This window comes from Carcharhinus amblyrhynchos, chromosome 19 (genome assembly GCF_965287045.1).
Source record: "Carcharhinus amblyrhynchos chromosome 19, sCarAmb.v2.hapA, whole genome shotgun sequence".
Lineage (NCBI taxonomy): Eukaryota > Metazoa > Chordata > Chondrichthyes > Carcharhiniformes > Carcharhinidae > Carcharhinus > Carcharhinus amblyrhynchos.
Window position 1 is genome coordinate 12,856,413 of NC_137342.1, and position 72,089 is coordinate 12,928,501.

Consider the following 72,089-nt stretch of genomic DNA (forward strand, 5'->3'; position numbering starts at 1 on the left):
GACCGTGTGCTGCGTTGAGCAAAATTGTGAGAGTTTTGCATCACTTAAAGCTCGTATGCAGCTCTTAAAGGGGAATTGCGTCGCGGCTGAAGGAGAAGTGTATTGTGGCCTTAACAGGCGCTGGAAGCTGTGCAGAAAATGATTTTGACCTGTGAAACCCTGAACAAAATGACACAGCAGGGGAGAGTTGAAGTTCTAAGGTTCGCGGCACGGTGGCACAGTTGTTGGCACTGCTGCCCCACAGGGCCAGGGACCCAGGTTTAATTCCTGGCTTGGGTCACTGTGTGTGTGTGGAGTTTGCACGTTCTCCCCACGTTTATGTAGGTTTCCTCCGGGTGACCCGGTTTCCTCCCACATTCTGAAAGACACGCTGGTTAGGCGCATTGGTCACACCAAGTTCCCCCTCAGTGTATCTGAACAGGTGCTGGAGTGTGGCGACTAGGAGTTTTCACTGTAACTTCACTGCAGTGTTAATGTAAGCCCTACTTGTGACACTACGGGGTTTTGGTGGAACACGTAGCAGCCTGCGAGCGCTCGAGTAAAGTAGAATCTTTGGAAGGGAACCAACTGCAGGTAACCATGATGCCAGAAATATGAACGCTGATAAAAACTGATATAAGAGCATAGAAATTGGCCTAAAAACAAGATATCTTGGAACTACCTCTGTCCAAACACACCGAGACAATTCTACCTGAAGTCCTGTTGTTCCTATTTGTAAAAAGGATCGGGAGGATTGGTGTTGCTGTCATGTAGGTGCTGTCGAAGAGGAGTACAAATCCCTTCTTAGCCCGGCAGCATTTAATGTCCCGGTTATTGGTTTGTGTATACCGCCAATTGCTCAGTTCACTTGACTCCCAGATAGGGCCTGGGAGGGGTGATGGGGGACAGTTGTCCTTGGTGCAGGCTCAATGGGCCGAACGACCTCTTTCTGCACTGTAAGGATTCAATGATATCCGGTGCTTGGAATGCCAAACATTGAACAGTAGTTGAGCTACGGTGAACTTAGGTATAGATTAGTGATGGCCTTATTGTCTTTATTAGATGATACCTAAGTAATTTTTAAGAACGTAGCTCCTCTAACTTTTAAAAAGTATAAAATAGCAGCATTTCATTATGTAGACAAAAACATATTAAGATGTCGGGAATCTGAAATAAAAGCAAAGAACATGTTAAGAAATATTCGGCAATGCAGGCAGCACCTGTAAAGAGAAACAAGAGTTAATCCTTAAAGTTTTATTAGTGCAACAAGAAGGCTTACATTAACATTGCAATGCAGTTTCTGTGAAAATCCCCTGGTTGCCATACTCTAGTACCTATTCGGGTACACCGAGAGAGAATTTAGCGTGGCCAATGCGCCTAATCATTGGACTGCGGGAGGAAACTGGTGAACATAGGTGAAACCAATGCAGTCACGGGGAGAACGTGCAGACTCTGCACAGACAGTGACCCGAGCCAGGAATCGAACCCGCGTCCCTGGTATTGCAAGGCACAGTGCTAACCACTGTGCCATGTAATGTATCATGTTGAAGTCAGTTTATCAGAACTGAAGAAAGATAGAGTTGCAAAGTGTACAAAATTCACTTGGCATGCATACAACATGGTTACGATTGCCAAGAAGATAATAATATAGCAAAATGATTGTTTATGTGTAAAGTTACTGTGGAATAAGTTTGAAGTTCACTTCTTTACTGTTTTGATATGTTATCTTTGACAATAAATTGCATCCTGCAAGGTTTTAGTATTGCATGCTGCTGAAATTGAAGGTGACCCACTTTCAATGCCTAGCCCTGCAGCCAATCGAAAATAAATTATTGGGAGTTTGAGGTAAAGTGGTGGTTTCAAGTTTAAAGGCAGCAGCAGAGTTTCTCAGTGCCCTCTCATTGTGGATCTTTAATCAGACTTAAAATGTCTGCTGACGGCGATTGCCTCGTGGCAGAGGTCAACTGATTACGGTACGTGGGAAAGTCACCACTTCAGAGTCGGACTTGGAGGTTCAATAAACAGTTTCATTTGGACAAAGCTTTGGGAGAAGCGCTGGCACTCTGCAGTATAGGCAGTCGTCTTTTGAACTATACAGTGGTAGTTGAGCATCTTTTATACATTCAGATAATAGACAGTACGGACATTAGCCGTCAGCACATCGTTACACGTTGAGTAGACGAGTACGGACGTCGACAGTTAGCACATCGTTGTACAAAGAGTAGATACGTTTATGCAGCTACGTCCCTATCAAAGGCTGATCTAGTTATATACGTTTACGTCCCTCCATCAGTGGCTGATCTCGTTATCAAACTCATTGTTTTGGGTCTGCTTTTATCTCAAGTTTAAGGTGGCTCAAAGTAATTTAAACACTACAGGTTTTAACTCTTTTGTGTACTGTCTGTGCCCAAAGTCAGTGCGTCTTAATGTTTTTTGCCAGAGTCCATTTTGTGCCAGGTAACCATTTTGTGTCCTTTAACTTTGATTTCACTCCAACAACGGAAAGCTAGATGGGACCTCTAGAACCGATTGCATTTCAAACCCAAACATTGGTTAACACAGACGGACGGGTCACAAGAGTTGGTAACCTCTTTGTTGAGTCGGGAAGATCCATAAAATCTAAGCTGCAGTTCTTCAGGAACTTCAGAAAACTTACTTCAAATAGACAAACACTACTGCCATTTTTAAATACCATTTTTAAAAGCTTTTATTATGTCACTATCAAGATTTCTAACACTACGCTTTCCAGTTTAATAAGAATCAAGACAGTCGTTTGGAATAAAAACTCTCCGTTAAAATGTCAGAAGCCATTTGTTGATATCTGTTAGTTTAAGTAGTTTCACACATTGCCAATACTTTAATTAGATATTTTTGCACTCTCTGTTTGTGTGTATGCTCAGATGCTAAATTGTTGTTATTTCATGAATAGGAAAGAGTCAGAAATGACATCCACAAGTGGAACTAAACAGTTACTGGTCACCAAAACTTTTACTTCCAGATGTAAGCAACTATCTGTGTAGTGCGCAGATCTTCTAATTTTTCCATTGAATATCGCTATTTCAGTTTTCATGAACTGCTATGTTTGGTTCCTCTTTCCTTTTCTCTCAAATCCTGGAATTCCCTCTAACAGCACTGCGGACGTACCTACATCTCCAAGACAGCAGCAGTTCAAGAAGGCATCTTAATACCACCTTCTAAAGGTAGCTAGGGATGGGCAGTTAATGCTGACCTAACCAGCGATGTCGACAGCCTGTAAATAAATTAGACACAAAGGATCAACGCAATGCTGGCTGATCTTTGAATTGGTTTATTATTGTCACATGTAGTTTGGGATACAGTGAAAAGTATTGTTCCTGAACAAGAACAAAGAACAACCCAGCACGGGAAACAGGCCCTTCGGCCCAACGAGCCCGCGCCGCCATCTTAACAAAGTATTTTCCTACACCTACCTTGACCCGTGTGTATGCCTATGGTACCCCTATTGTAACCATATTCAGGGGAGGATAGTTTAGGGACAATTTGTTACACCAATCAGCCTAAGAGCACATCTTTTGGGGTGCGGGAGGAAACCGGAGCGCCCGGAGGAAACCCACACAACCGCAGGGAGAATGCGCAAACTCCCACAGACACCGGCCCAAATCCACGTGTCTGCACAGCTAGCAGTGATAGTCACTGAGCTGTGGTGGTGCCCGTCTGCTGGTCCGGTTTTAAGCACACACGCCGACGCGAAGTACTCGGCCATTCTCGAAACATCCAAGAGCAGCCCACGCACGACCCCCGAGCGCGTGCCCCTTGTTAAACGACGAGGTGGACCGACACACCAGCTTGCCAGCTATAAAGTCAAAATATACCATTCGTAGAGTACATAGGGAAGAAGCAAAGGATAGGGCTCAGAATATAGTGTTGCAGTTAATTTTTTTTAGTTTATTTATTAGTGTCAGGCATACATTAACATTGCAATGAAGTTACTGTGAAAATCCCCTAGTTGCCACAATCTGGTGCCTGTTTAGGTACACTGAGGGAGAATTTAGTATGAGGAAACAGGAGGACCCGTGGGAAGCCTACCCTGACACAGGGAGAACGTGCAAACTCCACATAGACAGTGACCCAAATCAGGAATCAAACGCGGGTCCCAGGAGCTGGGAGGCAGCAGTGCTAACCATTGCACCAAGAGGAAGATCTGCTTAATGCACGATAGAACCAATCAAAAGTCTGATGGCAGCAGGGAAGAAGCTGTTCTCGAGTCGATTTGGTGTGTAATCTCAGACTCTTGTATCCTTTTCCCAACAGAAGATGGAAGAGAATACGTCTAGGGCGCGTGAGGTTCTTGATTGTGCTGGCTGCTTTTCTGAGGCAGTGGGAAATGTAGATGGAATCGATGGTCGGGAGGCTGGTTTATGTAATAGACTGAGCTTTGTTCACAATCTTTTTCAGATTCTTGCGATTTTGGTCAGAGCAGGAGCCCTACCAAGCTGTGACACATCCGAAAAGGATGCTTTCCGAGTGCATCTGGAAGGCTCGGTGAGAGTCGTAGCGGACGTGCTAAATTTTCTTAGCCTTCTGAGAAACTAGAAGCATTGATGAGCTTTCTAAACCATAGTATCAGTGTGAGCGTGGAGGGACCAGGGCAGTTTATTGGTGACCTGAACACCTAGAAACATGAAGGTCTCTCAACGCTCTCCACTTCATCCCCATTGATGTAGAGTGGAGCATGTCCTCTGCTATGCTTCCAGGAGTCAATCACTATCTTCCTTGTTTCACTGAGGAAGAGATCGTCGTCACACTATTTTAGCAGATTCTTTATCTCTTAGGATAGAATCCCTACAGTGCAGAATGAGGCCATTTGGCCCATCGAGTCTGCACCAACCACAATCCTACCCAGGCCCTGTTTCTGAATCCCCACATATTTACCCTGTTAATCCCCCTGACATTAGGGTCAATTTAACACGGTCAGTCAACTTCGTCCACGTATCTTTGGACTGTGGGAGGAAACCCACGCAGGGCTTAGGCGAGGCAGGCTTAGGCAAGGTGAGATACTGGTCAAATTTTTCTAACTGTCCATAAGTTTAAGGGTGGTCAAATAAATGGTAGGGTCCATGAAGGGAGGCGTGTCAGCTGTGTAAGGTGCAATACGTGGGAGTTCCTGGAGACACAGCATCTCCGGAGAGTCCACATCTGCACCAAATGTCTGGAATTGCAGCGTTTGAGAGCCCGGGTTAGGCAACCGGAGTTGAGGCTGGAGGATTTAAGTTTAGTTAGGGAAAATGAGGCGCTGATGAATAGGAACCACATTCAAGAGGGGATCCCAGAGCCTAGGAGGGGGGATGGGTGGGTTACAGTTTGGAAGGGGAGAAAGAAGAGGAGTAATGTTCCAAAGGCTACCCCGGGGGTAGTCTCACGATATTAGGGGTAAGGTGCCAACTGAGGTGGAAAGGGCATGAGGGGAAGACCAGAATGCCTCAGAGGGAAGGAAGGGGGCTGGATGTGAGATAGCGGTGGGGGACGGGAGGGTTAAAGGAATTGATGGGCGTTTCTGTGGGCAAAAGCGGGACTCCAGGACGGTAGTCTGCCTCCCCGGAGCAGGGGTACAGGATGTGTCGGAGAGGGTAGAGGGAATCTTGAAGGGCCAAGAGGCAGATGTAATTATACACGTAGGAGAGAAGGACGTCGGAAGGAAGAGCAGTGTGGACATACGCAGGCAGTTCAGGGAGTTGGGAGCCAGGCTGAAGTGCAGGGCCTCCAGGGTGGCGATCTCTGGGCTGCTGCCAGTGCCCAGTAATAGCAGGGACAAAAATAATGAGATCCTGCAGCTGAATGTGTGGCTGAGGGATTGGTGCAGGACAGAGGGTTTTAGTTTTGTAGACCATTGGGAAGTCTTTGCAAAGGAAGGGCACTTGTACAAGAGGGATAGGGAACATTTAAATGGGAAGGGTACACATATTTTAGCTGGGAGGTTGGCTGGAGTGTTTCGGCAGGGTTTAAACTAATATGGGGTGGGGGAGGAGGCAGACAGCTCAGGCACTGGGAGTGGAAGTGAGTTGGAGGTCAGGGTAAGTCTATACGATAGGAAAATCTCCCAGGAGAAGGAGGATCCGAGTGGGCCTGAGGGTCATCGGCGCATCGTTTTAATGCGAGGAGTGTGACGGGTAAGACGGATGAACTTAAGGCCTTGGTGTTTGCGAGGAATTCAGATGTGGTGGCAGTGACAGACACGTGGTTAAAGGAGGGGCAGGACTGGCAGCTAAATATTCCAGGGTATAAGTGGTTTAGGTGTGACAAGGGAGGGTTGAAAAGAGGAGGGGGAGTGGCGCTCTTAGTTAGGGAGCGGATCACAGCGGTGCAGAGGGAGGATAACATGGAGGGGTTGGGAATTGAGTCTCTGTGGGTGGAGTTGAGGAATAGGAAGGGGGGCCATTACTACGCTAGGAGTGTACTATAGGCTGCCCGACAGCCCGTGGGCAGTGGAAGAGGGTATACGTAGGGACGTTTTGGACAAGTGTAGGAAGAACAGGGTTGTTATAGCGGGAGATTTTAATCTCCCTGGGGTGGATTGGAAGGTGCCTAGAGCCGGGGGGTCGGACGGGGAGGAATCCGTAAGACGTGTATTGGAAGGATCCTTGCAACAGTACGTAGATAGCCCGACTAGAGAGGGGGCTATACCGGATTTAGTTCTGGGCAATGAGCCGGGTCAGGCGGTTGAGGTCGCGGTAGGCGAACACGTGGCTAATAGCGACCACAACTCTGTCTACTTTAGGATACGAATGGAAAAAGACGAGAGCCGTTCTAATGGAAGGGTGCTAAATTGGGGGAAGGCTAGATACAGCCGGATTAGGCAGGAGCTCAGGGATACAGACTGGGATAGGCTGTTGGAAGGCAAGACCACGTTAGGCACGTGGGAGTCTTTCAAGGGAAAACCGCAACGGGTGCAGGAAAGGCATGTGCCGGTTAGGAGAAAGGATGGGAAAGGTAGGATTAGAGAGCCGTGGATTACTAGAGACATAGAAGACCTGGTTAGGAAGAAACGAGAGGCGTACGTCAGGTCTAAGCAGCTGGGAACAGAGAGAGAGTTAGAGGAATGCAGAGAGAGTAGGAGGGATCTCAAAAGGGGAGTTAGGAGAGCAAAGAGGGGGCATGAGATGGCTTTGGCAGGTCGGGTTAAGGAGAGTCCAAAGGTGTTTTACTCCTATCTTAAGAGCAAAAGGGTGGCTAGGGGTAAAATCGGTCCTCTCAGGGACAGACGTGGGGAATTGTGCTTAGAGGCAGAGGGAACGGGGGAGATCCTGAATGAATACTTTGCGTCGGTATTCACGAAGGAGAGGGGCTTGATGTCTGGTACGGTCAACGAGGGAGCAGTAGACCAGTCAAAAGATCTATCGATCACGAGGGAAGTAGCGTCAGGGCTTTTAGGTAGCATTAAAACCGATAAATCTCCGGGGCCCGATGGCATTTATCCTAGGCTGCTTAGGGAGGTGAGGGATGAGATTGCTGGGCCTCTGACGCGAATCTTTGTCTCTTCTTTGGACACAGAAGAGGTCCCAGAGGACCGGAGGATAGCGGACGTGGTACCATTGCTTAAAAAGGGTAGGAGGGATAGCCCGGGTAACTATAGGCCAGTGAGTTTGACATCAGTGGTAGGCAAGTTGATGGAGAGGATCCTTACGGTTAGGATGTACGAGCACTTAGAGCGTCGCAATCTGATTTAAGGATACGCAGCATGGCTTTGTCAAGGGGAAGTCTTGCCTTAGGAATCTGGTAGAATTCTTTGAGGTGGTGACAAAAACGGTCGACGAAGGACGAGCCGTTGATGTCGTCTACATGGATTTCAGTAAGGCGTTTGACGCAGTCCCTCATGGTAGGTTGGTACAGAAGATTAAAGCTCACGGGATACGTGGTCAGGTATCTAGATGGGTAGAGAACTGGCTTGCAAAGAGGAATCAGAGAGTGGTAGTGGAGGGGTCCTTTTCTAGCTGGAGGTCTGTCACTAGTGGCGTGCCGCAGGGCTCGGTACTGGGACCTCTTCTCTTTGTAGTGTATATAAATGATTTGGAAGAGGGAGTAGGTGGTGTGATCAGCAAATTTGCTGACGACACCAAGACGGCTGGATTGGCGGGCAGTGAGGAGCAGTGTCTGGCAATACAACGGGATATCGATAGGCTGGTCGATTGGGCAGATACATGGCAAATGGAGTTTCATCCGGGTAAACATGAGGTGATGCATTTTGGCCGGAATAACGTAGGGAGGAGTTATACAGTAAAGGGTAAGCCCGTAAGGAGTACAGAATCGCAGCGAGACCTGGGGGTGCAAGTGTGTGAATCTTTGAAGGTGGCAGTGCAAGAGGAGAGTGTGGTGAAGAAAGCCTACGGTACGTTAGCCTTTATAGGAAGGGGTATAGAATATAAGAGCTGGAGTCTAATGTTGCAGTTGTACAGAACGTTGGTCAGGCCGCATTTAGAGTACTGCGTCCAGTTCTGGTCGCCTTACTACCGGAAGGACGTGGAGACTCTGGAGAGAGCGCAGAGGAGGTTTACCGGGATGTTGCCTGGTATGGAAGGACTGGGGTATGAGGAAAGATTGAAGAAATTGGGGCTCTTTTCCCTTGAAAGATGCTGACTGAGAGGGGGATCTAACAGGTAAGCTATTTTGTAGAACATAGAACATTACAGCACAGAACGGGCCCTTCGGCCCACGATGTTGTGCCGACCAGTTAAAAAGCAATGACCCTCTAACTTAAACCAAACCCTTTCCATCCATAAACCTATCCACGGATCTCTTAAACGCCCTCAAACTAGGTGCATTTACAACAGCAGGCAGGGCATTCCAATCCCTCACCACCCTCTGGGTAAAGAACCTACCCCTGACATCTGTCCTATAACTACCACCCCTTAATTTAAAGCTATGCTCCCTCGTGCTAGCTTTCTCCATCTGCGGAAAAAGGCTATCACTGTCCACCCTATCTAAACCTCTTATATGTTTCAATAAGGTCCCCTTGTAGCCACCTTCTTTCTGATGAAAACAACCTCAAATCCCTCAGTGTCCTCACAGGACCTCCCCTCCATACCAGGCAACATCCTGGTAAACCTCCTCTGCACCCTCTCCAAAGCCTCCATGTCCTTCCTGTAATGTGGGGACCAGAACTGCACACAATACTCCAAGTGTGGCTGCACCAGAGTTTTGTACAGTTGCAACATGATGCTGTGGTTCCTAAATTCAAACCCCCTGCCACTAAATGCCAAGACACTGTATGTCTTCCTAACAACCCTATCTACCTGATTCCCAACTTTCAGGGATTTATGTACACATACAGCTAGATCCCTCTGTTCATCCACACTATTCAGAGTCCTCCTGTTAGCCCTATACTCTACACATCTGTTATTCCTGCCAAAGTGAATTGCCAGGAGCCAGGAGCCAGGAGCCAGACAATATTGCAGGTGTGGCCTCACCCAGACCCTGTACAATTGCCCCAAGTCAGCCTTGCTCCTGTACTGAAGAGGGTTTATAACACTGATTGTGGCTAAGCTTCTCCAATGTTGTACATAAACTCCCTCATTGAAACAATCCTGACATATCACATTTGCCCCCTCTCAAGGGCACTTCTGTCCTTTGTACAAGTATTTGATTTAATAAACCATGCCACACTAATTTAATTTGGATTACTGGTGGTTTTCTTTCCCCCCCACATTTCAAAATGGTGGCTACCCACACTGCAGCTAATATTTTGTGCAATTGCATACAAGTCAAGCTCCACTTCTAGGATTTTTGGACACTTAACTGTTGACTTTATGCAGACATTAGCTGCAACAGCACATTGGTAAGTGGGCAGAATAGGCAGACAAAGTGGTGAGTAGAATATAGGAGTGCAAGTTGATGCATTTTGGTAGTAGGGATAATGTTGGGTCTGTTTATTTCTTAAGAATAAAATTGAGTATGACTGATTTGAAGTAAATACTCCTTTACTTGATCTTTTATAAGCATTTTGCAGAATACAAAATAAGGATTACATGTGTGAGAGAGAGAAGCAAAAAGCCAAGGCTGGTTTGAACAATTCAGTCTGGATCAGTCAGTCAGTCATGTTTGTAACATAACTGAAGACTGCTTGTAGCCAAATCTTTAATGTAAGTATTTAGCTACATCAAAGCACTTGTGGATGTGGCCATGGAAGTTTGTTTACCTTATGCTGTACTTTCAGAAAATGCAGCTAAGAATTCCAAGCTGGTGTGGCCAAATTAGCTTAAAGCATAGCACAATTAGTTATCCCAGGCAGAACTACCTTGAAATCAATTGGGTGAACCACACAGTGGATCCCACAGATAGGGAAAAGTAATATAGATTTAATGGCACAGTTCTGTGTGCAGGGACAGAGACATCTGGAGATGCATACATATGGATTCCTGAAGGTGGCAATTATACTGAGAATGGTTAGCAAAATAAACAAGATTGTGTGCTTCATAAAAGTATCAAGTACAAAAGGTGAGAAGTTATGCTGGACCATTACAAAGCTATGGCTAGAATGTTATATCCAGTTCTGATCATCAAATTTTAGGAAGGTGATGCACTAGAGTGGTTTCAGGTGTGCTGGAATTTATCTACAGGCTAAATTAGGGAAGCTTTGGTTGTTCTGCACTGACCAAAGGAGATATTTGATACATGTGTGCAAGATTATGACTTTAGCAGCCTTTGGTCTTGAAATGGTTGTCACCTCAATATGGCTCAGGAGCCCTGTCTGGCATGGTCATCACTGTCACATTTGCTGCAAGTGGAAACAGTCAACTGAGGTGAAGGATTCATTTTCTCTGGGCTCTTTTGATTCAAGTCCAGTCAGCCCTCCAGAGGTCACAGCCAAACAAAGCACTGTACTGGCATGAAAAAGACTGATTATTATGACCAATTTGGGTTGGACAAACAAGGAAGAATGGTTTCCATTAGCTAATGGTACAAGTGGTAGGGAACACAGATTTAAGATTTTTGGGCAACAGATGCAGGGAGGTAGATGAGGAATAACTTTGACCTACTTTGTGTTGGAACTTGCCACCTGAGAAATGATCAATGACCTAGAAAGAAATTAGATTGGCACTGGAGAGAAATAAATGTGCAGGGATAGAATGGTGGAATGGGACCTATTGGAGTCTTTGGACCATAAGATACAAAAAAAAAAGCAGAATTAGACCATTCTGCCCATCAAGTCTGCTCCACCGTCAATCATGGCTGATTCTCCTGCCTTTTCTCCATAGGTCCTTGATTGGTAAGAGGATCAAGGATTATCTCTGTCTTGAATACATTCAATGATGTGTCCTCTGCAGCCTTCTGTGGTATGAGTTCCATAGATTCACCACCTCTGGCTGAAGAAATTTCTCAGCATGTCAGTTCTGAAAGAGTCATCCCTTGGCTAAGGCTGTGCCCTCAGATCCTAGTCTCCTACTAATGGAGACATCCATTCTAGTAAGGCCTTGCCAGTATTCTGAGAGTTTCAATGCAATCTCTCCTCAAACTCCATTGAGTTCACAACTAGACTTCTCATATATGTCCTCATATTTGGAGGGCTGGCATAGATTTACTGGACCAAATGGCATCTTTTGTGTCTTAATGGCTCCATGGCCAGAAGCTAAAGCAAAAAAAAAGCAACAACCCTGGAACTTTGCTCAACTATCTACAGAGGACTTTTCTTTCACACTTTCATAGATAAGGAAGTGAAGACAAGAATGGAAGAATTATGTTAAATAACAGAAATCATTAGAAACCCTACAGTGCAGAAGGAGGCCATTCAGCCCATCAAGTCTGCATTGACCATAAACCCACCCAGGCCCTACCCCCCCCCCATTCCTACATATTTACCTGCTAATCCCTCTAACCTACACATCTCATGTCTAAGGGGCAAATTTTAGTTTGGCCGATCAACCTAACCTGCATATCTTTGGACTGTGGGAGGAAACCCATGCAGACATGAACAGAATGTGCACACTCCACACAGATGGCGACTGAGCCAGGAATCGAACGCAGGTCCCTGGAGCTGTGAAGCAGCAGTGCTAACCGCTTTGCTACCGTGCCACCCATATCTTTGAATATTGAGAAGCAAAACTGTAATTGAGCAAAGACAGACTCCATCATCTGGAGGTTCAAATTTAAACTTTATTTTCTCAAGAGGCAAATCTGATATCTACAGTTTGTAACTTCTTTAAACAATCAAAATACTTTAAAAAGGATTTATTGATAAGGCCAAGATTCCATAGTAGCATATTCTCATTTGAGCCAACACATTTTGACTAAACATTTAATATTTGTAATATCTATTTAGCTTAACTAGTTCAGCATATTACATTCTGAATCAAAGGGTCTGCACCCTTTCTAGAGCAAACATTTCCAATTAAACAGATAAAACAAATATATATCTTTAAATTTACTGAAACATTAATGAAAACATTAGATTACTGTCTTATTTCTCTCAACTTTTACAAAAAATTAAACAAAATGTGGATACATTAAACTGAAGTGTTTTTTAAAAAAAGTTATTCAGAGATTTTAAACTGAATACAAAAGTGAAAAAAATTAAATGCTAAAGTTGAGCTGTTAACAAGAAGCAAATATTAGGCAAAAATTCATTCCATTGGTGAATGTCACGATTGTTCTTTACCAATCTTCAAATCATCTCTTTGCTGTTCCGGATAGCACAGCATAGCACCATGCTGAAAATCATGCCAAAAATCTGGAGAAAATAATCAAGGTGTTGTTATTTTTGTTGTACAACTTACCAAAGATAAATGTAATAGGGCTAACTATTCCATGACCTAGTACCGAGCCCATTTTACTTACCATTACAATTCCAATGCCAATCCCAATCGCCCCAATGATGTACAGCTTCTCATTGAATATTTCATTGATGGCCGTAATGCATGACTGCATGCGAGATAAAAAATGCAAACAATTATTAAAGTCAAAGAAGCTGTTGTGCATTTATCAAACACAAGTCAGAACACATGAAATAATGGCAATGGAATGCAAATTGGCCATTCAACCCTGCTCTGCCATTCATTAAGATCAAGATCGTGACCGATCTCCTCCCAACTCCATCTTCCTGGGCAATAAACCCATATCCTTCAATTCCCTTAGTATCCAAAAAACTACCAATTTCTGTCACAGATATATTCAACATAAGAATTCACAGTCCTCTGGGGTAGAATAATCTAAAAACCAAAATTCTGAGCACAAAAAGTTCTCATTTTAATTCTGAATGGCCAACTCCATATCCTGTGACTGTGATCCCAATTTCCAGACTTTGGAAGCATCACCCTGACACCTACCTCACTGAGCTATTTAATAATTTTTAAAATGTTTCAAAAAAAGTCACCCCTCATTCTTCAAAACAGCAGGGAATATAAACCCTGTCAAACCAAATGCTAGAATACATCAGGTGTCATTACTGTTACAATAATACCTCTTCACTCAATCCCAATTCCTTTGCAATAAAGACTAATATACCATTTGCCTTCCTAATTGAGGATTGGGGAATTGGGGATTGAGCTATGAGGAGAGGCTGAATAAACTAGGCTTGTACTCGTTAGAGTTTAGAAGAATGAGGGGAGATCTCATTGAGACGTATAAGATGATGAATGGGATGGATAGGATAGAGGTGGAGAGACTCTTCCCGCTCAAAAAAGACAGTAGGACTAGGGGGCACAGCCTCAAGATAAAGGGGAGGCGGTTTAGAACGGAGTTGAGGAGGAACTTCTTCACTCAAAGGGTGGTGAATCTCTGGAATTCTCTGCCCGTTGAAGTGGTGGAGGCTGCCTCGCTAAATATTTTTAAGAAGCGGGTTGATGGGTTTTTGATAAGAGAAGGGATTAAGGGTTATGGGGAGAGGGCGGGAAAGTGGAACTGAGCCACGACAGATCAGCCATGATCTTATTGAATGGCGGGGCAGGCTCGAAGGGCTAGATGGCCTACTCCTGCTCCTATTTCTTATGTTCTTATGTTCTAATTGCTTGCTGCACTTAAAAGTTCAGTGTCACAAGTAGGCTTACATTAACACCGAATAAAGTTACTGTGAAAATCCCCTAGTTGCACACTTCAGTGCCAGTTTGAGTATATCAAGGGAGAATTTAGTATCGCTAGTGCACCTAACCAGCATGTCTTTTGGACTGTCGAAGGAAACCCACACAGACAGTGACCCAAGCCAAGAATCAAACCCAGGCACTGCCAGTGCTAACCTCTGCCACTGCGACTTGTATACAATGACATGCAGATTCCTACAAATACCAACATTTCATAATCTCACTATTTAGAATGATCTTAACATTAGGTCATTCCAAAAACCAAAATAAAACATTAACAGTTAATAAAATAAATTTTACAATCACTTCAAAATTAAATATGCATTTCTTGCTGTAATTTGCTGGATTTTAATTAAAAATTTAATCCATACATCTCAAAGGTAATGTTCTGGTAATATTTTCTGTACACTATGAACTTAAACTGGTCAAATCTGCCCTCCAAACCTATCTGATTTGCACCAGGTATCGTTCCTTTTGGTTCATCTGTGGATCCTTCAATGTACTAAGCTACACTTTAGAGAACTCCAGATTTAAGTCATCTCATGTGCTTTGGGATTAAAAATGGTTCTGGGAAATACTGGTCAACAAGGTCCTAAGCAACATGTACACACAAGATATGAACAGTTGCTGAGGAAGTCAGTGCATCTCACATACTCATTGCTATGACAATTTGCTCTAACATGAACATCTACATTTAAAAAAATGTTGGTGTGCTGGCAGCAATGCTGAAGACCAAGATAAACATGTTGCTGCTTCCAAAATCAGAAGATGTCATATCAAATTGCCAACTGTATTCAGAGTGGCAAATGTAGCTTTATTACCACCTATGACTTTGAAATGCAAATTCCTTAAAATTAAGCTATAGGATACATCAGAATGCACTCAATTCAGTCTCCAACCCATCTTTCAACGCAATGGAACATTTTTCATGTCAAGTGACCGAGCAACTGTTTCCTTCACCTTCCATCCTATAAGATGCACCTAGCTTTAATCATTTGATGCATTTTAGTACTAGAAAGAGTTCTATAAACAAAATGAATCAGAATATGAATCAGGGCATTGAGTACAAGAGTTGGCAAATTATGTTGCAGCTATATAAACATTGGCTAAGCCACACTTGGAGTACTGTGTGCAGTTTTGGTTGCCACACCATCAGAAAGGTTCTGGAAACTTTGGAGAAAGTGCAAAGAAGATTAACCAAGAAGTTGCCTGATCTTGGAGGGTATTGGCTATGAGGAGCAGTTGAATAAAATAGGATTGTTCTCATTGGAAAGACTGAGGCTGTAGAGGTGGAGAGACTCTTCCCACTCAAAAGGACAGTAGGACTAGGGGGCACAGCCTCAAGATAAAGAGGGGAGGTGCAGTTTAGAACAGAGTTGAGGAAGAACTTCTTCACTCAAAGGGTGGTGAATCTCTGGAATTCTCTGCCTGTTGAAGTGGTGGAGGCTACCTCGCTAAATATTTTTAAGACGCGGGTTGATGGGTTTTTGATAACAGAGGGGATTAAGGGTTATGGGGAGAGGGCGGGAATGTGGAACTGAGCCACGACAGATCAGCCATGATCTTATTGAATGGCGGGGCAGGCTCGAAGGGCTAGATGGCCTACTCCTGCTCCTATTTCTTATGTTCTTATTTCTTATGTTCTTATTAGGTGGAACTTTGGTTTAATGCATCTGCCTTGTGTTATTCTTCATTGAATTCAATAGAGAGTAAAGCTGGGCTAAATTTAAAATTGGGATTGCACACTATCCAATTAGTTTCCCCAAAAGATAGGCGCAGATAAAATGGATGCAGAAATATTCCCCATTTCAGAAGAACAAGTCAAATAGCTAGTGACGCACCCAATTTGCAGTTTAATAGTTCTGGCTACCCAGGTGGCTTGAAGTAGAAATTTTCAGACTTGAACAAATACACACTAGTTACTGATTTAAGTCAGGGGATATTCCCTACAGGAAGATTTGGTTATACATCAACATGGACAGTGTAAAATTTTAAACCTACTGTACCACAAACCAAAAATGAGAAAATAAATTGTAATACCCGTCTTGTAAGCTCTCCTACAAGATCTGTTTTCGGGCAGGTCTCTCGAATTAATGGTTCCAGTGCTCCTCCCAATCCGCAGCAATTCAGCTAAAATAAAATCATTTTCTCAGAAACAGTCTTGCAAGATTATAGAAAACAGATTCAGGATAAATAACGAACAGAAGTAGTCAACATATCAAGTTACACATTTTCAACTATAAGTTCTAATTTTTGGAAAACTAACACCATCTTATGTATCATTTAAGGAAACCAAAACTGCATCCAAACAGCATGTTTGTGATGTTCATATAGTGTTGTTACACATAGTGGAACTACTTCCCCAGCAACGCTATCTTGACCCAGTGACCAAGAACAAACAACGGTAGTTCATAGTCAGAATGACGAGAGACTTGGATGATGGTGCTGGAGGGAGTGAATGTGGATGGGGTACCAATCTAGCCATTTGCTTTTTCCTGGATGGTGTTAAGCTTCGAGTGTTGCCAGAGCTGCGCTCATCCAGGAAGTGGAGCCTGCCCCATCACATTCCTGACTTGGCCTTGTGGATGGTGGACTGGCTTTGGGGAGTCAGCAGTGGAGGTACTCACCACAGAATTCCTAGCCTCTGACCTGTTCTTGTAGGCACAGCATTCATAGGACTAATCCAGTTCAGTTTATGGTCAGTGGTAGCTCCCAGGATGTTGCGAGCCATCAATGTTGTGCTTCAACAACTTTATGTTTTATTAGTAGCTTATCATGTATATATTTTCAAATAGGATGGTGGAGATGAATTAAGGAGTTTCCAAAAGGTACTTGGGTTTACAAAGAAAATCTGATTAGCAAACTAAGTGCCACTTTCTAATACTGACATAGAAATTGCGGTGAATGCTAAATCACCAGAATAGGTATCTTTAAAAATTGGGGAACATTTAGACTACATTAGCACTGATGCAAATCCCCCTCCATCTCAACAAAGCTTGAATTCAGGATTTAAATTGAGGTAGGAGTTTCACTGTACTTCATCCCAAAGCTAGTTGGGCCTCAACACCGTTGTAAGCCATACAATTTGGCAGTTAGTGTGAAGGCAACATTATCTTAGATAGAAAATAGTTGGAGAAAGTTATGACATTAAACACATTTCACTACAGAAGAACTTGAAAGGTTTATAAACAAAACCAGATTTATCAAGAGATTAATAACTTACTCCTTCCTGCATTGCTTGCAAAGCTGCTTTCTTGCTCGGATCCTTAGACGACAGATATGCTCCATACGTAGACGTATAGAAATCCTCCACATCTTTAGTAACCTGCAGAATAAATTATGAAGTGCTCTATTCAAAGTAAAACTAGAGAGATTGAGGTCAAAAGGTGCAAGTTGAAAGTTACCTCCTGAATTATACAGTAGCTATAAAAAATATCACTATTACAAACTTAGGGTAATTTAATCAAAGCCCAAAAAAGAGAAATTTAAAGAGTTCAGTATCTATGATATCATTTTTTACAGATGCTGCCTGATCTCAACATTGCTTTATTTTGGTTCAGGTTTCCAGCATTGCAATATTTTGATTTTTAAAATCAAGTTTCATTAAGTGTTTTCCTCGATTGGTATTAGACAAAATATTATTGACAATAAAAGAACAGATCTTTCTCCAGTCCCTCAACTTGTCTCTTGTCTGAGCCAGTGAGTGTGGAGGAAGGTCTCTTAATAATCTAGCACCAACTAGTTCAAACTACTTTCTTGGTTCCTTTTGGGACTTTGAATGAATTAAAAACACTTTGTGCATTACTTCAAGCCAATGAAAATTAGTTCCATTTTCTCCCTTCATTATTTTCTCAGGATATCACATTATTGCCTGTTCCAAATTGCCCTTGAACTCAGTGGCAGGTAAGGGGAGGATCTGGAGTCACATGTAGACAAGAACAGCTAAGGATAGCAGATTTCCTTCTCTAAAAGGCCAAGATGGGTTGTCATAACCATCAATGGTTTCATGATCATTAGACTTGTAATTTCCAGATTTTTAACAATTGAATTCAAATTTCACCATCTGCTGTGGTGGGATTCAAAGCCAGAACCCCTCACCAGTATCCTAGGTCTCAGGATTACCGGTCCAATGACAATACCACTATGTCACTACATCTGATCATTTTAAGCTTGGGACAGTATAGTTAGGGGAATAGGTACTATTATCTACAGCAGTAATTAGGAATCCCAAAGATTTGTGTGGAGGTACATATCTTTATGTTTGATGGCCTTGAATAATATGACTAATTTGTAATTAAATATCTCATTTTAGTTGTCACAAAATTGCTTCATAAGAATTCCAGACCACCATCTGAACTTAAAATTGAAAAGAAAATATATGAAGGATATTAGAATTCCCTAAGTGCATCCCTCACATTTATGTTGCAGACAGTGCAGTGTGCCAGGGAGGAGTACAGTTACCCAGATATTTTGTTTCGAGCCAGTCACACCTTTCAGGTTAAGTGTTACTTCAGGTGGTGCTCATTGTTGGGCAAGGGGGTGTGACTGACAAATCAGGCATTTTTGGGGATGCTGGATGTAGTAATGATGGTGATCCTTGACTTGACTAACATTAACAAGGTACCTCTGAATGAGGGCAAGGACTACCAGAAACAATGGACAAACTGACCATAGTACATTGGTGCAGGACACAGTGGAGGGAAAAGTGGTATTCTGAAGTACAGACGTGCAGTCCACGAAAGGTACAAACCAATGTGGTTGACTCTCAATGTCCTCAAGGATGGGCAACAAATGCTGGGCCAGCCAGTGCAGCCCACATCCAATGAACAAATGAATTAAAAATAATTTTATTGGGAAAGTATTTACACTCAGGCTGCTAGAATAGATTTGACCAGGCTGCTAAAAGATGTTGTTATCAGTAGGTCATGAGAAGTGACCCTGTTCCAACTAGGAACATGAACACACGAGTGTAAAGGAATGTAGCAGTGTCAAGAGAGATATTAAATGGAATAAATTTTCTGCAGCCATGATTGGGATCCCAAAGTTTGTCAAGAATCAATAGCACAGGTAGAAATTAACAGATTTGATCTAATACCCTTTATGGATATCTAGTTGTAATGTGAACTAAATATTCCAGGATACTGAATTTATGGAATAAAAACTGAAAGTAGAATAAAAGGAGATAGCCCTGATTTTAAAAAATGATAAAGACAATAGAAAGGATTTTAGCTCCAAAAAAGGTCAAGAAACAAAATTGTTTGAATACATTGGCAAGTGGTAGAAGGGACCTCGGGGTCCTTGTGCATGAGTCGCAAAAACCCAGCCTGCAAGTGCAGCAGGTGGTCAGGAAGGCGAATGGGATGCTGGCCTTCATAGCGAGGGGGATTGAATATAAAAGTAGGGAGGTCTTGCTGCAGCTGTATAGGGCATTGGTGAGGCCGCAGCTGGAGTACTGTGTGCAGTTTTGGGCGCCGCACCTGCGCAAGGATATTTTGGCCCTGGAGGGAGTGCAGAGGAGGTTTACTAGGCTGATACCGGAGTTGAGGGGGTTGAGCTATGAGGAGAGGCTGAATAAACTGGGCTTGTACTCGTTAGAGTTTAGAAGAATGAGGGGAGATCTCATTGAGACGTATAAGATGATGAATGGGATGGATAGGATAGAGGTGGAAAGACTCTTCCCGCTCAAAAAAGACAGTAGGACTAGGGGGCACAGCCTCAAGATAAAGGGGGGGCGGTTCAGAACGGAGTTGAGGAGGAACTTCTTCACTCAAAGGGTGGTGAATCTCTGGAATTCTCTGCCCGTTGAAGTGGTGGAGGCTGCCTCGCTAAATATTTTTAAGAAGCGGGTTGATGGGTTTTTGATAAGAGAGGGGATTAAGGGTTATGGGGAGAGAGCGGGAAAGTGGAACTGAGCCACGACAGATCAGCCATGATCTTATTGAATGGCGGGGCAGGCTCGAAGGGCCAGATGGCCTACTCCTGCTCCTATTTCTTATGTTCTTATGTTCTTATTTCAGAGTTACTGATGGGTCACCTAACAAGTGGTCATAGCGCAGGACAGAGTATAATTCACGAAATTAGAGGGGCATTTAACCAGGGCAATACAGTAATCATGGGGGACTTTAATCTACATAGGCTGGGTTAGCCAAATTTGTAGTAAGCGTAAAAGAACAAAAGATAGTTCTCTAGATCAGAATGTTGAGCAGCCAAGAGGGAACAGACTACATTAAATCTATTATTGTACAATGAGGAACAAAGGGGCCTCCAGGGAAATGTGGCCGTAACAGTCTAGATTTTTTACACTGAGTTTGAAAGTGATTTGATGAATCTGAAACTAACGTCCTATATTCAAACAAAACAAACTACTCTTATTTGAGGGGCAAATTGTTCAAGGTAGATTAATACATGACAGCAGACAACCTATACAGTTAATAATATCAAAAAAATTCCTTTAAAACAAAGAACATCCACAGAATTATCCAACGATGGCTAACAAGATTAAATTAAGTCAAAGGTATAATGTGGCCAAAAATAATAGGAAGTCTGAGGACTTGATATTAGAATTCAGCAAGAAATTGACATGGAGAGAAAATCCATAAAATTACAGCAAGCTTTCCAGGTTGCCAATTTTTATTATTTAATGGATCTGGAGAGCTATACATTACAAAATATTGGAAAGAAGAAAATGATTAAGGGGGAACTTTGAGCTGAGTTGTACATCGGGCTCCCATTTCTGGTTCCAAATTCAATGCAGATTAAAGTTTCTTCTGTGTCAAAAATGAAATCCAAAATAGTGAAGTTAGATAATCTCTTTCCAGTCCCTAATTATGGATCAGCCACCCAATCTCATTCAGAGGGTTTGATGATTGGTGTGGGAATAGAAACATAGCACGTAGCCGATGAGTATGGCAAATATCACTGGGATAGTGTTTTACTACATCTCACCTGGGAGTGACTGGGGACCACGGATGGCTGAAGTATTTTGTGTTTGTTGAATTTTTACTCCAGTTTTAAAGTTACAAAGTCAATGCAGAGAGGATTGAGCAAGCCCAAATCCATCTCCTTGTTGTTCCAAAAACCAAATTCAAATCGAAACCAATTCACGAGATCCCCAAAAGAGAGACAAGATCCAAGCTGACATAAGGCATTGCAACTCTGGGCTCGACACGCTCAATGCTTGATCTTAACCAAAAGGCTGCAAAGCGCACAACTGCTGGGTGATCGTTTTCACCACTATGGGTAAATTCCACAGAACTAATATCCAATTGATCAACAAAGTAAGCCATCAGACTGTTTTAAAGCAGAAGCTCCTACATACCTTGTCCTTATTCAGAAAGCCCCATATTCCAGCTGCGATTTCAACTGCAAATATGAGCAGGAGAAACAGGAAGAACTGAAAAAAGAAATAATTACATAAAGTCAATACTTGCAGGAGGACACAAACTATAGTTCTATTTCCAATTATGTATTTTTAATATAATTAGCATCTCAAGGCACACAACTGCACCAAAGTAAACGGCACTGCAATTCAGAAATCAGATCCTGACCAGGCAAAGGAGTGATGCTCTCTGAAGGAGATTCTTTTTAAGACCACAAGACATAAGAGCAGAATTAGGCCACTCGGCCCATCGAGCCTGCTCTGCCATTCAATCACAGCTGATATGATTCGCATCCCCATTCTCCTGCCTTTTCCCCATAACCCCTGATCCCCTTATCAAGAACCTGTCTTAAAGACACTCAATGACCTAGCCTCCAGTCTTCTGCAGCAAAGAATTCCACAAATTCACCATGCCTAGGTGAATTTGATACTTTAGTTGAAAGCTGGCCATAGACTGTCCAATGGAGGTTTCTCTCCATTTACTCTCCCTAGTCTGTCGCCTCTCAGAGCACAAGTAGGATGTTGTTTTTGCAGACGATGGTAACTCACCAAGTGGACAGTTTCATCATTTGCAGCCACACAAACTACTCAACTGAGATGACATCACATGAGTGCCGAGTCAGACCTTCAGGACAGTCTTTTGGGAGTTTAATAAGAGTGAAAGCTATTCTGATCCTTCCTGATGCAAGATGTGTTAAACAATCCTCTGGCAAGACACACAGCAAGGTCAAGTCATGAAATGGACCGTGGAAAAAAGTAGTGATTCAGGAAAATGAGATCCAATCAGTTGAATATTGGGTTTCCGGGAGTTTGGAAATAATGGTGCATAATACCACTTTGATAACGTTCCCCATTAAGCAGTTGAAGATTATGCTTGGTATTAGATTACAGTAGTTGGCAATTGATAAGCTGTATAATGTAGGCTCTTGTGCCACATTTTTTCATGTAGCTGATGACAAAACAGACTAGGGACATGTAGCACTTGAAGGTATTTACTGAAGCCCAGGTATTAGCACACAAGTCTTTATCCTCAGGCCCTGGTATCTAGTATAAATAGACTGCAGAGAGGTGCCAAAGGACTGCATTTCCAGTCAATGGTTATAGCATTAACCGCCCATGCTGGAATCAAGGGTGGTTACGTATTCACGTCTTATGAACTGACGTGCTGCTTGTAAAATGCTTTCAGTATGTGTCCTCTGAAAGAATTTGAAATCCATACTCAGTCGGATAATCATCTATTGATTATCTACCTTGGCGGCAGTGAGTCTTTGGGGATGAAGTAGCTCTATGATGCACTAAAGAGGATATCTATGATAACTCTCTCCAAAACTGGTTGATTCAATACTTGAACCAGCATGTCCACTGTACCCCAGGGAAATGTTGGATAAATGATTAGCCAAGTTACCTCCCTAATGAACCCAGAAGGGTAGACTTAAGGAACAGGATTCGTTTCCAACAGACTGCAGATTGTGCAACAGGTCAATTCCTTAACAGGTAGGTGTGGCTTTGAATAAGTGATGGAAAGCCTATTAAATGATATGCCAATAGAGAACATATAAACTTCAGTTGGACATGATGCATTGCTGGGAGCTTTAAAGTTTGATCCTGTCTAACTATACATATTCCCTGTAGATAGTTAAATGTATATCATGAAAATTGTATGTTCAGCAGTAACAAAAAGAAATAACATAAGTTACTAGCTTAGTTTCAAGACATGCACATTTTCAAAAAATTAAATGGTAAAGGTATGTTAACTTCTGTCATTTAATGTGAACTTTTATAAAGAATGCTTTAAAAACCTACATCAAGATCATTTATGCCATGTATTTCAACTTACACATCCAAGCATGCATGTAGATTCCTGGATTGCACCACAGCATCCGAGGAAGCCAACAATCATCATCAATGCACCAGCGCCAATCAGGATGTAGACACCTGTAAGGAAATGCATAAACCATGTGTGTGCAAGTGCATGGAAACATTTCCAAATTCCCCACCCTGTCATATTATCCCAACTTGGAGATTTATCACGAAGAACATAAGAAATAGGAGCAGGAGTAGGCCATCTAGCCCTTCGAGCCTGCCCCGCCATTCAATAAGATCATGGCTGATGTGAAGTGGATCAGTTCCACTTTCCCACTTTCTCCCCATAACCCTTAATTCCTTTGTCCGTCAAAAACTTATCTACCCGTGACTTAAATATATTTAGCGAGGTAGCCTCCACCACTTCAATGGGCAGAGAATTCCAGAGATTCACCACCCTTCGAGTGAAGAAGTTCCTCCTCAACTCTGATTAAACTGCACCCCCCCCCCCCCCCCCCCCCCTTATCTTGAGGCTGTGCCCTCTAGTCCTGCTGTCCTTTGAGCAGGAAGAATCTCTACCTCTACCCTATCCATCCCTTTCATTATCTTATACAAGATCCCCCCTTATCCTTCTAAACTCCAACGAGTACAGACCCAGTCTATTTAGTCTCTCTTCATAGTCCAACCCCCTCGTCTCCGGTATCAGCCTAATGAACCTCCTCTGCGCTCCCTCCAAGGCCAAAATATCCTTGTGCAAGTGCGGTGACCAAAACCGCACACAGTACTCCAGCTGTGGCCTCACCAGTGCCCTGTACAGTTGCAGCAAGACCTCCCTGCTTTTATATTCTATCCCCCTCGCTATAAAGGCTAGCATTCCATTTGCCTTCTTGATCATCTGCTGCACCTGCAGACTGGGTTTTTGCGACTCGTGCACAAGGACCCCCAGGTCCCTCTGCACCGTAGCATGCTGCAGCTTTTCACCTTTTAAATAATAATCCCTCCTATTATTTCTGCCAAAGTGGATAACCTCACACTTGCTAACATTATACTCCATCTGCCAGGTCCTCGCCCACTCGCTCAGCCTATCCAGATCCCTCTGCAGACTTTCCACATCCTCCGCACAATTTGCTTTTCCACTCATCTTTGTCTCATCAGCAAATTTCGTTACCCTACACTCAGCCCCCTCCTCCAAATCATCTATATAAATGGTAACTATTCATGATCATTTGATAACATTCATGAATTATCTAACACAGCACCATTGATTATCTCCACTGCATAGACTACAGTAGTTTGAGGCTCATTAACTTCAAGGATAACTAGGAACTGGGTATTAAGCGTTGGCCATGTTGGTGAAATCCAAATCCTGGGATTTGCTCCTTTAGAAATTTTCACTAAAGTATTGAGATACCCCACTGCACGTTTACATCATGCTGACTACAACTCTGGTCAGCTTACAAAGCAACATTTTGAAATGTCCAGACAATCCATCAGAAAATTCTAATAGTAGAGTATCCTTCTGACAAAAAAACCAACCACTCAGGGAATGACGTTCTTGCATACACCCAAGCAACTGCCTCCAGATCTCCTTTAGGGCTGTTCCCAGTGCAAACTTGCAATTGTGTAAAGCTGGAGTCAGCTGACTGTGCATCATGTGCAGCAGATACTGGTCAGAAGCCAATAACTGCAGCTTGTTTTTTTTTAAATCTATATTTATAGCCTGCACATTAATCTTCAATGCAAATGCCAAAGAGGTGTTTCACTTGATCAATTCTTCTGCAGTTCTAAGAAGTAATCTCACTACAAAAACTGCTTGAAAAATCCATAAAATATTTTAACATCGATATTCTAGAGAAGCTGAACGATACTTCTTACAGTAACATTCAACTCTATCCGAAGCATATGTCAGCACACTGGAAAATGTTTTCTACAAAGTCATTCTTCATGGCAAGAAACAGGAAACACTAATGTACAAGATCTTCTTTATCTTTAGCAGTGGCAAGTGATCCAGCCACTGCCAGTAATAAGCAAACAAACTACAAGCCATCCAGATCATCAAGGTTAGGTCAGACCCACATAACCTTCAATTATAAAACATTTTTCTTATTTAAAAGACTGGACTGGAAGGAGAAAACAGGTAGAGCAATTTCTGAAGTCAGCACTTGGAGGGAAATCTTGAATGTAAAACTCAAGATTTTCTATCCATTCAATTTACTTAAATTGACAGAACAAAGTCTATTACAGTACACAGCAAATGCTGGTTTCAGGCATTGGCCATCTTGCAAATATTCAAAGGTTCTTTGCTGGGGTGGGAGGAAGGCATGTGTTTTCAGGCAAGCTTGTGTATCAGGTACTTTTGCAAATATTTACATGGAACCTTATATTCACATGCTTTTCCTGAAGCCAACAGCTTTGTGCATTATTTGGTTTCCAATTAGTCTTTTGCAACAACAGCCTTATTTTGATTAATATTTACTTAGTCTGACATGCGTCTCAAAAAGTGGTTGGCATGCAAGAGACCATTTTCTTTGTCTTTTCATAAAAACCTATTGTACTTCCCATTACAGCATTTCATTCTAATCTTTGCCCCTAATCCAGAAATTTGTTCCCAAGATGAAGTCACTCTATATGAAAGTGCTTCCCATTATTCTCATTTTTTGCCAATATGCATCTCCCTAAGTCTTTATCCTTCTATTTTCTATTCTTATTTCATTTATTTTAGATATTCATTCACTGCCCGTAATGACTTCATTTTCCTTACAACTTGTGCCTCAGAGGAAATGGCTGTGGGGAAAGGTAAGAGATCTGCCTTGTGACCTTCCTTATCCCCTTCCAAGCTCCCATGTGCATCAGTCACAGCATTCAAACTGAAACATCACCACAGCTCTATTCAATTTCCAACATTCTAGATTTGTGCTGTACCGAGATAGTAATGCTTGAGCCACATGTTTGGCTTAGGGCGACTCTGCAACGAATGGACACAATAGTGCCAGGTCAGGTCTCCAACAGAATAGCAATTGGGTATGTGATTATCATAGCCCCTGACTGCTGTTTCCACTTTTACCTCATTTAAAGTGAGTTAGAAAGCTTGCGACATTAAGAAAGCTTATCATTGGATGCCCATTGTGGGGTATGGAACACAAAAGGATGCAGATTCAAGGCTGATGCCAGATTAGCCATGATTTTTTAATACTGGAGCAGTGGAATGGCCTATTCCTGCTCCTTGCTCATATGCTGTTGCAGAATTTGAAATATTTGGAGTCCAAGAGGCATAGACAAAAGTCGTAGGTAGAAGGATTGGAATGAGGCACTCAATGTTAAAATGGGCGACGCGGGCTTGTCGGGGCAAAGGGCCTGATTCCGGTGCTGTGTTGTTTGTTCTTTATTTCACTCAAGTCATAGTTACCATCTACAAGTTATGGCTGCATCATTTCTCACTCCCCCCCTCCCCCTGTGATGTTATAACTTTCTTTCTGCAGTGTTATACCACATATACGGCTCTGCAAAAGAGCAAGAGGTTGAACTGATGTACAAGCTATTGGGAATGGGAACTGTCACACTAAGCATGATACAGCGATCCATCTGAAATTATTATATATCAAAAATAGAGTGGGTTTCAAATGAATGACAGTAGAGCATTCAATTCTGAAAAACCTTGCTTGATAACAGACAAAAGCCTTAATAAAAAAGTTTAATTTGATAAACTTGATATACTGTTAGATTATATAGTAAAGTTATGAGCATTAGTTTAATAATCGAAGTACATCAACCCAATGATTTTATGCCAAATTCTAGGATACTAGCTCATCACATGACTTGGTCTTGGCATGAGCTGCACAACTGATCAAGGGAGAAAAACCATATGGCCCTTAAACCAGGTGATGCAAGATAAAGGTTGAAGAATTACCGGTGTCAAACCATCCACCTCCCTAGCAATTAATTATCACTTCCATTCAAAGTGATACTGCTGAAAGAAAACGTGTTAACAACATTCAGCCTTACTCATTACGCTGGTGCAGTTTGACTTGTGATGTTGAAAAAGAAGGAAGTCACTCTTTTGTGGTATGTTAACAATCTTAGATTTTAAGTTTATAATTAAGCTATAATTAGCTTTGTGCAGTCCTTCCAAAATTTTAGTATGCATTAATTGAATGTTTGTTAGATTGGCACAAATCACTGTCAAGCACAGATTTTTATCTAGGCTAGGTTAATTTCTGTAACTTTGTAACATAAGAGTCTGTAAAGCCATCCTGTATTTTTAATTGATTTGTACCAAACATTAATAGATGCAATAAAACATACCACAGCAGACACATTGTGTTCATTTTAATGAATTTTTTTTTTTTTTTTACACAGTACATGGGTGCCACAGTGGTAAGCACTGCTGCCTCAGCGTTAGGAAGCTGGGTTCAATTCCAGCCTCAGGTCACTGACTGTGCAAACTCCACACATTCTCCCCATCCGTGTCGGTTTCCCCCAGGTGCTCTGGTTTCCTCCCACAGTCCAAAAACGTGCAGGTTAGGTGGATCGGCCAAGCTAAGTTCCCTTCAGTGTTAGGGGGATTAGTAGAATAAATATGTACGGTTACAGGATAAGGCCTGGGTGGGATTGTGGTCAGTGCAGGCTTGATGGGCCTTCTGCACTGTAGGAATTCTATGGTTATATATAATGATATACTTGTGGATCAATTTGACATCTGGACTGATGAATCCAGACTTCACATGGTCTTACTGTAAAGAAGAGGATCATTTATTATATTCTATACACACACTATTACTTTTAACAAAAAAAGTGGTGCTTAGAAGTAATAGTGCAAACTTTAAATGAGGGAGTTAATCCTATGAGTAACTAACATCTTAAGACGTTCAGTCAGGAGACAATGGGAAATGAAATTACATAACCATCACCCTCAAGAAACCAATCAGAAATTGATCGCACACCACCTGGACCAGAAGGACGCCATTCAGCCCATTAAGTTTACACCAACTCTCAAAGTGCATTTTACCCCGTCTCATCCCCATAATCCTTGTGCATTTACCATGATCAATCCACCTAACCTACACATCTTTGGACTTTGGGATGAAACCTAAGTAACTGGAGGAAATCCACACAGACACAGAATAAGGTGGTACGAGCATATTCCAAAATTAGTATAGTATAAATAGAGAATAGTATAAATTCCGAACAGTCACCTGAGGCTAGGATCGAACCTGGGTCATTGGTACTGAGCAGCATTGTTAACCACTGTGCCAATCATGGCTTGATTAAGCCAATTAGGAATTAGCCTTGCCTCATTTAGGCCAATCAGAACAATCAACAATTGATCACACTGTGTTGTGGCTTAGAAAGCATTAATGAGCAGTGGCTTTCACCAAGATGCAACAATTTTGAAACTTAAGTTCATAGAGTCTGCTGTCCGTAGGGAAGCAGAATTTGAGGAGAGACAGTGTCAACTTGCACCTCATCCTGAAATCGGAAAGCAAGAACCAGTATATACAAATGAAGTCTTGCCCCATTTTTGACAAGCATTGATCTACAACTTGTTAAAAATTTCCTGAGTACTTCAAGTGCTTTCTTGTTGCCTGGATGGTTAACGTTCCAAATTCACACATTTAGAATTCAACATCAAGTAGTACCTAGAACTTAATTGTTACTGTGCCAGAACCAACTGAAAATTATTGCCACCTTTCAAACAAATCTTTTGTCAAAGCGAATTCATACACTTACAAATACAGATGTAAAAAACTTAATAATCTCTCTCTCTACAGTTCAGAAAGAGACCATTTGGTTCATCAAGTCTGCACTGACTTGCGATCAGAAGATCCCACCCATGCACTTACCCCTGCTAATCCCCATAATCTACGAATCTTAAGGGGCAATTTAGCACAGCTAATCCACCGAGCCGGACTGTGAGGAAGAAGCCTACACAGACACAGGGAGAACATGCAAACTCTATGCAGTTATCTGGTTCACTAATGTCCTTTATGGAAGGAAGTCTGCCATCCTTTCCCAGTCTGGCAGGTATGTGACTCCAGATCCACAGCAATGTGGCTGACTCAACTGCCCTCAGGTGACAAATGCCAGTCAGAAACACCCATGTCCCAAGAACGAATAAAAAATCATTAAAGGCCAGAACTTAATCTTACCTATATAGAACGTAGAAGGATGGTCTTCAATGTCAAATATGCCTTTAGTTTGTGGATCAAAACGGAGCCATAATCCAATTGCCAGGACTGCAGTTCCTGCAAGCTGTGACAGCAGAGAAACATAAGTGATTAGACATGTCAGACTTTCAGGAACAATTTCAATTTTTATACATGTTTAGCCAATATTTTCCATTTCTGTACTTGCCAACTTTTGATCATCCATTCATTCAAATGGATGAGGAACCACAAGCTGATGAGCACAGAACTGGAATCTCTGGCCTTTTATGTAATAACATAAAAGAACACAAGGTGAGATATTTCTTTAGACAGTACACTTTGAAAGGCTTATCTATAAAATGTGTCTGTACTATTACCTGTATAAACATTCGATTTACATCTCACACATTGTGTTTGTTTGACAAACTCATTCACGCCAGTTAGAGTGTGTCAGAGGTGATTGATATCAATACAATTTTAATACATCTGCAATAGGGGAAATAACACATTTTGTGATCAGCTATAATCAGGCAATAGTACAGTACTTAAGGGTGACATCTAAAGTAGGCTTACATTAACACTGCAATGAAGTTAGTGAAAATTCCTTAGTCACCACACTCTGGTTGCTGTTCAGGGACACGGAGAATTCAGCATGGCCAATGCACCTAGCCAACATGTCTTTTACACTATGGGAGGAAAGTGGAGCACCTGGAGGAAGCCCATGCAGAGATGGTGAGAACATGCAGATGCTGCACAGTGACCCATGCTGGGAATTGAACCTGGGTCCCTGGCACTGAGGCAGCAGTAGCACCCACTGATTGAAGACACCAGTGGGATGCCAGAGCTCCAGGGGAATCAACAGCACAGGTGAGTGTAGTGGCCATCACTAAGGAGGTGGTTCCAGGGAAACTGAAAGGTCTGAAGGTGGATAAATAACCTGGACAAGATGGACTACACTCCAGAGTTCTGAGAGCGAGATAGCTCAGGAAATTGGAGGCATTGATGATCTTTCAGGAACCACTGGAGGCAGGCAGGGTCCCAGAGGACTGGAAAGTACCTAATGTAACACATTTAAGCAAGGGAGGGAGACAGGCAGTAGATGGGAAATTGTCAGTTAGCCTGACTTTGGCCATTGGCGAGATTTGAGAGTCCATTATTAAAGTTGAGATTGCAGAGCATTTGGAAGTGCATGATAAAGTAGGACTAAGTCAGCATGGCTTTGCCAAGTGGGTGGGTGGTTGGTCATGCCTGACAAATGTGTTAGAATTTTTTGAGGTGGTAACAAGGAAGTTAGACAAAAAGAACAACCGGTGGATGTGATCTATTCAGATTTCCAAAAGGTCTTTGGCAAGGTGTTGCATAGGAGACTGTATAAGCTAAGAATCCATGATGTTAAGGACAAGATCCTGGCATGGATTGGCTGACTGCCAGAAGGCAGAGAGAGTGGGGATAAAGAGGTATTTTTCAGGATGGCAACCAGTGATTAGGGGTGTGCCTCAGGGTTGGTGCTGGGACCATAAATTTTCACAATATGTTAACGATTTGGAAGAAGGAATTGAAGACACTTGCTAAGTTTGCAGATGATACAAAGATATGTGGAAGGATAGGTAGTATTGAGGAAACGTGGGGGGTGGGGGGGGGTGCTGCAGAAGGACTTGGATAGCTGAGGAAAGTGGGCAAAGTGACAGCTGGAATACAACATTGAAAAGTATGTTATGCACTTTGGAAGGAGAAATGGAGGCAAGACTATTTTCCCAAATGTGACAATGCTTAGGAAAATCAGAAAGGAACTTGGGAGTCCATGTTCAGAGTCTCTTAAGGTTAACGTGCAGGTTCAGTTGGCAGACAAATGTAACATTAGCATTCATGTCAAGAGGACTAGAGTACAAGAGCAGGATGTACTTCTGAGGCTGTATAAAGGCTCTGGTCAGACCTCATTTGGAGTACCGCAAGCAGCTTTGGGCCCCATACCCAAGGAAAGATGTACTGGCCGTGTAAAGGGTCCAGAAGACACATTAAGAGCTTGGCATATGAGGGATGGTTTAGGGGGGGGGGAGGGGGGGAGGGGGGAATCTTGTTGAAACTTACAGGATACTGCAAGTCTTGGATACAGTGGACGCGGAGGGGATGCTTCCACTAGTAGGAAAAACTAGAACCAGAGGGCACAACCTCAGGCTAAAAAAAGGGACAATTCTTTAAAACAGATGGAGGAATTTCTTCAGCCGGAGAATGGTGAACCTGTGGAACTCTCTCTCTCACAGAAGGTAGCGGAGGCCAAGTCATTAGTTGTCTTTAAGACAGATAGTTAGGTTCTTGATTAATAAGGAGATTAGGAGTTACGAGGAAAAGGCAAGAGAACAGGGATGAGAAAAATATCAGCCATGATTGAATGGCGGAGCAGACTTGATGGGCCGAATGACCTAATTCTGCTCCTATGTCTTGTGATCCAGGATGTGTTTTCTCTTTAGGGCTTTTTAGTTTTTAAAATGGTGCTTTGGTCTCTAACTCCTTTATTAGGTGCTTCAGTCATTTAGTAACAGTACAAAAAAATTTATTTTTTTTAGATAGCGGAGAAGATGGACTTTCCATTTGGCATGTGTGCTATAGTATATGGTATGTCCAATCTCAAGATAAGGATTAATTGGATAAATGTGGTAGCAGTGTTTTGAAATTTAAATGAAATTTTCTGTAATGTCTACATACATTGAGGGGACTGTGTCCTCTCACTGTATACTTTTATAAAACAAATAGCCATGAGAATATCTGTATAAAAGACGTACAAAACCTGAACATGTTTAAGATGGTTTACATCCAGGACCTCAACAAAAAGCAGCCATTTTGGCAATCAGGAAACTCTGGTCGGAATTTTATTGCCCCACCTGCCAAGTGAAGTGAATTGGACCGAGTAAGGGGCAGAACATGGAAAGGTCCATTGACCTCGGATGGGATTTTAAAGTTCTAGGACGAGCAAGGCTGTAAAATCCTACCCTTCATCTCTAGGGAGTCGTTATTGATTCTAGAACATACGTGAAACAATATTTATTTTCTGCAATAGATAAATGGCAGAGTACAGCTATGGCATTTATGATCTGAATATGAAGGATATCGTGAACCCTCTTTTGCCTTTTGGGTGTTTTCAAATAAACGGACACTTTGCGCTATGGGATCATTGAAAATTGGATTGCATCGAAACTGACGGTTGCGAAATAACACCATCGTGTACAGAGGAAACAAATCAAAACACCTTTGTTTACCAATGGATGGGAGGAGAGGAGAAATTAGTTGTTTAAATTAACCCCTTTCCTGTCTCTTACTCACGAGTTGTTCATCACGTGTCAACAATAAGATTAGAGATTTAATGAAAACATGATTTGCTGACATGTGTGCCCATCATACACCATCTCAGTGCTATGGCATTTCCTGCTTCTCTATCTCCCATTCTTCATAAAAACGGGTTTCTTTTCATCAGACAAGGTTGATGCTCACTGATGCCTATCATACAGCTGAAATGTGGTTTACTCTTGTTTATCTGCTTTGTGCCACCTGGTTACAGTTGATTGTATATTGAAGTCATCCCCAGGCAAGCTCTTAAGGGAGATCATGTCAATGATGTGTTGAATGTTGATTCAGCAATAAATCTATTGAGTGAAAAGGCTCTCAACTTGAGATTAAGAAAGCCTCTCTTTGAACAGCCTATTGCAAAGTGTGCCACTGTAGTATTTTTGGATCATCTTTTGTTGAAACTGCTTGGCCAAAACTCCAAACATTTGCAATCTAGAATGCAGAGATGGATTTGAAAATCAGCATCGCTATAGCCTTTCAGCTCCTTTGGCCAGATTTTCTCTGAGATTTATTGCAGCTGGTTGACAAAGTGCTCTTGTAGGCAGTGGCTCAATAATGGTTTCTGCATGACCAGGAGAAACCAGCTTCACCTTCTGCAACCTTATTCAATTCAATACCTCTTCAGGTCTCCTTACTGCACACTTGATGCATTGCAAATTAAGGCCATCACATACCTGTGTTATCATAGCCCAAGGTACATATCTGTCAAGAAGAGATGCAAGATAACTCCTCCAGAACATCCAAAGTACAAAACCATATTTAGAAGGAAATTAGAGGCCGAGTTTTCCTTTACCATCCCTCTTGTTATTGACGTACCTTCTTAACCTCAGCCCACTGCTCACATCCTGTGTCATTTAAATTAGAAACAGTGAGAAAGTTCCTCTCCAACATTACTAGTGCTCATCTCCTGTGGCCAATCCAATAAATGCCTCTACCCATGTCAGTCTGAGGAAGGTTTCTTCTTGCCAGTCAGCCATTTCACCAAACTCCCAAGACAAGTGTGTTTCTTTAGATTGATGGCTTCTTGACCTCCTACACAATCTCTCTGGTGAAGTAGCATCTTTGGCAGCAACATTGTCCATTTCCCACTTTCAACATGCCAGAGCATGGCAACTTCTAAGCTGTGTCCAGCATACCCCCTTTTCTTTGACTCATTCTATGCTTGTAAAAATTCTAACCCAAACTCTAACAATGCTTAACACTACATTCTGCACTCTCTCCCTTCCTTCTATGAACAGTATGCTTTGTCTGTATAGTGCGCAAGAAACAATACTTTTCACTATGTCAATATATGTGACAATAATAAAAAGTACTAATCTATGCTCCACACAATGCATTCTAATCAGTTATGGCACCTCAGCAGCCAGCTCTGCCAAGATCCTCCCTCTTAGAAGTCGAGGAGCTCCATTCACACTAACGCCCATCAAGTGGTTCTTCCACTCTGCAAAGCTTTTCTCCATGAACACTGAGCTGATGCAGTCCAGGATCTTATCTGCTTTTGCATTCTGCATTTCTTGGGTTCCAACTCTTTTTGTTAATCCTGCTAGCATTGCCATTCGTCAGAATGCTTAGACAAGTGTGCAGACTGCACCCAATTGTTGCAAACCTGATGAATATCCTGAGCCATGTCTGAAGATGTACAAGACTGTAGGGTAAAACAGGTAATCGTGCTTTGCCAGATGCTTGGCAAGCTTCCCATAGGCTTGTTCAGTCATTTTCCCAGTGCCAAAACCATCGACTCCTTTACAATAGTTTGATTTTTCCATGCATCATAAGCATTTGAGAGACATGGACTCTGACTGTCACAACGTTGACTATTTCTTTATGTTGGTTGTGCCAAAAGGTGAAGAATGAGTCAGAGCCAACTGCTTACTGCAAGTTCTTTGAGAGTTGTTGCATGACAGGTCTTAGGTGTATTTGTAGCCTCCTATCATTGGTTCATTAGCTTCCAGACATTCAGCACTTTCATTGGAAACAAGCTTCTCTCACCTTCTTGGTAGAGATGGTATGAGTAATTTGTTTCAGAAGATGATGATGAGCTCGAAGGCACTTTACATAGGATCATAGAAGCATAAAACCCTACAGTGCAGAAAGAGGCCCATCAAGTCTGCACCGAACACAATCCCACCCAGGCCCTACCCCCATATCCATACATATTATACCCACTAATTCCTCCAGCCTATGCATCCCTGGACACTAAGGGGCAATTTCTTAGTTTTCTGTAGTCAGCTGCAGATTTCAAAGTGTTGTATACCAATATCAGCTTGCCAAAACTTAAAGTTAACAGTTTCCCCTTTGATTATGTGGATCAAACGTTTGTATACAAATCACCAGAGACCCCTCAGCTTTTCTTGCAGGAGTATATGTAATACAGGCTGAATTCCATACAAGAGATCATGTTCCTTGCTGGATGACATTCATCATAATCATGGAAGCTTCAATAAACAGGAACAAGATCTCAATGAGATAGGTAAGATGTCACCTGAGAAGTCTCTGGTCATTACTTAAAAAGGATTCTCAATTCCTAAAATCAAATTTACCTCAAATTCCAACTACTTGATGAAATGAGACAAGTCAAACACAAATAAGCAAATAGTTAAGTTAGTTGATCATTTCTCTTCTCATTGTCTCCTCAAACACCATTATCACTTGACTATTTTCACTTCATCCCCATTGATTTAGACAGGGAAATGTCCTTCACTATGCTTCCTGAAGTCAGTGAATCATCGAATCCTACAGTGCAGGAGGCGGCCATTCAGCCCATCGTGTCTGTACCAACCACAATCCCACCCAATGACATGTCTCCTTCATTTTGCAAGAATGCTAAACTTCAAAAAGGGAGCAACAATTTTTACTGCATGAGGAAAAAAGTGCTGATTGATTGGCCAGTTTTAGAGCTGCAAAACTATTATTGCTGTTGAACTGGGTACAGTGATGATTGTGTCAAGTTTCCTAAAGCTAGGAAGTTGATAGATAGCATGGTAAATTTTGTTTAGAAGAATCAGAGCAATCAGGCCCCTCATTTAATAATCTTGAGCAACAATGCCCTAAATCAGGCCTTTAAATTATGAATTGCGACCTACTAAAGCTTGCAATCACCTGAGATACAGAATAATTTTCAGAATCTAAGGTATTTCCTTCAAAATTCTGTGTGGTTTAGTGACTGAAGTGACCCTGCACCATTAAATGTGTTTTCTGGTATAGATTATGGAGCACAAAGAGAGGAGCCTCAGGTATGGTAGCTGTAACTTTATGCTACAACTTATACAATATGTAATGTTGGGATCCTAGAACCTGGTCTCATAATTGGGTATGATCTATACTTCAGTTGATATGAAACAATTGCACATACTATACTTGAACAAAAAATATTGCAATCGACTTGCAGTGCACATAAAAAGTTACAAAAGTTACAAAAGTTCTCCTAATTTTCACCTCATTGCCCTATGCCAAAGGAGAATCCTAATTCTCAAATATTTTCTCCAAAGAAAGTGTTACTGAATTAAACAGAGACAAATTAACTCCAGCAAAGAGAGAGAGACTAACTCAGACGTTTGCTTTTGAACCATTTATGGAAGTTAAACTGGTTTGTACCAAATGTTTAAAATTTCTATCAATTTCCCCACACAAGGCTGTTAAGAGTGAATCTTTTTTTAAAAAAGCCTATCATCTACAATGGTAAGTGTCCGTATATTTTGCTTAGAAACCACAATTAGGTTAATACAATGAGAGTTTATGGTTCATTTCAGAAGTGAATTCAATTACAACATTAGAACTGAAGTTACTGAAAGTCAATTAAAAATTGATCATTTAAATTACAATATTTAAATATATATAGTTCAAGTAATTACAGATTCCTTTGTTAGGGAAACAACTAGATTATATGCAAATACCCACTATTTACTCTAACATGGGAAATTAAGCCATTGCCATAAACTACCCCAAAAACAAACCTGTAATCTTACCTAGGGTACGAAAAAGAATCAGGAAAATGGAAAAGTTTACATTAGCACCCACACAATAGGCAGCATTCATGTAATTTACTTAGCTTCACATTGTACAAAAACAGGGAAAAAACTGTAGCATTTCCCTTGAAAGGACTAGAAGTACAGCGCAGAGTCAGTGTTGCACATCCCCCCCCGCCCCAGAGCTTTCCACAAAAAGTACCAAAGCTTACATTCTGAATCATTCAACACATTTTCCAGTGCTGGTGCCAGACACTTCCTGTTGAATTCTGTCCTCCACCACTCCCAAAACATTTGTTTTACTGCCCTGAATACTGGCAAACCCCTTCTGGGAAATCTTTAGAAGGTGAAAGATTTACACGATCTGAAGAGAAACCAAAGTATAACCAGGAGCAAGGCTGCTGTAAAAATAAACTGTGTTGACCTCTGCATTGTTGTGCTGCACTTCATGAGGGCACAATAATGCTTCCCACAGTTTGAAGGTGACTCAAACTCGAACTTTTTTTGTAATTAACACATGTCCAAGGTGAACTGTGCCCAACCCTTGCAAACTGACAATCTGCTCATTAGTTGCATTTCAAAGGCAACATACCCAAATACAGCAGCATTTAAAGACAAACTCAAAACCTATGGTAAAATATTTTCTGGTGAATGAAGCAGTAATTGAGTACCTTGCTACAGGGAACCAATATTTATGATGTAATTGTTTGGGTGCAGGGCAGTAGAGGTGGTGAGTAGGGAGATGAGAAGGCATAGTTAAGTGTTTCAATTACACAAGATTATCGGCTGCAACATTGCTCACAGATAGCCTGGAGTTTCGAATTGTTGTCCTTACTTAGAGCAATAGGCCAAACCAAAGAGTCCAATTCAGAAAATTCAAGGGAATAAAACCTATTTCACAAGGATTGGTTAGCTACTCAATTGCCCAAAAGCACGAGAAAAGTTAGGCAAAAACTGAGTATTTCACCTGATATCAAAAACAAAGAACAAAGAAACAGGCCCTTTGGCCCGCCAAGCCTGTGCTGCTCATTGGTCCAACTAGACCATTCATTTGTATCCCTCCATTCCCAGTCTGCTCATGTGACTATCCAAGCAAGTCTTAAATTATCCCAGCATGTCTGTCTCCACCAACCTACTTGGCAGTGCATTCCAGGCCCCCACCACCCCCTCTGTAAAATACGTCCCTCTGATATCTGAGTTATACCTCGCCCCTCTCACCTTGAGCCCGTGACCCCTTGTGATCATCACCTCCAACCTGGGAAAAAGCTTCCTACTGTTCACCCTATCTATACCCTTCATAATTTTGTACACCTCTATTAGGTCTCCCCTCATTCTCCATCTTTCAAGGGAGAACAACCCCAGTTTACCCAATCTCTCCTCATAGCTAAGACCCTCCATACCAGGCAACATCCTGGTAAACCTCCTCTGCACTCTCTCCAAAGCCTCCACGTCCCTGTGGTAGTGCAGCAACCAGAACTGGACGCAGTACTCCAAATGTGGCCTAACTAATGTTCTATATAGCTGCAACATTAGACTCCAGCTTTTATACTCTACACCCTGTCCTACAAAGGCAAGCATGCCATATTCCTTCACCACCTGTGTTGCCACCTTCAAGGATTTGTGGGCTTGCACACCTAGGTCCCTCTGTGTTTCTATACTCGACGGTTCTGCCATTTATTGCATAACTCCCCCCTACATTAGTTCTTCCAAAATGCATCACTTCACATTTATCTGGATTAAATTGCATTTGCCATTTCTCCAGCCAATTTTCCAGCCTATATCCTGCTATATTGTCCGACAATGTTCATTGCTATCAGCAAGACCAGCCATCTTTGTGTCATTCGCAAACTTGCCGATCACACCAGTTACACTGTCTTCCAAATCATTTATATACTTCACAAATAAGAGGTACCAGTACAGAGCCCTGCAAAACACCACTGGTCACAGGCTTCCAGCTAGAAAAAGACCCTTCGACTGCTACCCTGTCTCCTGTGGCCAAGCCAGTTCTCTACCCATCTAGCCACCTCTCCTTGTATCCCATGAGCCTTAACCTTTTTCACCAACCTGCCATGAGGGACTTTGTCAAACGCCTTGCTGAAATCCATATAGGCGGCATCCATGGCCCTTCCTTCAACCGTTTTTGTCACCTCCTCAAAAAACTCCAAATTTGTAAGGCATGACCTCCCCCTTACAAAACCGTGCTGTCACTAATGAGATTGTTCTGTTCTAAAACATGCATACATCCTACCTCTAAGAATCCTCTCCAACAACTTCCCTACCATGGATGTCAAGCTCACCAGCCTATAATTACCCAGGTTATCCCTGCTACCCTTCTTAAATAACGGTACCACATTCGCTATCCTCCAATCCTGAGACCTCCCGTGTCCAAGAGACAAAGATTTCCATCAGAGGCCCAGCAATTTCATCTGTTTCCCTGAGCAGTCCAGGATAGATCTTTCATGACGTGGGAGGAAACCAATGCAGACATGGGAAGAACATGCAGACTCCACACAGTGACTCAAGCAGGGAAATCAAACCTGGGTCCCTGGTGCTGTGAAGTAGCAGTGCTAGCCACTGTGCCACTCCATTATATATTCATAGAACAAGGCCACACTTGGAATACTTTGTGCAATTCTGGTCACCCTATTATAGAAAGGATATTATTAAACTAGAAAGAGTGCAGAAAACATTTACTAGGATGCTACCATGACTTGATGGATTGAGTTACAAGGAGAAGCTGGATAGACTGGGATTTTTTCTCTGGAGCGTAGGAGGCTGAGGGGTGATCTTATAAAAAGTCTATAAAATAATGAGGGGCACATCATGAAAGATGTGCTGGTTAGGTGCACTGACCCAAATAGGCGACCAAGGGAATTTCACAGTAACTTCATGGCGGTGTTAATGGTTAGGTGTAAAGATTCGCATTCTAATCAGTAATCTCTGCTTTATACACTCTGAGGCCAGAACTTTCCATTCACCCGACAAAGGGACTAACCCGAAAGCTTGTGCGTTTACTATCAAATAAATCGGTTGGACTAAAACCAGGTGTTGTCAGACTTTTTATGGTGTTAATGTAAGCACAGTTGTGACTAAAATTAACTTAATAAAATGCTGTTTTTAATCTCAAATTTGAGGTTTTTGGTGTCAGGTGAAACAGTTTTGTCTAACTTTTCTCGTGCTTTTTGGCAACTGAGTAGCTAAACAATCTTTGCAGAATAGTTTTATTCCGCTGAATTTTCAGTGTTGGGCCTTTTAATTTGGCCTATTGCTCAAAATAAGGACAACAATTCAAGACTCCAGAGTATCTGTGAGTGATGTCGCAGCTGAAAATCTTGTGTAATTGAAACACTTAATTGTGCCTTCCATCTCTCTACTCACCACGTCTACTGCCCTGCACCCAAACAGTTACATCAGCATAAATATTCCATTTCTAGATATTCAATATCTTTTCCCAAAGGTCTAAAAGAGGGCATAGGTTTAACATGAGGGGAGATACACAAACCTGTCCAGAGGGGCAATTTTTTCAGAGGATGGCAAGTGTCTGGAACAAGTTGCCAGAGATAGTAGTAGAAGCAGGTATAATTGTCTTTTAAAGAGCATTTAGATAGTTACGTGGATACGATGGGTATAGAGGAAAATGGGCCAAATGCGGGCAACTGGGATTAGCTTAGGGTTTTTAAATAAAGGGCAGCATAGACAAGTTGGGCCGAAGGCCGTGCTGTAAACTTCTGACTCTATAACCATCAAATCCGCATCATGCAAGAGACCTTCAGGCCCATCAAGCCTGCACTGACAACAATCCCACCCTTTCCTTGTAACCCATGCATTTACCCTGCTAACCAATCAACTTAGGCCACACATCTTTGGACTGTGGTAGGAAACTGGAGCACCCGGAGGAAACCCATGCCCAGACATGGGGAGAACATACCATACAGTCACTTAAGGCCAGAATTGAACCCGTGTCCCTAGTTTTGAGGCAGCAGTGTTAACCACTGTGCTACCATGACATTGAAAACAAGATCTCAATGAAGACTCAATTCAGCTTGTGAAAATTCAAGTAATTTAGTAACCTGACACTGAGTAATTTTAAATGCACCATCACAAAAAGCATAAAACAGAATACAAGTTGTGAAGAAACTGTAAAATAGAGTGTGGTTTAGTAAGGATTTCAATTCTATTAACAGACATCACTGTTCAACATCACATTTCCCCTCTTGCTGCCCAGTTTAAGATTTCATTCTTGTTTGCTCTGAGCTTGTAGATAAGTTGCTGCATAGTCAGCAAAGACTAGCATTGTGCTTGAATTTCACCAAAATGGAAAAAAAAAATCAGCTTCTGGCAGGGAGTGTATGGAACAGGATTCCAGATAGCATTTCATCTGTTCCAACACCCCTTAGGTGCAGACTCCCAATTTTGGCTAGCCAAACTGCAAATCCCCAACCACTTCCAGATCCCAAGACCTCTCCATCAGTGCTCACAAATACCTAGGACCCTCATTTTTCCAGGCCTTCTCAGCACCCCACCTCCCCACTTAAATTCATTTGTGGAATGTGGGCATCGCTGGCTATCCAGCATTTATTGCCCGTCCCTTGTTGCCATTGAAACCGAGTAGCTTGCCAAGCCAATTGAGACAGCAATTGAGAGTCAACCACATTGCTGTGGCTATGGAGTCACACGTAGGCCAGAGTGAATAAAGACGGCAGATTTCTTTCCCTAAAGGCTATTAGCGAACCAGACTTTTTTCTGCCAATCAACATTAGTTTCATGGTCATTAGTAGATTCTTTAATTCCAGATTATTCTTCTTTGAATTTGAACCCAGATTCACAGAACATTTGCTGAGTTTCTTGATTAATTACGATTCCAGCCTTGCATTAGTCTTTTCACTCAATGCCTCCAACCTGACAAGTGCTTATGCTTGAACCATGCAGAAAGGAAGTCCACCAAAACAACATGAAAGCTTAATTCAATATTTACTTCATATGGTTAGGAAACATTCCTTGCTATTTGCTTCAGTAACTCAAATTATAGATTATGTACATGCTTCCAATGTAAACCAAATCCAGTGCCAGGGCTCTGCAATCGCACCACATCACAATGACAACAATATTAAAGCTGAGAGCCAGAGGTTACGTGGAGGTCACACCAAATTGCATCAAGTCTTCACCTTGCCCTTCAATGCTACCAGTATGCCTTTCATACTCAGATTCAAAGACCCTTTTGACCTATTCATTCTAGACACTGATTATGGTTTGACAAGCTAGAATGCTCACATTTGGCAATAGCAAATTGTAAAACTGAATTCAATAAATTTTTTGCTGTCCACTCAATTTCCTGCAAGAAAACTTTACTGTCAAGCCAATACACAGCTCCTGTTATGTGTAATGTAGTTGATTATTAACTTTTTCTAAAGTTAACTCTAACTATATTGCTGTAAATCAATCACCACGAAATAAACTGGCCTATCGCTAGGGCAATTGGCAGTGAGTAATAAATCTGGCCTTGCTCACGGTCCCCATATTAAGTTTATTTATTAGTGTCACAAGTAGACTTACATTAACACTGCAATGAAATTACTGTGAAAATCCCTTTGTTGCCATACTCCGGTGCCTGATCAGGTACACTGAGGGAGAATTTAATATGGCCAGCGCACCTAACCCGCACATCTTTGGACCGTGAGGGGAAACCCATGCAGACATTGGAAGAACATGCAGACTTCATACAGAGTGACCCAAGCCAGGAATTGAACACCGGATGGCACTATTGGAATTTAGGCTCAACATCTTATCTGAAAAGCACACACAAGAACATAAGAAATAGGAGCAGGAGCAGGCCATCTACCCCTTCGAGCCTGCCCCACCATTCGATAAGATCATGGCTGATCTGTCGTGGCCCAGTTCCACTTTTCCACCCTCTCCCCATAACCCTTAATCCCCTTGCCTATCAACCTATCTACCCTTGTCTTAAATATATTTAGCGAGGCAGCCTCCACCACTTCAACGGGCAGAGAATTCTAGAGATTCACCACCCTTTGAGTGAAGAAGTTCCTCCTCAACTCCGTTCTAAACCCCCCCCCACTTTATCTTGAGGCTGTGCCCTCTAGTCCTACTGTCCTTTGAGCGGGAACAGCCTCTCCACCTCTATCCTATCCATCCCATTCATCATCTTATATGTCTCAATGAGATCTCCCCTCATTCTTCTAAACTCTAATGAGTACAAGCCTAGTTTATTCAGCCGCTCCTCATAGTTCAACCCCCTCAACTCCGGTATCAGCCTAGTAAACCTCCTCTGCACTCCCTCCAAGGCCAAAATATCCTTGCGTAAGTGCGGCGACCAAAACTGCACACAGTACTCCAGCTGCGGCCTCACCAGTGCCCTGTACAATTGCAGCAAGACCTCCCTATTTTATATTCAATCCCCCTCGCTATGAAGGCCAGCAAACCATTAGCCTTCCTGACCACCTGCAGGCTGGGTTTTTGCGACTCATGGACAAGGACCCTGAGGTCCCTCTGCACCGTCGCATGCTGCAGTTTTTCGCCATGTAAGTAATAGTCCTTCCTACCATTATTCCTACCAAAGTGGACAACTTCACACTTGCCAACATTAAATTCCATTTGCCAGTTCCTGGCCCATTCGCCCAGCCTATCTAGATCCTTCTGCAGACTTTCCACACCCTCCGCACAATTTGCCGTTCCAATCTTGGTGTCATCAGCAAATTTCGACACCATACGCTCGGTTCCCTCCTCCAGATCATCTATATAAATGGTAAATAGCTGAGGCCACAGCACCGACCCCTGGGGCACTCCACTAGTCACCAACCGCCAATCCGAAGAGCACCCATTGACACCCACTCTCTGCCTCCTATTTGACAGCCAATCCCCTATCCACGCTAACACCCTACCCCCAACTCCATGCCCTCGAACCTTCTGTAATAACCTCTTGTGCGGCACCTTATCAGACGCCTTCTGAAAATCAAGAAACACCACATCCAGCGGCTCTCCTCTATCCACTGCCTTGGACACATCCTCAGAATTCCAGTAAATTCGTCAGACACGACTTCCCCTTAACGAAACCGTGCTGCGTCTGCTCTATCAAACAATTCTCCTCAAGATGCCTCGCTATTTTCTCCTTGATCACGGATTCTAACATTTTACCTACAACAGACGTTAAACTAACCGGCCTATAATTCCCTGCCTTTTGCCTGCCACCCTTCTTAAACAACGGCGTAACATTAGCCATTTTCCAATCTTCCGGCACTTCCCTGGAATCCAGCGATGTTTGGAAAATAATCACCAAGGCATCCACTATCACCTCCGCCATTTCTTTCAGAACCCTTGGATGCATTCCATCCGGTCCTGGGGATTTGTCTACAATCAGTCCCTCCAGTCTGTCAAGCACTGCCTCTCTAGTAACAATAATGTCATTCAAGCCCTCCACCCCTAACATCTTTCCCCCGCTAACACCCGGCAAATTATTCACGTCCTCCTCCGTGAAGACCGAAACAAAAAAGTTATTCAAGGCCTCAGCCATTTCCCCATCCCCTACCACTAAGTCCCCCCTGTCATCCTTTAAGGGTCCAACGTTCACCCTAGTCAGCCTCTTCCTTTTTATATATATGTATAAAAACTCTTACTTTTTTTATATTATGCGCTAGCCCAGCTTCATAGTTTATCCTACTCTTCTTTGTCAACCTCTTCGTCATTCTTTGTTGGTATTTAAACCTCTCCCAATCCTCTTCTCACCCACTACTCTTAGCTACTCTAAACGCATCCGCTTTTAATTTAACACTTTCCTTTACCTCCTTCGTTATCCATGGCTGATTATCTCTCCTCCTACGATCCTTTTTAACCATCGGAATAAATTTCTGCTGAGTATCAAGAAAGATCTCCTTAAAGATCCTCCACTGTTCCTCAGCAGGCCTACCTTCCAATGCGCTCCCCCAATCAACATTCGCCAATTCCTCTCATCCTATCGTACTCCCCTCTGTTCAAACAAAGGACACAGGTCCGGGAACCCACTTTCTCCTCCTCCATTGGCATCAGAAACTCCACCACACAATGATCTCTCTTCCCAAGAGGATCCTTCACCACAAGGTCCCTAATTCTACCTGCCTCATTACATAACACCAGATCCAGAATAGCTCGCTCCCTTGTCGGCTCCAACACACACTGTTCAAGGAAACTATCCCGACAGCATTCCAAGAACTCTTCCTCGAGCCCACCGCATCCAACATGGGTCGACCAATGTGTAGATTGAAATCCCCCCTAATTATTGCCGTTCCATTCCTGTACGCTGCATTTATTTGCGCATTAATAGCCCGCCCCACCTCCAGGTCATTATTTGGGGGCCTATAGACGACACCCACCAGTGTCTTCCTCCCTTTGCTGTTCCTAATCTCCACCCACAACGATTCCACTTTCTGCTCTTTGGCTTCTATATCATCCCTTACTACCACCCTGATGCTATCCTTAATCAGGAGAGCTACGCCCCCCCTTTTTCCTCCCTAAACACTTGATACCCCTGTACATTCAGCTCCCAGTCCCTGTCACCTTGCAGCCACGTCTCTAATGGCCACCAGATCGTATCCATTTGTGCTAATCTGCGCCTCCAGCTCACTTTATTCCGAATGCTTCATGCATTCAGATAAAGTGCCTTCATCCAGCCTTCACCTGTACCCTATTTGCCGGAACACCACCAACCTTACTCATGCCCCCTACTCCCTTTATTATTGGGACATCCTTGGCCTCTTCCCATACCTGTACCCTCTCCTTTACTTTCAACCCTGTAATTTCACCTACTCTCGCACCCCCCCCCCCAATTAGTTTAAAGCCCTAGCTACAGTCCTATCTACACGATTCGCCAGGACTCTGGTCCCAGCACAGTTCAGACCAACCCCATCCCACCTACCCCAATACTGCTGCCAATGCCCCATAAATTCAAACCCATTCCTCCCACACCAATCCCTGAGCCACCCATTCACTTCTTTAATCTTATCAACCCAACACCCGTCTGCACACGGTTCAGGCAGTAGTCCAGAGGTAACCACCTTGTCGGTTCTACTTTTTAATTCCATTCCCAGCTTTTCATACTCCCTCCCCAGATCCTCAGTTTGCATTTTGCCTACGTCATTGGCACCCACATGTACTACAACGACCAGGTTCTCACCCTCCCACTCCAGGTTCCTTTGCAGCCCAGACCTATGACAATGCAGCATTCTCTCAATAACACTGAAATGTCAACCATAAGATCACCAGCAAAATTACAGGCCTAAGTGTTCTCCACTCAACTGCACAAGTTTTACAGGCATTCAGCAGAAGTGGCACAGATCATGGAAGTGAAAATTGAATTTAGAGAACATACTTTTGCCAGCCTTTAGCCAATTTTAAAATCTTTGTACTAGAAACAAGCCCCATCCATGAAAATAGGCCACCTCCCCAGGAGGGATTGCCAACAGGGTGTTACTTAACTGTAGATAAGCTGGATCTTTTGACTCTTAAGGACGCCAAGATGTTGATCCACAAGATTAACATTTACAAATTGCATACAATTCATTTTTTCCCTCCAAATGTCACATTTCAATCTACAATTTCACATTAAGTTTTGACTCACTTCATGACCATACCTATGTAGTTTTAAGTATTCATACACATCTAATTATCTGTTCATTAACTTAGTGAGTTCACAATCTCCACAATGACAATGTAATCTATGATTTAATTTAACCCACCATTTACTTTATTGAAAGAGATTTCTTCAGGCTTATTAACACTGCATCCTCTAGACTTCTCATAAGCGATAGGAATGAATGATCGATCAGCATAAGAGATTTACATCTCATGTATTTCTGACAATGCTCTATTCAGCCACATTTCATCCTGTTCCCATGTTCTCCAGATCCCCTTCATCACTACCACACCCTCTCTGCCTCGAACCCCTCTAGTCCCAAATTCTTTACATCGTCATTTCTCAGCACAGCATTAAGCTCACACCACACATCAACATTACCAGGAAAAACAGCTCCTACTTTGATGCAAAGGTCAAGCACTTCCCACCATCTTCCCTCATTCCCGGAACTTCAAAAAGTCAGTTCTGATGATCAGTGAAGTTTTAAAATCCATAAAACTGGGCAGCTGTTAGTTATAAATTCCAACTTTCTCATCAGAACACTTACTAGTACCGTTTATGTCCTTAGCTTGCTCACTTTAATTTCAGTGAAGAATAATGCCCTTGAAATATTTACATAGTAACAATGGAAACATTTCAACATTGGTTGGAATACTGATTTTCTAATTAGCAACACAGATCATCACTCTAGAGAGTACATTGAATCAGGACAGGTTTCGTTTGGTATTGAAACGAAAATAAGCTACTTTAGTTAACTATTCAGGAATTGCCCATTTTATACAACATATTGGAAAAAGCATCACATCAAACACTGACTATATAGGCAAGAGGAAGGAATGCCTAATAATGACAGGTAAACAGCTCACCATTCCAAAAGGCAAGAGTTTCTTTTGGCAATTAAACCATGCTTATTGGTAGAAGGGACAGGCATAAGCTTTCCTTATTTAAACCTATGCGACAATTTTATAGTAGTAAGAGAGGTTTTGTAATCAGCAAGCAAGATGCTGGGGGTAAAAACCTCTTCTTTTGAGAGTTCATAACCAGTCATTAAAAAAAATGCTGTCTTTCCACTATCAAGGTTTGAACTGGTAAATGGGGCAGCACTGTGGCAAGCACTGCTGTCAGGAACCTGGGTTCAATTCCTGGCTTGGGTCACTGTGTGGAGTTTGCACATTCTCCCCGTGTCTGTGTGGGTTTCCTCTGGTTTTCTCCCACAGTCCGAAAGACATGCTGGTTATGTGCACTGACCCGAATAGGTGCCCGTGTGGCGACTAGGAGAATTTCACAGTAACTTCATGTGAATGTAACCTAACTTGTGACTAATAAATTAACTTTAAATACAACAGATTGTACCAGAGACCAGAAGTGGGTCCAAATTCAGTCCCTATTCTGTGCCAAGTTGGCCAGCTTGTGACAAAAGGAGAGGAAAAACAGATCAAAGGCCCTGTTTATTATTCAACAACCTACAGTGCTAGAACGGGATCGCATAGTTTACACACTGGCTGTAAGGATGAAACTTTAATTTGAATCACATGGAGTTTTAGCCTAGATTCCTGGATTTTAAAAACTGGCAAGTTGTCATTGCCCTGAAACATTCGTTCTGTTGCTCTCTCGCCACTGCCCAACTGACTGGGTTTTTCCAACGTTCAGTTTCTATTTCAAATTTCCCCCATCAGCAGTACCTTGCTTTTCTATCAACTTACTGTAAATTGTTTTCTATTTCAGTCAAAATAAAGCAAGAGTTCTGAATGACGAGTACAGCAGTGACTGACTCCCCACCATTTGGGTTTGACATATTTAGTCAAACCTGGACTAAATATATTTAAAAAGGGTCCACTTGGCCACCTTGGTAAAAATAAATCTTCATGTTTAATGTTGAACAAGCATGTTCTGGCTGTGAATATGAACAAGCATTGAAACTCACTGCACCTAAGCATATAATTCAGATTTAGAATTGTGTAAGTGGAAATGCTAACATTTAAGTGGGGTTCCACATACTCCTCCTAATAATATCCAGTAAAAAGAGACGATTTGCACAGGCATGCCCACAATTGCTGTAAACACGAGTGAACAATAAAGCCCTTGTGTGTGTCGATAAACTCATTGTAAACAGTACCAGCTGCCTTGCATTCACCTAGGATCTCTTATGAAAGATAATGTGTAAACCTGTAAACTACCAACTTTATGAAGCAATATTAACTGAAGTAACAGCAAGCACAGATTTCACTAGATTACAAAAACCTTCAGTCTGAGTCAAAGTAATAAAGAAACTCAAAAATGCGGAGGCTTTTTGTAATGACAGAACTTGGATTAACATCTATATGGCAAAACATACAAAAACATTAAGCAAAGAAAAACTTAGCAATACCCTGTTTCTATCACTACGTCTTGTACTTGACAGAAGTATAAACATAAAACAAAATGTAACTGAAGTGTTCAGTGGCATCAGGACCATCCCTCCAATACTGGTTTCCTAAAATATCCCTTTTCAGGGCAAAGTCACCTGAAAGCCTTGCCAGCAATGCAGATCAATAATACAATCATATGATTAATTTGGTTCCATCCTCATTGCCCATGAGCATGTTAATTGTGTATGTTGTCAATTAATTCTCATTAATGTTGAGGAACATTAATAGGGCAATATTTAGGTATCAATTTGTTCTCATTCAAGTTAGTGTCATTTATTAAAATATGTTACAATTGGAATCAGTACAGTTCTAAGCTCGGTCTCAGAATATAATCAGGCTGAAGCCTAATCAAAGATTCCCACAGTACAGGAGGCCATTCAAGTATCTTACCCAAACCCCCTCTCTCCTCCCCTCCACCAAATCCATCTAACTTGCACAAGCTTGCAACTTGGACTGTGGGAGGAAACCAGAGCACCTGGAGGAAATCCACACAGACATGGGGAGAACATGAAAACTCCACACAGGTGGTCACTCAAGGTCAGAAATGTACCTGGGTCCTTGGTGCTGTGAGGTAGCAGTGCCAATATGCCACCCTTTCACACCTACTGATTTTAGACCAAAAGTACAGCTTTAGTGTTATGTTTCTGTTGTCCTACATGACTGTAAAATTAAATTTTATTTCCAATAGAAAGATTATTGGGATTTAAAAGCAAGTGTTTAACAATAAAGAGCATAACAAAGAATCCTCACTCAATCCTTTCAACATATGGATGACAAACTAAGAACCCTCTCTTTTTGTCATTCAGCCTAACTGCAGCTTCTATAAGCAAACTAAGTGAATAATGAACTCAAGCCTACAACATTGCCACATGCCTCTAGTCAGCACGTTTGGATTTAAAAAAACAATTCTAATGAACATTTTCACTGAAGAAAGTGGGGCGTACACAAGGTTCTTTGATTTTTTTCATCTACTGAGACGGTCTGTTGGCAGACCGATGTGTACCAGTCAGATTTAGTTAAGTTAATCTCTCACTGGGACTCAGAATTCAAATTTGTAATGAAGTCAGAAAGTTCACGTTCAAGACAAGATGTGGCATGTCTTTGCCGAGTCACAAAGCTAATAGCCAGTGCTAGCTTTCTTGTTTTTAAAACAAAAGATGCAAAATATGGCAAACGAAATAGGAAGAGCCACAAATTGTTTTCTGCGATTCATCTCTAGCCACCTCAAATGCCCTTATCTGTATCTCAGACCAGGTTATGATTGCGTTCCAGATGCACTGACATTCAATGCAACATGGCAGACATCTTAAGACACATCAACAATTCATCCAATACTGATAGGATGCAGAGAAACAGCAAACTATTTTCAACTTAAAATAGTGGTTTCAACCTCAGTGTTCCTTGAAAACATGTATTTTTAAAATTGTGTCCATTTGCTTTATGGAAACGATTGTCTGCTTATTGTGGTTAGATGCAATCTGTTCCTTTATAAACAGGGTGGCTTTTAACTTTCACTTTCCTCAGAACAATGTGTGCAGTGAAGAAAGAGGGACATATATAAATTAGCAAAGCTAGATATTTCTCTTCACATTTGCAGGATTTAAAAAATCCAACAGTATTGAAAATAGATCTATATTGTGCCTCAGACTGAAATTACTGTACACCAGCCAGTGTCTGCAATACAAATGTACGCGCATAAAAACCACATCGTGGCCTGCCATTTTAAGCTTCAAAGTGCAGTCAATACTAATTCACATCATTACACTTAATTACGTAATGTGGTGTGGAATTGAGGTCTATACAGCATAAGAAGAACTACAATTTGAGGAAGAACTGTAAAGGAGTACCCTAGCCTTTGGGTATTCTACAAAAAAGATGAAAACATTTGCTTGGAACTTCATAGTCTACTATTTAATGAACTTCAAATAATGGATCACAACCTGCACAAATATGCAAAAGATTAATTTTAGTAAAATTCTTGATGACTATTTTAACTACCATAGAATTCCTGAAGTGTAGAAGGCGGCCATTCAGCCCATCGAGCTTGCATCAACAATCCTACCCAAGCCCTATCCCATGTATTTACCCTCCTCATCATCCTGACACCAAGGGACAATTTAACACAGCCAATCAACCTAACCTGCACATCTTTGGACAGGGGAAGGAAACCAGGGCACCCATTGGAAACCCCCACACACATGGAGAACACAAAAACTCCATGCAGTCATCTGAGGCCACAACTGAACCTGGGTCCCTGGCACTGTGAGTAGCAGTGCTAACCCCTGTGCCGTGAAAGTATAGCAAACTTATTCAAATTGGAAAAACCCCCATGAAAGGTTTGACCTGTCAGAATGTGATCCAATGAAATACTACTGTATGCATTGTGCATTTATAAATGCACAAAAACTTTTCCAAAGACTTCATCCTATTTAGATTAAAGAAAATCTCCTAATTAAAAGTGGTGATTTTGACCCTCAGGCTTACTTTATTTTGAAAAAGTATTTATCAAACGAAAATACTTACACACAGAATTACTTGCATTAAAATATCATTAACATAAGAAAATGTTTGAGGCATGGGAATACATCACAAAACCAAAAGGGAAAGGTCAGCCTACATGCACACATACAAATTCTAAGCTCTTTGACCACTTTGAGGAAACCCCCTTTGTGGTCATGACAATTGCTAACAAGCAAAATATTTTTTATTCATTTGTGGGACATGAACATCGCTGGCAGGCCAGCACTTATTGCCCATTCCTAGTGCCTGAGGGCAGTTGAGATTCAACCACATTGCTGTGGCTCTGAAGTCACATATAGGCCAGACCATTAAGGATGACAGATTTCCTTCCCTGAAGGACATAAGTGAACTGAAGAGTTTTTCCAGCAATTGACAATGGTTTCATGGTCATCTATAGATTCTTAATTCCAGATTTTTGTTTTTTTCATTGAATTCAAAATTCCACCAGCTGCGAATCCAGGTCCCCAGAACATCAGCCGAGTTTCTGAATTAATAGTCTAGCAATAATACCAATAGGCCATTGCCTCCCCTTAATTGTTATTAATAGGATTAATTGATACTGAGCCAAAGATGATATTAACAGAAAGGACTAAAGGCTTCATTGCAAGTTTCAAGGAACTGCTCAGTAGGAATCAGGTTAGGGCCTTTGTGCTGAGGGCATATTTGGAAAGGGAATGTGAAAAAAGTTAAAACTGTTAGAACACAATGCTTGAGTTGCAAGCATAGGAGGTCAGAAGTTAATAAGAATGTAAGAAATAGAACTAGACTAGTCACTCAAGCCACCTTTTATCATGCAGTAGAAGCAGGGTTCACCTGCCTCAAATCCACATCCCCACCCACTCCCATATCTAGTCATTCTGAGACATCAAGAAAGATCTGCCTCAGACTTAAATATACCCTTAACAATGGAGCATGGACAACCTCAATGCAGAAAATCTGATTCACAATTCTTCAAGTGAAGAAATTCCTCCTGAAACACCCACCATTCATATAGATGATCTGGAGGAGGGGGCTGAGTGTAGGGTGACGAAATTTGCTGATGACACGAAGAGGAGTGGAAAAGCAAATTGCATGGAGAGTGTGGAAAGTCTGCAGAGAGATCTGGATAGGCTGAACGAGGACCTGGCAGATGGAGTATAATGTTAGCAAATGTGTGGTTATCCACTTTGGCAGAAATAATAGGAGGGATTATTATTTAAAAGGCAAAAAGCTGCAGCATGCTACAGTGCACAGGGACCTGGGGGTCCTTGTGCACGAGTCGCAAAAACCCAGTCTGCAGGTGCAGCAGGTGATCAAGAAGGCAAATGGAATGTTGGCTTTTATACTGAGGGGGATAGAACATAAAAGCAGGGAGGTCTTGATGCAACTGTACAGGGTACTGGTGAGGCTGCAGCTGGAGTACTGTGTGCAGTTTTGGTCACCGCACTTGAAGGATATATTGGCCTGGAAGGGAGTGCAGAGGAGGTTCACTAGGTGGATACTGGAGATGAGGGGGGTTGGATAATGAAGAGAGACTAAATAAACTAGGTCTGTACTCGGAGTTTAGAAGGCTGAGGGGGGATCTTATAGAGACGTATAAGATAATGAAGCGGATGGGTAGGGTAGAGATAGAGAGATTCTTCCCACTTAGAAAGGATAGCAGGACTAGAGGGCACAGCCTCAAGATAAGGGGGGGGGGGCAGTTTAAATCAGAGTTAAGGAAGAACTTCTTCACTCAAAGGGTGGTGAATCTCTGCCCGTTGAAGTGGTGGCTACCTCGCTAAATATATTTAAGTCACAGGTAAATAGGTTTTTGATAGACGAGGGAATTAAGGGTTATGGGGGAGAAAGCAGGAAAGTGGAACTGATCCGCTTCAGATCTTATTGAATGGCAGGGCAGGCTCGAAGGGCTAGATGGCCTGCTCCTATTTCTTATGTTCTCCTTTTCTTTCTAAGGAATTACCCCTTATCTGTGGCCTTGAGTTCTTGATTCTTCCAGCCAGGGGAAACCACCATTTGGGTCTAACCTGTCAATATTCCCTGTTTGTGTTTGAAAGGGACGATTGCTTTAGTTTAAAATTTTCTCAAGGGCAATAAATGCTGATCAGCCAGTAACATCCATGTCCTGTGACTGAATAAAAAAAGTGGGTAAGAAACTAACATAGATGAACAAACAGGAATGACGGCATGAGAAGCACTTGATGCGAGGATAAGCTCAAGTTTATGGTAGGAAGGAAGAGGCCTAATGGGCCTTACAGTTGTCAAACTGGAAGCAAAGTGATAGATGAATGTTTCAGCAGATGAGCTGAGGCAGGGGCAGAGATGGATGAGTGATGTTAGAGGTGGTCTGTGAAAAAAATAGGATTAGAAGCTCATCCCATGAGTCAATGGGATGGCAAAACTGAAAGCAGTCTAGTAAAGGTTGAGAAAACAGCCAAGAATTTGGGGAATGGAATTTGTGACAGTCCAAACACAATAGCTTTTCACTCTTCAATTCATGGAAGGAAACAATGATTCACCCACAACTGGCCAACACAAAGGCATTGACAGGGTTAGGCTCCATGTCAATAGCATACATGTGGAACTTACCCCACAATTTTGAACACTGAGGGCCAGAAAACCAAGTAATAGTGTGCAAGTTATTAGCCAAGCTTAGTTATTAGTTTGGAGAGAAATGCCCTCTCTGTGCAGATAGTCCACCTTAGTATTAAAATCAACCACACCAAATCAATTAGCGAGAAAGTGGTGGCAGTTATTTATAATAGGGTGTTTTAAGAATTCTGTTTGTTAAACGGAGTCAGGAACTCCCAAGACCAATGAGAATTCTGCTGAACTTCCCTGTTACTCAACCAGGACCACCCACAAACATTTCCACACGCTCCTGTAAACTGGTGAAATCACGCTCCTTACGATTGCGACAGCCATGTTTGTCTCTGAACACTCCCTCACCTGGAGAGGGATTAGACAGCAGTGCAGCCCAGCCCAACTATTTTCCACTTGGGCAGGAAGGTGCCAAGTGAAACTGCATCAGGAATTTGGGAAAAAAAAAGTGGGAGCAGCAAAATTAGTCAGAACTCAGGGAGTGAGTGAAAAATTCCACACGAGTCTAAACCTATAAACACAAAATATGGTCGGTTTCAAAATAACCACTATATTAACCTCAGATTTGGGAGGAGCGCTGGGGGGAGTAACAGGACGAATGTTTTTTTTATTGTAGACGGCTGCATTTGGATTACTGAACATTAAGGATAAAGGGCAGACAAAAACTCTTGTTTTAGGTCGTCGGGGCCTGAACATTTTTTAAACGAGAGAGGGGGGGGGGGGAAAGAGAAAGTTCAAAATAAAAACTTACCCAGAACAAGAAATTAAAGCCAAACAGGAGATATTTAACACACTTCATACCACCGTGCACCATCTTGATGCTGAAGAATAGGGAGTTCCAGTCGAGAGGAGGGGGTTGTTGTTCTGCTTTCGCCTTACTACCGCTCAGGAATAATCTCCGGCTGAGGACTGGATTGATTGAGTGTGTGTCGTTCCGGAGGCGAGTCAGCAGACGACAGGAATGTGACCTCGCCCCTTGGCTCTAGATGACTGTCAGGTGTGGAGTTGAGGAGCTACCGCTTCCCCCAATTTGAAGGGAGAGTGGGGAAAGGAGTCACTGGCCAGGTACTGCGCTGCTGCTGTTACTCCTACTACCTTCTCTCTCTCTCTCCAGCTCCTGCCGCTTGTTTCCCCCCTCCCACCACGCTGCTCAGATAAGTATCAGGGCGCGGCGCCTGACGTCTACCCGAACAGCCCAGAGATTAGTTTCCATGGAGATGTTTTTGGTTCTGTTCTTAGATCTGATGTGCATCATCTGAGGCGGGCTGCATTTTGTTTTGGAGGCGAGCGGAAAGAATGACTAGGAGGGGGGTTTGATGCGTGTGCGTATACACACTAATACATTCCATTGGTAATGATAGACCCCTCCGGAGAAGATACATCCCCTGCCCTGTCCCAACTCATCATCAAATGTGTGTTTTTTTTTAAATAAACCAGCAATGTAGGACTTACGCACTTCTTGTGAAACGCATTCTAATTTAGAAGCTTCTTGTGAAATGTAGTCTAACTTACATACATTTAGAGAAATACGTGCTAACTTTACACATTTCTTATGAAATCCATTCACTTCGCGGTGATAACCCCCTTCTGTGAAAATACATCCCCTGTCCTGTCCCACTTTCTCATCAAATGTGCTTTTTTTTTAAAAAAATCCAGCAATGTAGACATGATTTCCCTTTTCCAACGTACTCGCTTCTTGTGAAATACATTCCACTGGTGATGACAACCTCCTCATCAGGGAAATACATCCCCTACTTTGTCCCACTTTCTCATGAAATGTGTGTGCGTTTTTTAAGTAAACCGGCAGTGTATAAAGGAGGTGGTTGCCTTTTCCAACTTACGCACTTTCTTAAGGCAAAGGGAAAACGTTGTCTGATTTCAAGAGGAAATTAGATATAGCTCTTAGCCATAAAGGGATATGAGGGGAAGGGGAGAATCAGGATATTGAATTTGATGATCAGCCGTGGTCATAATGGATGGTGCAGCAGGCTTGAAGGGCCGAAGGGCCAACTACTGCTTCTTTTTCTACGAAAATACGTTTCTTGCACTGTCCCACTTTCTCCTCAAATGTCTGTGTTTTTTTAAAAAATCTAAAACTAGAGGGCATAGGTTTAAGGTGTGAGGGGAAGAGATACAAAAGTGTCCAGTGGGGCAATTTTTTCACACAGAGGTTGGTGAATGTCTGGAACAAGCTGCCAGAGGTAGTAATGGTAGAGGTGGGTACAATTTTGTCTTTTAAAAGGTATTTAGACAGTTACATGGGTAAAATGGGCATAGAGGGATATGGACCAAATGCGGGCAATTGGGATGAGCTTAGGGGTTTTAAAACAAGATAGCATGGACAAATTGGGTTGAAGAGCCTTTTTCCATGCTGTAAACCTATATGACTGTCTGACCAGCCGTATGAAATGATTTCCCTTTTCCAGCTTACACACTTCTTGTGAAATACATTCCATTGGTGATGATAACCTCCTCATCAGGGAAATACATTCCCTATTTTGTCCCACTTTCTCATCAAATGCACATGCATCTGATGAAGGGTCAGCCTGATTCAAAACATTGGCTCTATTCTCTCTCCAAAGATGCTATCAGATCTGCTGAGGCTTTCCAGCATTTTCTGTATTTGCATTTACCGCCAGAAGTTGCTGGCCTATTTATGCTTTATTGCCCCCAACACCGATGGCTATTTACCACCAAATCTCCACCGTTGGCAATTTTAATCTTCACTGTTCACACTGGACATTAACATTGCCTGTTTCACACTGGCCTCCAATACTTCTGGCAAGTGAAGAATTTAAGGTGGAAAGTTAAAAAGCTACTGACAATTTCTTCATTGATGGCTTAAAGCTTGAGGTGTCCAGTCCCAGTTTCCTTTGCGTACATGTTAGGGAGAAGGCCAGGGGTTGGTCTGTTAGGGATATGAAATTAAGAAATTCAGACAAAATATTCATGTCTTTCTTCTTCAGTTCTCTGACCATTTTTTTTGTTTATATATCCAATTCAAATCAATCAAAGTCCAATCAAAGTCTCAGCAAGTGAGACAATCCTGATCCAATCTGATAAGACAGGGCTTCTCACCTCATGTCTTGGGCTTGATCTACATGATCCAAGCTGATTGGAGCAGGGATCGCACCCCCTCCAAGGCTCGATCACCTTTGCATTTTAGCCAAAAGGCTGAGATGCCACTTTTAAAAAATTGCTTCAAATGAAGCCTCAGTGAAATCTCATGACTTCAAACAAGTGCAGCACATCGATACGACGCTTGATCTTAGCCAAAAGGCCGAGAAGTGACCAATCATTTGTCAAACCACAGCAAAGCACCATGATATTTTCCCACTGGTTGGGTGAGGAGGCTGACCTTAAATTGAACTGGATTGAATTCTATGCTATTGACATTCATCTTGACTAGCCTCTAACTCGCCCCCCCCCTTCCCAATTTTTCAACATATTTGATGAGATTTGACATCCCTGTAATCTTAAAGTTAATATTTTTACAGCCTTCTTCTGTTTATATAGGAAATGGGACGGATGGATTGGGAGTACATAGATGAAAGTGATAAGCCTTTGTTATTTAGGGAATCCAATTGCTGTAAAATCACAGTACCCTTATATGAACTGGTTTTCCCTAGCAAATGATGGGTTGCATATTTAGCCCCTGTTGAAAGCAGAAACCAAGGCAGGGAATTGTGGGATTTCACACCGCCAGTCTGCCTGCGTGTTTCCCCATGGTGGCTGTTGGAGTGGGCTATCTGCACACAGGAAGCAGGTGGCCACTTGACTTTGTTAATGGACAGATGAGGTTGAGTGTGGGAGGCTGACTGGGATTGTCTCATCAAACTCTGATTTCCCATAGACGACAGTGTAGTTGCCTGTGTTCTCCTGGCAGCAAGGATCTTCAGTTGTAAGCAAGAGAAGAACTAACTTCACAAAGTAAATCAAAGAAAAAAAGGTTCAATAAAGAAACTTCAACACTCAGCCACACAAGCTTCCCACAGTCCCCACCTGCTTTCTATTTATACTGGGTCAGCTGACCATCATATAATTTTTGCCAGTTGGTTACATTTTCCACTGGGTCAGCTAGTCAGCTGACCTTCACAATATGTTACCATTGGTTACATCATAACAGATTCCAATGTTATCATTGGTTACGTTTTAATAGATTCTCTCTTCTTTTTTTCAAAATTAATTTCAGGTAACTATCCTCCAGTATTCTTAACAACTTTCCAGTACCTGCACCCCTTTTAGTAAACTGTAGATTTACTCCAGTTCAGCGAGCTTTGAAACTTCCTTGTTATCCAGCATTTGTTTAATGCTGGCCAAATCAATTCTCAGTTGCTTTTCTGTTACACGTTTTGGCGAGTAAAAATTGTCCCATAAGATCCGATTATCCACATAACATGTAATTGGCACCTTCTTTTCTGATGTTGTCATGAAAAATAACTCTGTTAATATTTAGACAAATATATCCCCACATCCACCACTAATTCAGGGTTTCGGCTGCCAATGTGCTTTTGATCACCCTTTTTATTTTCTTTGTTCCCCAGGCCAAGGGGCAACATTTTCCTTCCTTACTTATCAAGAATGTTATAAATCTGACATCGCTTGAATGTCCATCAGATAGATTGGCATATGAAGCATCACTAATACAATTAATTTCATCTGTTCTGGTTCTCCCAGTGCCAGGAATTTAATTACAGCCTGGAGGCAGCCTCCCAGTAGCACAGTGGCACTCGGGGCATGGTGGCACAGTGGTTAGTACTGCTGCCTCAAAGTGCCAGGGACCCGGATTCAATTCCTGCCTTGGGTGCCTGTCTGTGTGGCATTTGCACATTCTTCCCGTGTCTGCGTGGGTTTCCTCTGGGTGCTCCGGTTTCCTCCCACAACCCAAAGATGTGCAGGTTAGATGGATTAGCCCCTTAGTGTCCAAAGATATGTAGATTAGGGGGATTAGTGGGGTAAGTATATGGAGTTACAGGGATAGGGCCTGTATTGGAGAGTCGGTGCAGACTCATTGGGCCGAATGCCTTCTTCTGCAGTGTAGGGGTTCTATGAGCAAACAGGGAAAGCCAGTACTGCCTGACTCTTCAGTCGCAGGCTGAAATGTGAAGAGATTACCCAAGGACATGCAATGATGACCGAGGCTGCTTGATCTTTGTTTCTGTTTTAAATTTCAAAATGTTGGAGAGAGGGCAGCACCTCCATTTTGGAGTGCTTTCTCTCGGTGACCTAGAAGTTATCTCATACTGGCCCTCCAACTTCGGGAACCTGCCCACCATCCATATCTGGATGGTGGTCCCACCAACTGACCATCGATTGACCAATTTGGGGAAAAACACATTGAGTTTTCTTGACCTCTACTTAATCGTGAAGTCCACCAGAAACACTCGGCCCAATCCGAGTGAAAGAAAGGCTTACAATTATATCTTTCATGACCACAGGCTTCACAACCTATGAAGTGTAGTCACAGTAGCGCTGTAGTAACAGTAATGTGCTTGATGCATCAGTGCACAACTGATTGACTATTAGTGCTGATTTTCCCAGAGGCATCTTGTTGAGTACAGACTGTTGACCTTCACAGTGCACTGGCTATGGAGGGGAGCTGCAGGTTAGGTTGCAGCATGGGGTTTCACTCATTGACGGGACCCCCTTTCGAAGCGAAGCCTCCACAAGGGAAGCTCCCTTATGAGTGGAATTTAAGAGCATCTTGATTTATATAATCCGAATCCCCGTGGTGTCCGGCCAAGTTCTCTTCCTCTCATTCTTCCTACTCGTCTTTCTCTATAAATGTAAGTTTTTTTTAAGTTTATTTATTAGTGTCACAAGTAGTCTTACGTTAACACTGCAATGGAGTTAGTATGAAAATCCCCCCGTCACCTGTTCGGTACACTGAGGGAAAGTTTGGTATGGTCAATGCATTGAACCAGCGCATTTTTAAGACTATGAGGGAAAACCAGAGCAGCTGGAGGAAATCTACATAGTCACGGGGAGAATGTGCAGACTCTGCATAGACAGTGACCCAAATCAGGAATTGAACCCAAGTTACTGGCGCTGTGAGACAGCAGCATGAACCACTGTGCCATCATTCTGCCCTGTGTTGCCTTCTCTATAAAAGCACACTCACATGAGTTTGATCAATGACAAACCATTACTGCTTCTTTAGGAGTTGTGAAGGGGACTAATGTGTGATCCCAACAACACAAGGCACAGCATCAATTTGCATTTATATAGCACCTTTAACCCTAGTAAAGTAGCACAAAGCACTTCTCAGGAGCATATCCAGGACAAAAAAAATTAAAGAAGAAAATATTAGAACAACCGACTAAACATAAGAACTAGGAGCAAGAGTAGGCCATCTGGCCCCTCGAGCTTGCTCCGCCATTCAATAAGATCATGGCTGATCTTTCCATGGACTCAGCTCCACTTACCCACCCACTCACCCTTATTTCCTTTACTGTTCAAAATGTATCTAACCTTGCCTTAAAAACATTCAATGAGGTAGCCTCAGCTACTTCACTGGGCAAGGGATTCCACAGGTTGACAAATCTTTGCGTGAAGAAGTTCCTTCTCAACTCAGTTCTAAATTTGCTCCCCTTATTTTGAGGCCATGCCCCCTAGTTCTGGTTTCACCTGCCAGTTGAAACAACCTCCCTGCTTCCATCTTATTTATTCCCTTCATAATTTTATATGTTTCTATAAGGTCTTCCCTCATTCTTCTGAATTCCAGTGAGTATAGCCCCAGTCAACTCAGCCTCTCCTCATAAGCCAACTCTCTCAACTCTCGAATCAACTTAGTGAATCTCCTCTGCACCCTCTTCAGTGTATCCTTACTCAAGTGAGGAGGGCAAAACTGTGCACACTATTTCAGGCGTGGCTTCACCAGCACCTTATACAGCTGCAACATAACTCACTGTTTTTAAACTCCATCCCTCTAGCAAAGGAAAGACAAAATTCCATTTGCCTTCTTAATTATCTGTTGCACCTGCAAAGAAACATTTTTTTAGTCAGAGATAAAAGTATTTTCAAATAAATAACAAGATATATAACTGAAACATAGAGGAGCACTTGGATATTTCCCAGAACAATAATAAGGCATTCAGGTATCACATTGCATCATGCTCTTTGTCCCAGAAGTCAGATATGTTGGCAACACTCCTGTTAAGCTTCTCACATTCTGCACTGTGAATTGAACTTCCATTCTATGAATCCAGCCTGATTGTGACTGCAGGAACTGAGGACCACAGTAGCCAATTGACACTTTCCATTCCTCCTGCAGGAGATGATCACATACCATCCACCATCCAATGTCTATAGTTGGCCCCCACTCTGGCCAAGCTGGAAGTAAAGATGTGAGACTGACTTCATTGGGCCTTTGAGAACGTAATTCTTTATTATTTCATGTTTCTGGGTATTCTACAATCCCTTCACCAGCTACTGCTTTCCTCATTAGAAATTCAGAAAGTGGCTGATTACAATGTTGCTCCATTGTTGGTGTTGCTTTCTGTGTTGCCTCTAGACTTCAAGGGGTATGCAAGTCCCCTCCACCTCTCATGCCTGCTGACCAACACACCTCATTCACCTCCTCTTGTAGCAGCTCATGGAAATAAACATGGGGGGCAGATTCCGGAGATAAGGAACTGACAATCCATGCGGCACAGCACAAGAGGACCAAAAGATTCAGAGGAAGAGTTAGAGCCCAGTGTAGTTGAAGATGCATGTAAGACAGGTCAGTTCCTGGCTGTGGAGAAAATATGGCATTCTCAAGAGTTTTGCTTTAAAAATTAGCAGTGGCACGGTTGTTTGCATACTCACCTCTGAGCCAAAGGTTGTGAGTTCAAGTTCCATTTGAGTTCACGTTCTAGAGATTAAACTGAGAGTTTAGATTGACTGCACTGCTGAGGGAGCGCTGCACTGTCAAGGTGCCAGCATCATATGAGACTTGAAACTGCAATGCCTTCTGCCCGCAATGCAGATGTATAAGTTCCTATGACGCTATTTCAAAGGGCAACAGGGAGTTCTCCCTGGAGTCCTGGCCAACGTTGCTAAAACTGGTCAGTATTTTATTGCTCCTTTGAAATCTTGCTACATGTAAATTAACTGTCATGTTGACAACATTGCAGCAGTGACCACACTTCAAAAGTATTTAATTAGCTGTGATGTTCTTTGGAACATCCTGAGGTTGTGAGAGGTGAAATATAACAGGGGGGGTGGGAATTCTCCCAAAATAAATTCTAAGTGTTGAATTCCTGTAAAACTGGAGTAAATCCCACCGGTTTTTTCAACCGGATTTTCAAAATGAATCTTCCACACTCTGTGCATCGCAGAGAACTCTAGCATGAATCATGCAAATAATCAGTGAGCAGGGCTTAATTGCGCTGGGGAGAATGGCAGCGTAGTGCTGAGTGGGCCACTGTGCGTGTGCAGTAACCCCACACTGCTGGCCTCCCTATTACTGGCCAGATCAATCACTGGCCAGTCTCGTGACCTTCCATTGCTGCCCCACTGACTCCTATCCCCCCCCCCCACCAGATTGATGGCCCCCGTGGACGTGTGCAGGCCAGCCCGACTATCTTTCCGTCCTGGCCCGCCTCGATTCCACCCCCCTCTCCCCCTGGCAGCCCCAATCTCCTCCCTTCCTGCAACTCTGAACCCCCCCTCCCCCTTGCAGGCTGTACCTCCCCCCCCCCCCCCATCCCCCACCCCGATCGTGGCCTCCCTTCTTCTGTCACTGCTGACTGCAGAGTGGCAGTGGGACCCCCACTGAACTCCCCCAGAGGCCCTGCCCAATTTGGCCCTGCCCCTTGACACTGCCCGAGGTCTGGTGGACAGTGCCAAGATGTTGCTGGGCATTGCCACTTTGTCCCTTGGGCAATGTCAGGGACCAGGTTGGCACAGCCATGCTGGCAATGCCCAAGACGCATATCCCTCAGCCCTGACCTCTGAGGGGGCCTCGATTGCCCTCTTTCGCTCCAGCAATTTCGGGCCACCAGCTCCCTGTAAATGGGGGGCTATTGTAAACCCTGTTGGAGTGGAGCGCTCCGGGCAGGTGGGGGGGACGCTAGCAGGCCTGGAAAATTCAGTCCTGGGCCTGCTAATCAGATTCAGATACTAATCTGAATAAATTATACATCTCTGCACCAATTTCTGCTGGGGGGCTGACGATGCTGGAAATCCAGCAGCCAGAGACTCACAGAGGGGAACCTGCTAAATGGCCTCCACTTAAGTCTCCTGACCCGCTACGCAGCTGAGAGAGTTTCCCCCATATGTATCTTACTTCTTAAAGACAAGGATACTAACAGACCATCAGGCGTACATAGAGCTTCTGTGCTACCAATGCCTGGAATGGAGTTCATAACATGCTGCCCACGGTGTGGCACAGTAGTTAGCATTGCTGTTGTACAATGCCAGGAATCAGGGATAGAAACTTTTAATGAAAACATAGCAGTTAGGAACAAGAGTAGGCCATTTGGCCCTTCGAACTTGCTGCACCATCCAATAAGACCATGACTGATCTGGTTGTGATCTCAGCTCCACTTTCTTGTCTGCCCCCCTAACCTCTGAGTCTTCTGTCTAACCAAAAGCTGGAGAGGTAAGTGTCTAACTTAAATATAGAAGATAAGCGTTATAGTTTTACAAGCTGTTGACACCAGGCCACCAGCTGGGCACTCCTTCGATGTTGCCCATTCTATCAGCAGAGTTATAAAGCAGCTTACTGGAATGTCAAAGCGCCTCCATAGATCCGGGAATTACCCATATTATAGGCTGTTTTGGGCGTCAGGTTATTGATGATGTACTTTGCTTCAAAATAACATCCTCATTGAGACAGTGGAGGAGGATGACCTCAGGAGTATAACCGTAAACTTGCTGCTGGAGCAGATGGTGCAGGCATCGTCCAATGGTTGTGACCAATGTGCGTGTGCTAAATCATCTTTGATGGCGTCTTTATTCCATTAAGCTGCAGACATTTTTAAGTTTAAGTTTTAAGTTTCAGCTCTATTTCTTAGTGTCATAAGTCGGCTTATATTAATACTGCAATGAAGTTACTGTGAAAATCCCCCTTTCACCACACTCCGGTGCCTGTTCGGGTATGCTGAGGGAGAATTTAGCATGGCCAATGCACACCTAACTAGCACATCTTTCAGACTGCGGGGAGGGGAACTGGAGCATCCGCAGGAAACCCTCGCAGGTCAGGGGGAGAATGTGCAAACTCCGCACAGATACTGATCCAAGCTGGGAATCGAACCCAGGTCCCTGGCTGTGTTCGGCAGCACACCATGCACACCCACTGCTGACTTCCGGATCAAATGTGGGAGTAACTGCTGAGAGCCAACCCAGATACTTGAAGTTAACTTGACTCAGTATAATTGCCATGGTTATTATAGTTAGTCATAGTTTAGAACAATGGACATTCACAATGTCACATTGCCAGGGATGAAAACTTAAACATTGGAAGGTCTTTTGACTGGAAATTTAGAATCGTGCACCTATTTTTCTAATACATTGTTCTCCTATGTGCTGATGCACACAGATGGAATCTGGGGGGAAGGGGATGTTTGGATTTGGGGGAAGGGTGGGGGGATATTTTGCACCTTCTGTCCTTTCTCCCTTAACCTCACCCACTGTTGCCACTTCTCAGAGATACTTCCCCTTCCAGTGGTACTGAATTTCTTCCCTTCCCTTCCCGTCACTGAGATGCTGAGACACTCTCTGCACTCTGCAATCTCACTCCACAACGGAAATGTACAGACACACTCTTCTCTGCCTTCCACTGAAAATATGTGTGCCATTCCTCAAAGCCTCTCTCTCTCTCCCTGACACTGCCTGTGATTGCTCATGACATTCCAAGTATAGTTAAGAACTTTGACATTTATAACGCTTTATAAGATTCAGCTTTAAAGAGTCCAAAACAGAAATCTGTGTGGAGAGATTGTATTTACCTGCAAACAGTAATTAGTTAGGAATTTGTCAGGAACAGGAATTGACACCCTACCCAGTTCCTCCAAGACTTTCCACCTCGCCTGCAACTTTTAAAATCATACAGAGATAAGCTGAAAGAGCACTTATTAATTTTCAGAAAATATGTGCTACAATGCAAATTTTTGAAAGGATTTATTCAGATCCTTCTGTTAACAGATAAGTTAGTGTGGCTTGGTGACAGAGAGGTTAGCACTGCTGCCTCACAGTGCCAGAGATCCGAGTTTGATTCCCAGCTTGGGTCACTGTCAGTATGGAGTTTGCACGTTATCCCTGTGTCTGTATTGGTTTCCTCTGGGTGCTCCGGTTTCCTCCCACAGTTCAAAGATGTGCAAGGTAGGTGGATTGGTTATGCTAAATTGCCCCTTTGGTGCAGTGGTTAGCACTGCTGCCTCACAGTGCCAGGGACCTGGGTTCGGTTCCTGGCTTGGGTCACTGTCTGTGCGGAGCTTACACATTCTTCCCGTGTCTGCAGGTGTTTGGTTTCCTCCCACAGTCCACAATGACGTGCTGGTTAGGTGCATTAGCCATGCCAAATTCTCCCTCCATGTACCTGAACAGGTGCCAGTGTGTGGTGACTAGGGAATTTTCACTGTAACTTCATTGCGGTATTAATGTAAGCTTACTAACACTAACAAATAAATAAAGTTCTTTTCAGTGCAGTTTTAGAATTCAGAATCTCTTCTCTTCCTGCTCTTTTAGCACTATGCCTCTCTTCACTCTTCTGATTTCTTCCAGAAGGAGTAAATGAGACCTTAACTTTTTTTAACTTCTGTTCCAAAAGCTGACCCCTGGGTCAGCCAATATCCTGTTATTATGATCAGAGCATTAAGACCACCAACATTTCTTGAAATGTTTCCAGGGTTCTGTCCTTAAGAAATGAAACTACAACATGGAAACAGAACAGCAGGTTGGAAAGTTGCTTTGCTATCACTTTATTCCTTGCAATGCTCTGTTGCAACCCTGTTCCCAGCCAGTGTTGGACTGGGGTAAGCACAGTAAGAAGTCTCACAACACCCAGTTAAAGTCCAACAGGTTTATTTGGTAGCACAAACTACCCAGGAGTAGCCCCAGGCAGCAATATAGTCTGGGTGGTGTGACCGAATCAGGTGCAGCAATGCAGTTGGGAAGGCAGTCCACTGGCATGGGATCAGGAAGTGGCAGCATAACCAGCCACACAGTGAGGGAAGCCCAGTTGCCTGGGGAAGGGTGCCAACAGCAACAAAGCAAAGGGAGGGAAATCCGGGGAGGTTGGGGACAGCTCAGCAGTGAGGCCTTCAGTGAAAGTAACACCAAGGCTAATGGGGATCGGTTGAAATTTTAGCAAAAGAAAAAGGGCTATCCACACAAGCAAGGTGTAATAAGTCCTCAGAGGCAGAAGTCCCTTCACCAAAATCCCTTTATTTACCAGTTTGACAACAGCATACAGAGGGTTTTCTGTTAGCAGTCTACACTAGGTGTTCCAGAAGAACTGACACGCCTGGTTAATTACAAGGCAAGAGGCTCCCTGATGGGTCCATCAATTCGGCCCTTAAACAGGGAGTTCATATTCTAACAGGCCCACCTCGGTTGCCTGATTAAAGTCATTACATAAGAAAAAGCGCCAATCTGGAGGCATTTGCCAGTAAATCAGGCGCATTAGAAGCAGAATTGAAAAATGCCCACAAAATGTTAGAACACCTGCTCGGGAACTCCACCTTTGGTCTTCTCCCGCTCCCTCCTATTATGTACCGTCTTCTCCCGCAGGGACAAAAGGGGAGGTGGAAAGCTTGATGGCTGGAAGGGTGCAGGGCAATGGAGTGGTGTATGTTGGCACTGTGCCTTGGCAGGCAGGGTTTATAACAGGTGGTGCCAGAGGGGTTGGAGGGGTCTGGGTGCTGGGAGGCAGTGGGGTGTTGGGGAGTAGATTGATGTGGACAGTAACAGACGGGATTGATGCCAGGATGGGATGGACACTCACCCTTGCTGTTGGAGTGAGGTCATTCAATTTCTTGTGGCACTAGAAGCTGTCTTCCTTGCCAACGCGCGGGCAGTGACTGCTGCTGCCATCACTTCACTGGCTGCATTGCTGGCCTAACCCCTGTGTCGTCGACCCTCTCAGGGGAAGAAGATTCTCTCTTTAACGGCATGTTAGCAGCCGTCCTAACTGTCCCTTGGTGAAGCATGGGGCTATTCCATGTGGTGCCATATTCCTGACTGTGGCTGAATGGGAGTGTTTAAATGCAGCTCTCCCAGCTTAAGGGCACACAGCTCGGCCACTCTGGGTGAGTCACTTGCCTGGAGCCTCCATAACGCGTGATTCATATGGAGGCTTTTTCATTGCACTGAGTGTGAGAAGATTGTGATGATTAGTGTACCTGAGAGAGAAGTGTGGTTCACCCCATTTTTATTGCCATTATGACACCTAAACAATTTTTGGGAAAATTCTGCCCGTAACTGTATTTTAATCGTTCCAATAAACTTTTGCAGAACTGACAGATTGCTTAATTTCCACATTGGTATGACCAAAAAGAAGTGACAATTGTTGGATAATGGAAAATTGACATAGTGATTGATTGTGATTGACTTGATTCATGTTCAAATTAAAACTCTTTGCAGTGTAAAATTAGTGAACTTCAATCATAGGTTCTTTATGAATTGGCAACCAGTTATATATACACTGTGCTTGTTTTAACTTGCCATTAACTTGGAACATATACTATTTTTTAAATATTAAAATCAAGTAAAAGAAGCAGAGAGACTAGGAAATAGGTCTCCAAAAAATGTTTGAACTGTGACTGTTAACTTCAGTAGAAAGAAGATCAGATAATGAGAATAATCAGCTGTCAATTTCCTTTGAGCTTATTTCAATCTGCAGGTGATTCTACCCGCTATGTGGCTTAACGTATCAAAATTTGCATATATAACAAAATCAACATCTGCCAAAGTTGCATTTTGGGAATATATTATTGATTTTAAGAACAAAAATTGTGATATTCAATAGTTGTGAGTCAAGTTTATCGGTGTATATTTCAGAACAGTTTGCATTTTAAGACCTCTTCCAAATTGCTTGACAAGTGATAACATTGGCATGTATTCTGTAGAGAACAATTTCTAGCTTTTTAGTAAATTTGATGTCACAATCATTGTTTGTGTACGCGTGAATGACAATTATCTGCCATTTAACACATGCTCAAGTTCTGGTGTTTGAAATCAAGTTGTAAAGTAAGTTTTGTTCGCAATTTATGTTTCCCAGAATGCACGCACACAGAAGGAGGAAAAGAACGGAGGGGATGACCAGGATCCAGAGCTGGAGGGAGAAAGTTCAGATCCAAAGTGTGTGGCATGGAACACAATATCTGCTGTCCTGAACAGAACACAGAACTAGAGATGCTGCCATACTCTAGGGACCTAACCCCACTGCTGTCAAATCCCAGGACACTTCGTCCAGTGCTGTGAAAGTGCAGCATTGCATTGTATTAACACATCATCCGGTTCACAAGGCAAGTATGTAGATATTTAGATATGGATAAAATGTGTTTAGCAACTTAACCCTTGAATAGAGGGGAAAAAAGTCAGAAACAATTATATTGTTACTAATGAGTACATCACAAAGTCAGACATTAAGTTAATCGATATGATCCTTTGCTAAGACAAAGAAAAGTTGCCTCCGTAGAGTTGAAATAGAGAGAACGTTGCAAATGAGCAAGTGAATCAGGTTCCATAGATTCATTCGCTGAACCTGGATTTAGGAAGCAAAGCTTTATATGAAGAAATACCCTTTACCTCATGTTTTTATATCCTAAAATTCATTTTTATTATTTAGCAAATAAGTAAGAGCAATGAGTTACAACAAAGTAGCTCTCAGCAATCTGTGCAAAGCTGCTGATGTGGATGGGTGGATAACAATAGGTTTGATGCCCTCTAATCCGGCCACACATCATAAATGTCAGTGTAATATGATTCCAGAAAATTTCTGTCCAATTGTGCATTGAGTTTAAAACATTTTCACCATACTATGACATAATTATCTTTGGAAGCCTGGAATCCTGAGACACTGAACTGAGGGAAGTGCAAAACTACTTGCAAAATAGTGGACAAATGTCTTGTGATCAAATGTCACATTGAATGTTGTTCAGTTGAAGAACATGTGATCAAATTGCCAAGTCGAAACAGAGTGGGCAATCCTAGCATCCTAGCACTGTTAGAGTCATAGGATCCCTACAATGCAGAAAGAGGCCTTTCCGCCTATTGGACCTGCAACGACAACAAACCCTCCCAGGCCCTATCCCCATAACCTCATGCATTTACCCTGTGGATACTTACTGGAAATTTAACATGGCCAATTAGCCTAACCCGCATGTCTTTGGAGTGTAGGAGGAAACCTGAGCGCCTGGAGTAAACCTGCACAGACAGGGGGAGAATGTCCAAACTCCACACAACCAGTCACCCAAGGTCGGAATTGAACCCTGGTCCTTGCTGTGAGGCAGCAATGCTAACCACTGTGCTCTCTCCCAACATTTCTCCCCCCCCCCCCCCCCCCCCCCCCCCCCCCCGCCCCACTCCTCCCCATGATTCCCATCCTTGTTCACTCACCACCATGATCCTGAACCTTAGGTGGTTCCCACTGCCGCTGCAACTGTTGGTACTGATGGCATGAAGAGCTGCCAGCCTTACATTTAGGACTTCTGCCATTGGGGACCTCATTCACAGGATGCCCGCAGGTGACTGTTGATGGAGGAGAACTTTGCAAATCTTACCCTTATGGTGAGTTATGTTCCATGTTGTGGATATAATGGCTTTTGCCTCAGTCTTTTACTCACAAAGAAATATCAGAGGATGCATGATTTTGGCAAACCACAGTGCAGTATGGGCAACCTTGCGCAAGGATGTTTCTCCAAACATTTCCCTTTTCATTTGATTTATCATTTTCAGGTGCAAGCTACCCAACTTGACAGTTTATAAGGAAAGTAATCAAATGTGAACTGTTAATTATAGTCTGCCTCACTTCCTTCTATCTCTACAATCTTTGAAGCATTCAGTGTGTGCGGGTTATTATTACTCATCTGGTGTCTGCTGGTTTCTGGGTGACTTTGCCTCCCTGGGGAATGTCGTTGCCGTGGTGAGTGTTGCTGCTGATCCGCGCTGCATTTGTTGGGGTGCAGGTGACCTCTAGACGTTGATGGTTGTTTTGTTCTTTGTTTAGTTCTTACTCACCAGCTGTGTGCTGTGGAGCAGCAGCTTCTCCATTTTTCCCAGGTGCCTACTATCGTGGCAATATTTCTGACCTTTCACTTCCATTGTGTACGGCTGAGTTTCCAAGTTGCCAAGTGTTCAGTGCATTGCACGTTTGCTCTCTTGACTTTCCGCCCTTGTTAACTGTTACCATGCTGCTGATCCAGTCTGTAGCAATCTTCACCTGTTTCTTGATTGTACCCATCTTTTCAACTTTCTCCATCTCATCTTTCAGGCAGGATTTAAGGGCAGCTGGAACTCTCCTTAGAGGTTGTTGAGTTGGTCTCACATTCCTGCAGCCAGCAAGCTATTGCCTAATGCAAAAAATGGCAAAGCAAAGAGAAAGGACATAACTGTGGCCTGATGGAAAATATGGCTAACTTCAGGGCAGAAGGTTTTAACATCAGGCTGAGTATGTGGACTGCTCTGTTTATTTGGAATGACTGACTTTGATTTTACGATAGGTAATAAAGTCATTCCAATCAATCAAATGGACAGAAACCAAATACAAATGGGGCTAGAAGTCTGATTTTTAAATATTAAACAGGCTTAGGGCACTATCCTAAGGCCAGGCAGCCTGCAATAAACCAATTTGGATGATATGTCTATGGTAAATGCTTACGCGCGGAACTGCATGTGTTCCAGCCACTCCCAGAGGGGTTTACTATAACTCTCCACTTGCAGGGAGTTGGCAGCCATACCCCACTGAAGTGAAGGGGAGGCGAGCGAATCCCCCCAGACAGTGGAGGGTGGGAGAGGGGCTGGCCCATGGGTGTTGCCACCTTGGCAGTGCCAGCCTGGGCTCACTTGCCCTGCTGAAGAAACAAAGTGGTAATGCCTAGGGGGCATCTTGGCACTGCCCACTGGGCATTGGTGCACAGTGTAGGAGATTCATTTTGAACCCACCTCTCCCCCCGGCCCCATTCCAGAAAAACCAAAGGGATTTACTTCAGGTTTTACATTACTTCGACACTATTCAAATAGCTATCTAATGCTGTCTTGAATGCCTCCATTGAACCTGCCTCTACCATACTTCTAGGCAGAGCATTCCAGACTCGAACCATGCACTGTGTGAAAAATGTTTTTCTCTCATATCACATTTGCTTCTTTTTCAAATCACTTTAAATCTGTGTCCTCTTGTTCTTGATCTTTTTATGAGCGGGAACAGATTCTTCCTCTCTATTTTGCCCAGCCCCCCTCGTGATTTTGAACATCTCTATTAAATGTCCTCTTAGCCTTCTTCTCTCCAAGGAGAACAGCCCCAACCTTTCCAATCTATCCTCATAACCAAAGTTTCTCATCCCTGGAACCATTCTTATAAACTTCTTTTGCACTCTCTCCAATGTGTTCACATCCTTTCTGTTGTGAACTGCCCAGAGCTATAGATAGTATTTAAGCAATGACTAACTAGTACCTTGTATAAGTTCAACATAACTTTCTTGCTCTTGTACTCTATGCCCCTATTAATAAAGCCCATAACAGAATATGCTTTATTAACTGCTCTCTTCATCTGTTCTGCCACCTTGAATGATTGATGCTTACACCCATGTCCCTCTGCTCCTGCACGGCTCAAGAATTTTACTCCTCATTTTATATTGCCTCTCCATGTTCTTCCTCCCAATATGCGTTACCTCACACTTCTGTTCCTTCACCTGCCGTCCATCGCTTCTCTAATGTGCTTTTTCACCTCCCCTCTGAACCTTCTGTATTCCTCCTAGCTCTCAACCACACTTTCTACCTGACACCTGTCATAAGCACAATTTTTTTTTTCTTTTCATAATTTCTATACCTTTTTTCGTCCAGGGAGTTCTGGATTTGTTTGCCCTAGCTTTCCATTTATATGCCTTGGGAATATACCTTGACTGTGCCTGGACCATTTCTGTTTTGAAGGTAGCTCATTGTTCAGCTTGATACTTTTCCACCAACCTGTTATTCCAATCTAACTAGCCCAGTTCCATTCTTGCCCCATTGAAGTCAGCTGTTTCCCAGTTAATCATTTTTACTCTGGATTACCTATTTTCCTTTTCTGTCATCATCCTAAACCTTATGATACAGCGATGTTAACTGTTTCCCCACTGGCACATGATCTACTTGACCCACCTCATTCCCAAGAACCAAATCC

The 72,089-nt window shown here is 42.8% G+C and overlaps 1 protein-coding gene across 1 annotated transcript; it reads right to left on the bottom strand.

Annotated features, from left to right (window-relative positions):
- Positions 1–12,082: 12,082 nt before the first annotated feature.
- Positions 12,083–54,915, bottom strand: cd9a (CD9 molecule a). Its single transcript, XM_080207268.1, has 8 exons — positions 54,534–54,915; positions 29,349–29,451; positions 23,237–23,334; positions 21,340–21,414; positions 17,245–17,346; positions 16,062–16,151; positions 12,784–12,867; positions 12,083–12,676 (listed from the first exon to the last, which is right to left on the bottom strand). The coding sequence occupies exons 1-8, from the start codon at positions 54,594–54,596 to the stop codon at positions 12,611–12,613; spliced, it is 681 nt and encodes a 226-aa protein (XP_080063394.1). The 5' UTR covers positions 54,597–54,915; the 3' UTR covers positions 12,083–12,610.
- Positions 54,916–72,089: the final 17,174 nt, after the last annotated feature.

Bases quoted from the DNA above. Each gene is read 5' to 3' on its own strand.
- cd9a (XM_080207268.1), bottom strand. From the start codon at position 54,596: ATGGTGCACGGTGGTATGAAGTGTGTTAAATATCTCCTGTTTGGCTTT. The intron at 23,335-29,348 runs GTAAGATTAAGT...ATTTCCTTACAG, and splicing joins TCCTTCTACGTTCTATATAG to GTGTCTACATCCTGATTGGC. The intron at 17,347-21,339 runs GTATGTAGGAGC...TTTATTCTGCAG, and splicing joins GCTTTCTGAATAAGGACAAG to GTTACTAAAGATGTGGAGGA.